General features: G+C 52.3%; 2 long non-coding RNA genes across 3 annotated transcripts; one reads left to right on the top strand and one right to left on the bottom strand.

Annotated features, from left to right (window-relative positions):
• Nucleotides 1-27,032: 27,032 nt before the first annotated feature.
• On the bottom strand, nt 27,033-34,725 carry LOC140634050 (uncharacterized). 2 transcript variants are annotated; one of them, XR_012031605.1, is made up of 4 exons: nt 33,502-34,725; nt 31,356-31,522; nt 28,609-29,695; nt 27,033-28,463 (listed from the first exon to the last, which is right to left on the bottom strand). It is a non-coding gene; the product is annotated as an uncharacterized lncRNA (long non-coding RNA). The 2 variants fall into 2 exon arrangements; XR_012031606.1 differs by having other exon boundaries at nt 29,560-29,695; nt 33,502-34,633.
• An 18,602-nt stretch (nt 34,726-53,327) lies between these two features.
• LOC140633041 (uncharacterized) lies at nt 53,328-54,104 on the top strand. The gene is made up of 2 exons (XR_012030684.1): nt 53,328-53,648; nt 53,724-54,104. It is a non-coding gene; the product is annotated as an uncharacterized lncRNA (long non-coding RNA).
• The last annotated feature ends 16,780 nt before the right edge of the window (nt 54,105-70,884 follow it).

The following is a 70,884-nucleotide window of genomic DNA, read 5'->3' on the forward strand; positions in this document are numbered from 1 at the left end:
ACTGGGACTCTCTCTTCTGCTTTGTCTTCCTTTCCCCTCAACACACACACACACACACACACACACACACACTCTCACACGCATACATGCATGCACACACTCTCACATACATGCACATACATGCAATACTCTCATGCATGTACACACATGCACATACTCTCACACACATGCACACATGTGTGTGCACACTCTCGCACACGTGTGCACACACACATCAGCTACATCCATTTACCACTTATGGTTCTCTAAACAACCCAATCCCTCACTCAGCTCCCCCTTCCTCACAACGGCTGCCCTTTTTCTAGAATGCTCCTTTTCCCCACCTGTTTGCCAGGTGAACTCTCCATCCTCATCTTCCGTGACTTAGCTCTTGTTTCCTCTGTGCTTCTGAGCTCACATGTCTGTGTGCTAGAGTGTCACGTGCTCACCCCCATCCGGGCACCCACTGCCAGGCAGCGCTTGCTTCGGGACTGGTTTTTCCAGACAGTGGGCTGCTTGGGTGCACATAGTAGGTCCTGAGTGCATATTTGCTGACAAATCGAGGGTGAATGTGAGGACTCCGAGTCGCTCTGTCCTTTCTGTATTAGCGAGAGGGATGGGAGCCTTCACATCGGCCCTTCTGTCCCCAGAACCCTGCCTGGGGCCTGGCACATAAAGGACTCTCAACCAGTGTGTATCGAATTATCAATAGATGTATACAAAGTGGCCGATTCCAGGCCAGGCTTTGCTGGTAATGATACCATCAGAATCACTGAGCAGCCCTATAAAAATGTCCCTAGACTTTTCTAGACTGGCTTTCTCCTGCCTCCTCCCCCACCCTTCTCAAGGCCGATTCCACCAGGTGGGATGAGTGGAGACTCATCCAGAATGGAAGAAATGGAGCAGGCAGGTAGGGGTCCCACCCAGAGAAAAGGCTCATCAGGCCTGCAGGTGGGGGCCTAGCGGTGCAGGATGCTCAGTCTCAGAGGCAGAGAAGGCAATCTGAGTGAGCTGGGCTATTAGGAAAGCAGACTCCTGGAAGGAGGCAGAAATTCCAGATTCTCACGTGCAGACACAGTGCTCAGTCTGCACGAGGGGCAGCAGGGACGCATCGAGTCTGCAGTCAGGGGCCAGCGTCCCTGTGCAGCTCCTCCAGGCTCCCGCAGGGATCTGGCATGTCCCAGACCCACACGCCGACCTCTGTCACTGCTGGGTCGGGGCAGTGGAGACAGGAGACGCACTGCTCCCTGTGTGCTCTCCTCAGAGCAGAGCCCCGGGGCCCCTGGGCAGAGACCCGGTGTCATGTCCCACACAGTCACATAGTCTGGCCTCCGGGTCCCTCCTTTGAGAAGGGATGTTAGAGGGGGAGCATGGAAGGTGGCAGAGGGGCCCAGACAGGCAGACAGCTGTGGAGCAAAGGGAACAGGTGACACCTGAACGAGGGTCAGAGACGGGTGACCGTGATGGGCTCTGGAAGGACCCCGGGGAGGGGCCGTCTGCTTATCAAACCTCGTTGTCCTGAAGGGGACTCAAGACCACTTCTAAAGCCTGCACTACACAGTGGGGTCCAGCCGGTCTTCCCACCGGTGTTTGCTGAGCACCTGCTGTGGGCACACCCCATGCTTAAGACAGATGGGTCCTCACCTCGGTCTGGTGGGGGAGAAACTCAGAGCAGGTGGAGCCCCTGTTTCCCATATGAGGATGAGCCCCACACTTGGGGGACAAGCGGACAGTGAGGAACTCTGCTAGAACAAGCCTCTGACTCCCCCCGGGGGGGTGGGAACTAGGGCATTGACCTCACTTTATAGGACAGAGGGCTGAGGCCCAGATGATTAAGTGACTTGTGTAGTGTCACAGAGAGGTGAATGGGAGGACCCATGCTCTGAGCTCCCAAACTTCATCCCCGGGGCCACATGACCTTCTCGCAGTCTCACAGGATAGTCACGGTGCCGGTGCCAGCCCCGTTCCTCACTCCCAGGCCTCTCAGCAAACTTTCCCAAGCCGACTTTAATTACACCTCCCAGAGGTTAATTTGTAAGGAGACGGTGGAAGCGGTTATTTTAATAGTGATTATTAAAATCATGCTGGGGGTTTGCTCCATAATGGGTAATTACCTGCAACTGAATTGGGAAAACAATATAGTCGATTCTATTTAGCTCTTTCCACAGGACCTACTGTTAATCCTGCAGAGTGGCCACCTGCAGTCCGTACTGTTTAATAATATTCTTATCAAATCCAAACAGAAGCCCCTTTAAAAGCCTTCCCGAGGGTAGGGGGACACCTGGGTGGCTAAGTGGGTTAAGGTCTGCCTTTGGGTCAGGTCAGGTCATGATTCCAGGTTCCTAGGTTCAAGCCCCACATCAGGCTCCCTGCTCAGCGAGGAGTCTGCTTCTCCCTCTCTCTTTGCCTCTTCCCCTACATGTGCTCTCTCTCTCGGTGTCAAATAGATAATAAAATCTAAAAAAAACCTTCTCTGGGAAGAGTCTGATCCATTTTGTCAAGACCTCGGCTCCAGGCGTCTGCATGGATTCCCATGGCAGTTGGCGGTGTCCCACCCTACAGCCCACCCTATAGCCCACCCTCCCCTGGGAGCCAGCTGGGGGGCCCTCAGTGCTCATCTGCTCCTGTGCTTGATTACACCCCCCTCCTTCCTGGGTCTCTCCTTCTGCTTTTATATCCATTCTTTCATTCCCTGTTCACTCATTCATTCCCTTGCTCAACAGGCGTAGGATCCATTTACCAATGGTTTCTTGCACTCGTTCTGTGAGAATGTAGTCCTTCCTTCCATTCTGTTCACTCATTTCTTCTTCCACCTGCTTGTACTTCGTTCATATCTTGTGTCCTCAGTGGTTCATTTGTGCTTTGGTCGCTCATTCAGTCCGTTGCTCGCTTATCTATGTATTTGTTCTGTGATCAGCTCGTCCATCCATTTGCTTACAAGTGACCTCTGGGTGTGACTTTGTCCGTTCACTGCTCCGTTGTTCATTCCTTGATTTGTTCATTCATTTCTTTTTTTCCATTCATCCATCAAACATGTCCTGTGCTCATAAATCACGTTGGATGGATGTCTGGTCTGGTCTGACATGAACCATCCTTGCACAGCCCTCCCATGTTTTCTGGGCCTCCCATAGAAAATGCTCCTCATTGCTTTCTTGGGTAAACTGTCAGAGTGTGACAGGGTGACACTGAGGTCCCATGCTTGGGTGACTCGGACACTTGTTCCAATCTTGCAGATTGAGAACACGGGGGAGAAGTGAGTTGGGTGTAGAGATGATAAACTCATTTTTGGATAAGTTGCCTTTGAAGGGGTTGATGGTACCCCGGGGAAGAGATTGTCTAGCACTTAGAAATGCAGAGATCAATGGAAAAGGCCTGGGGTTGGGGCAGGAGAGCCGGGGCGAGTGTCCCCTCTGTGTCCTTCTCTCGGGGGCCGCAGTCAGCAGGACCCGCTGCTGCCGCCCTTTCCGCCTCCTGCTACACAGGATGGGGCATCAGCAAGAAACGTGAGGTCAGAAGCCATCGTCAGTGATGCGTTCTGTTCTGACATTGGTTTTGGGCTCCTAAAACGGCCAGGGTGAGCTTCACTGCCTCTCTGAGCTGCTTCAGACGCCGCTGAGCCGCTGCCGCCCTGCCGGGTGGATCTCAGAGTTGGGGATGGTGGGCTCAGGCTGTGGCTCATCGTGGGGAGGCCTGCAAGAGACACACGTCAAGGTTGACCCTGTTGGTGGTGCGTGCCTCCCATTCCTCCCCAGCACAGGGACAGGGGTCCCGCTTCTCTAGGCAGGTACTGGTCCCTGTGTCAGGGCCCCTGCTCCCACAGCTGGAGCGATGTGGGCAGCCCAGGGGTCAGCTCTGAAACCCTGTTTCCTGGGGGGCCCTGTCAGGACCTAGAGGGGAGAGTGAGAGGCTCACTGCTCCCGGCAGCTTTCTCCAGCCGAGTCCCAGCAGGTAGGAAGCCCAGAGGGTGACCCCATAGGACAAGGCCACTTTACCATTTGGTTTTCTTCTGGGGAGTGCGGGTTGGGGGAGGCTCTGTGATTGGCCCCCAGGGGAGAGATGCTGGCTCTGCAAGCCCCACCACAGATGCTCTCGCCCCCAGCTTTGGGTGCGGAGGTGCAGAGGTGCGATCCGAGGCAGGTCCCTCTTCATCTCTGTGTTGAGAACTTGGGGCTCAGGCATCTGGAGCAGAGGGAGGACATAAGATTCAGAGTCAGAGAACTGAAGCCAGTTCTGGCAGGAAACTTGGATCCTCGTGGCTTTGGGCAAGTCTGACCACCTCCCTGAGGCTCTGGTGCCACAGCCGCAGATGAGATGACAACACTCACCTCCTGGGACAGCAGGACGGCTGAGTGAGACCACGGAGGTAAGGGTGTCTAACAAGCTGTGTCACCTCAGCCACCTGTCAGGGAGGACTCTGCTCTCCACACTTGGGTCCTACAGATCAAAGCCCCAAGTGCAGCAAGATATTATCCCTCCTGCCTCCCCTCCACTCCCTCCTTTCTTTTCATTCCAATTGGTTTATAATTTTAGAAACTGGAAGGACTCTTAGAGATGAAATAATCCCTTGTTTTACGCATCGGAGAAACTGAGGCCCAGAGAGGCGGAGCAGCGGGCTCCAGATCACCCTGCCAGCCTGCCACCCTGTCCCAACACCCACCCAAGAGTTCCAGCCCCATTTTCTTGCTCTGCTGGACTCCACCTTTCCACTCTGAGGCCACTCAGACCTTGCCTTGGCCTCCTCTCCAGATGGTTTATCATCCCAACAAACTGGATGGCTGAATTTTGAATGGCTGAATTGCTCTGGGGATTTTTTTTTTCCTTTTAGACACATACACACACACGGACACACACACACAGGCCCCCGAGCAGGTTCTCTATTTTAACCGGGCTGTCAGCTTCACTCCAGAAGAAATGCATGTGGTCGCTCGCCCGTGTGAACATAGCACGGCTACTGCTGTAATTACATCCAGTTAAAATCCCAGTGACAGAATGGATTACCGGAGGAAAGGGCGCCATCTGGGAAAATTCAAGTCACCGCACCCACATATCTATTTTACCTCTCAAACTTTTTTTAAACCAAGAAAGAGCAAATCATTTTTTAAAGGTTACCTTACCCTTAAAAATATTCTGGATGTGCATCTTTAAGCACGTGTCGAATGTGTGAACGTTAGCGTTTTATCACTTACATAATCCAGCCCTGTCGTCTTTTCCCCTGTTTTGAAGACCGAGGCAAGTGACTTACGCCCTCACCGTGTCACTGGCAATTTCTCCCTGCAGCCCAAGGATTTGTCCTTTTTAATCCCCTCTGAGAGACTGAAAACATAGTCACTGGGCTGCAGGGAGATGAACGCAGGCATCTGGGAGGCTCCGTTTTGGATTCTCAGCACCTCGCATAGTGATCATCACGGCCACCGTCTCTGAGGGCCTACTGTGTGCCAGGTGCTGTGCCGGGCACCTAAACAAATTCCTCACCTCTACCCCTTACACCCCTCTCTGATTCCATCCACCCTCACCCACAGCCCCCATTCCTCCTCCCAACCGCCTCCCCGATTCCACTCCTGTTCCCAGTGGTGTCTTCTCCACTGAGCTGCCGGAGAGAGCCTCTAAAAACACCAGTGTGGCTGCTCCTCTCCGGTGCTCACACCCTCCGTGGCTCCCACCTTCCTCAGGGTACAGCCAGAGTCCTGCACAGGCCCCTGGCCTGTCCCCACCCTGTCCAGGCCACATGGGCCTCCTTGTTGGTCCTCGGGGGTGCCCGGCACATGCCCATCTCCCACCTCTGAGCCTGAGGTTCCTGCGGCCTGGGGTGCTCTCCCTAGGCGCATCCACCCCCACGGACTTACACCCTCCTGGTCTGTGCTCACGGGAGTCCTCCCAGGTGAGACCCTCCTGACCAACTGCATAAAACTGCACCCCGACTCCCTGCACTCACGCCTCACCCCTCCTCCTGCCTGATTTCTTTCCGGATCACTTAGTGCCATCCGACGTGCTCTGTGTATTATGTATTTACCTTGCTATCCCCCAGCGCCCTAGGTATAGAGCAGGGTCCATGAAGGAAGGGTGCTGGACAATTTGCTGACTGCTGGGCCTCACTTCATTTCAAATGCAGCCAGCACTCCTCACACGCTCCCAAGAGAGGCAGGAGCCCGAACTTGCCCTGTCACCTGGCTTCCCATGTCCAAGGCCAGGCTCCCTGAGCCTCCCTTTCCTAGGCGGTGGTATGGGAAGGACCAGGAGCAGGAGACCAGAGTTCACAGCTGAATGCTGATGCCCCTTCCTAGGGTGACCTCCCCAGGCACATCCAGGCTCTGCCCTGGATCTCAACAATTCTGTTTAAATAAAATGTCCTCGGGGCGCCTGAGTGGCTCAGTCCACTAAGCATCTGCCTTTGGCTCAGGTCATGATCTTGGGTCCTGAGATTAAGTCCCACATTGAGCTACCCCCTCATTGGGTTCCCTTCTAGAACATTGCCTGCACACAAATACTTATTGTGTGAATGGATAAACCAAGTACACGTGCAAACAACATTAATATAATCTCTCATAGTGATGGGTGCTATGGAGGGCATAGAGCAGGGCCATGGGGCTGCTTTGGGCTGAGGTCTAGGAAAGCCCCTTGGAGAAAATGGCATTTAAGGTGAGACCCAGATTTTATAGACCAGGAAGGCAGCGGGCCCCGGGAGGGCATGACTTGCCCAAGACCTTGATGGTGGTGAGTCGTGGAGCATGTTTGGAGGCTAGTCTAGGCTCCTGGGGGGCTCTCTTGAGCACCAACACAGTCCTGGGTCCTGCGGTGCCCTGTGCCGACCTGGCCTAGACATTTTGCCCCTGTGCTGGGATCCCTACTCCATCTGGTTTCCTACCCCCACGCGGCCAAGAGTGTCAGTGTCAGATCAATAGGGCCTCATGCATCCTTTATCCCCAGGATCGGTCACAGGGCCTGGTGCATGGTGGGGCCTCTGGCGGTGGGAATGACTCTTAGGTGAGGCAGGTGAAGGTGTGTTGCAGAATGTCAGCTTCATGGACTATGGAGCTGGGGGCGCTAGGGAAGATGGAGTTCATTTTATTTATTTATTTATAAAGATTTTATTTATTTATTTATCTCACAGAGAGAGAGAGAGAGAGAGAGCAAGAGAGAGAGAGAGAGCACAAGCAGGGGGAACAGCAAGCAGAGGGCAGAAGGAGAAGCAGACCCTTCGCTGAGCAGGGAGCCCGATGCGGGACTTAATCTCAGGACCCGAGATCATGACCTGAGCCAAAGGCAGATGCTTAGTGGACTGAGCCACTCAGGCGCCCCGAGGACATTTTATTTAAACAGAATTGTTGAGATCCAGGGCAGAGCCTGGATGTGCCTGGGGAGGTCACCCTAGGAAGGGGCATCAGCATTCAGCTGTGAACTCTGGTCTCCTGCTCCTGGTCCTTCCCATACCACCGCCTAGGAAAGGGAGGCTCAGGGAGCCTGGCCTTGGACATGGGAAGCCAGGTGACAGGGCAAGTTCGGGCTCCTGCCTCTCTTGGGAGCGTGTGAGGAGTGCTGGCTGCATTTGAAATGAAGTGAGGCTCAGCAGATGAGGTGTCAGCAGACGTCCAAAAGGAGAAGTTCCTAGTGACTTGTGTCCTGGGGGTCGGTGCCAGCTAGAGTTCCCTGGGGGCAGAGCTTGAGGAGCCATAGGCAGACTCAGGCCCCAGGTGACGTCTTGTAGAGGTGGGGGACCCGGGGCCAGAGAGGCTGAGAGATCACCCGAGCTGAGATGGACAGACTTGGGCAGGACCGGGAACCTGCCAGCTTGCAGCCCAGCCCCGATTGGTAAGGTGAGAGGCTTTGATGGTGTGTTGTCCTGCTGCCCTTCTGAGCTCCTGCCATCAGTCCCCTCCTGTCCTCCTGCAGCTGCTCTTTCAAAGCTGCTTGCTCTTTGGGCTTTTTTTTTTTTTTTTCCTGAAAAGATTCTTAAGGAGACATTGTGTGCAGAGAGAGTGGAAGTGTCCTATGTGGTGTGGGGTGCTGGTACCCGTGTGCTAAGACTGGAGGCAGTAGGGGATAGGAGCTGAGGTCTGGGTTCCAGCCATCACCACGGGGCATGGTGTGGACAGGCTGGGCAAGGGCTGGAATAGGGTTGGCTTGAGTTTAAGGTGGAGGTTAGGTTACCATCAGGAAGCCTTTGACCCCTCGCCCTGTGCCAGGCCCTGTCTGGAATGCTCCATGTGAACTAGCTGGTGCAGCGATATAACGGATTCCTCTGAGCAGGGTCATTATACCCATTTGAAGGATGAGAAAGTAGAGGTTTGGTGAGGTGGCTTTCCTGGCTGGCAGCAGGGCTGGCCCTCAAATCCGCTATGTCTAACCCCAGGCATAGCACCGTGTCTGTTTCCGAGGCTCAGGAGTTAGGCTTTTGATTGGGATGGATTAGGACCAGCTCAAGGGCAAAGTCAGGACTGGCTTCTTGGTCTTAGGCTCAGTGTTCTGAGGAGGCTCAGCGTGGGACAGAGGTGCAGGCTGAGTCAGTGGAAACACTGAACGTAAAGATAGGATCTGGGCGGCCCTCGAGTGAGGCTACTTCTCAGAGCAGCGAGAATGCTCCTCTGGGGATTTTCTGAAGGCTGATGCCTTGTCCCTAAAAGCCCTGTAACTTTGCATTCAACCTCTTAACATAGTTGTATTTACCTGAAGTCATACGTTGCCATCCGAATCTTTGAGTAATATTTACGCCCTGGGGAGGGGTCCCAGGGTGCCCGAAGAGTGGTGGCACTTCACCAGCTGGAAAAGAAGGGATGTGGGGCTGGGGGAGGGTTCGGGCTTGGCCTGGAACTATGTATGACAGGATGACCAGCTGTCCTGGCTTGCCTGGTACTGGTGGCTTTCCTGGAGTACGAGACTTTTTCTGCTACAACTGAGAAAGTGTCAGGCAAGGGAGGCTGACCTCGTGACTGCATCTAGAATGAGAAGGAAACCAGAGTTAGCAAACAGGCCCCTCGGAGGGGAGCACAGGGTGGGGTGGTTAAGAACGTGTGCTCCGGCGTGTGCAACACCCAGTGTTTTGTTCATCTTTCCCGCCAAGGATCCACCAGGGCCTTGGAGCCCTGGGTCCTCATCTTGATGGCCAGCCCACGATGACATCCTGCTGCTCCATCTCAGGCACTGTTTCCCCCTCGTCATGCTGGTGTTAGGTTTTTATTCCCTTAGAGCTGGCAGGAAGGAAACAACAGGTGAATGGAGGACACGTCCCAGAGCCAAGCAGGGAATGTCTTCCTGTTCATTCCCAGAAGAAAAAATCAGGTTAACTCAAATTCATTCAAGGCCAGCCCACACTGAAGAGTGAAAATGAGCCAGCATTTTCATTTTCTTAGTCTGGGATTAATCTATTCATCAGTTTAGCTCTCGGGGAGAAAACATGCTTCTTCAATAGTTTTCAAACTGAAAATAATGCCTCATTAAGTTAAACATATGGACTTGAGAACAGTGTTGGTGTCGGCCAGACTAATGAATGCCATTACAGAAATGCACCCTAGTCTGCAGAGCCCCCCACCCCCCCGCCACCGGCCCCTGGGAGTGGAGCTCTCTGCAGACTCGCTCAGCTACTCCACTAGGGATGGAGTCCTCCCGGGGGAGAGGGAGATGGGGCGGGTGAGGAGGGGAGGATGGAGGGAGGCAGAGGGAGCGGGGGATGCTCCTGCTGCCTTGGCCGGCCCTGTGGATGATGTTGCCTGGTTAATTCAGGCAAGTTTGGGCCACTTGAGAAGGGCATGAGAGTAAGGGAGGATTCTCATGTGATGTTATTTCTAAGATGAGAGAAGCTGGTTTTAGCCTCTAGACAAGAAGGAAGCTTCGGGGGCACCTGGGTGGCTCAGTTGGTTAAGCATTGCCTTCGGCTCAGGTCATGATCTCAGGGTCCTGAGAAATGTCAGGCTCCCTGCTCGGTGGGGAGCCAGCTTCTCCCTCTCCCTCTGCCCCTCCCCTCTGCTCATGCTCTCTCTAGTGTGTGTGCTCTGTCTCTCAAATGAAAAAAAAATCTTAAAAAAAAATAAAAAGAAAGACAGCTTCGGGGTTCAGGGCTCAGGCATCCAGTCCTAAATTTGGCCCATCTTTATTGAGCCAAACAACCTGCTTTTACATATGTTGAGGAACATGCATACATATGGAGCGCACATATAGAACAACATACACAGGGAAGCCTCACGGACACCCAGTCGGGTGTTTCTGCCTGGTATTGCACACAAAGCAACTCAAAAGCACTAAGTGATGTACCCAAGGTCATCCAGTTTTACGTGAGACAGCTGGGATTTGAACCCAGGTCAGCATGACTTGGGGTGGAGAGACCCCCTTGCAGCCCGCACTGACCCCCCTCTCCTGGGTGGGTTGTTTGGAAGGCCCCCCGGATCCTGTTCTCCTGGGGTCTGTAGGCCACCATTCGCCCTGTGTGGTGAAGGCTCTATGTGACCACACAAGCAGCAACAGTGTTTGCAGGAAATGACACGTGCCTAGCCTAGGAGCCTGTCTGACTCAGGAACTCCCCAGCCACCAGCCCATGGCCAGCTCACTCTCTGGACCATTTTCCTTATCAATGAGCTGGGATTTTGAATTATTCCCATCCCACAGTAAACAAGCTAATAAAGAAAAGCCCCTGATGCCCAGCAGGTACCAGGGGAGCACTGGTCCCTCCTGCTCTGAGCAGGGGTTTCTGGTCTACCCAGTCAGGATCTGGCTCCTGGTAAAGGGCCCCCGGAGGTGACTGAGGGGCTGCAGAGCTCCCCTCCCGACATCCAGCCCCAAGCCCCATGGTCCACACTCCCTGAGGTCTGGGGGGTGAGGGGGAACACAGAAATGCTCCAGGCTGAGGGTGGGGCTGGGAAGAGAGGGAAGCATCTGGCCAGGAGGGGAATATCAGGGGGAAGGGCACAGATGGAGGGGATTGGCAGCTAGAGGCCTGGCCTGAGGCTGGGGGAAGAGATAAAAACCCCGACATTAAGATCTGCAGTCTCGACATCCCATCCTCCCTCGGTGCCTACAGGCTCTGTCTTCTACAAATTTATTCACGAGGGAGTGAACGTCTGTGCAGCCTGTATCAGGACCCAGGTGAGCTCCTTTACATTATGATCTCATGTGATACTCGTATGGAAACACCAGCCCCGAGAGTTGGCGGCGGTTACCTACAAGTGTCTGGTGAGGGATGGGGCTCGCAGGCGTCCAGCAGGTGCACTAGGATCATACCCACTCTCACAGGTGGCAGAGCCTTGGCTCACACCCCCACGACTGGCTCTGACAACCCTGGTGTCCCTGCAGCGGGTCCCGTTGGACTGTGTTCTTTCTCCCGCGGACTCCCTGGTCCTCCCTGGATGGGCTCCCAGTCAGGACATGTTCCAATGGGGAGACACAAGGACTCACGGAGCCCTTCTCGTCCTGCCTGCAGAAGCCCCTGTGAGTCAGCACGGCCCTGAGGACCTTGGTAAGGCCCATGAGCCACTCCTGTGGTACAGAACTGATGTGCCCCCAATGCAGGGCAAGCCAGCCCTTTCCCCCCACCCCATGAGCACCTGCTTTTTCATAAAGTGCGCTCTCAGCACTGAGGTGGCAACCTTATTTCAGGCTGGGGTACTTCATGCAAACTCTGTAAAATGCTCTTTCTTTCCAATGTTACATGTCTGCAATCCCTTCTTTACTGCTGCTATTCCCTGTGTGTCCCAGGATGGCAGGGACCATGCACCTTACACAGAGGGTAAGCACCTAATCAGTAGGTGTGAATGACCCGGTGAAGGAATGGCTGGAGGGAGACGTGCATTCTGGTAACTGTCTATTCACGATCTTTCTAGACATGGGAGGAATTCCTTTGGTCTTCAGAAGTAAAGACGGTGGCTGAGGGAGAATTTGGAAGAGGCAAGGTCCTAGCAGTGTTGAAAGACGTGAGTATAACTGCTTTGGAATCAGAGGCATGGTGTCACACTTAGCTATTCTTGCATAACAATGCTGCAAAACTTAGTGGCTTTAAATAACAAGCATTAATTTAGCTTAGGAATCCTAGTTCTGCTGGATGGTTCTGCAGCTGTGGGCTGGGCTGAGCTGGGCTGGGCTTCTCAGGACTGCTGGTGTGTTGGCTGGAGGCTGGGTGGGCTGGGCTGGCCTCTACTGGGATGGCTTATCTCTGCTCCTTGTGTGCTCCCATCCTGCAGGGATGGGAGAGTAGTTCTCATGGTGTGGGCAGGCAACAAAAAAAGAGAGCAGGAGTCCCCAGGGCCTCTTGGTGTTCACGCTCAGAAATAGCGCAATGTCACTTCCGCAGCATCGTTTTGGCCAAAGCAAGTTATGAAGCCAACTCAGAGTAAGAGGTGGGGAAACAGAGTTTTCCTCTTGGTGGGAAGAGCTGCAAGATTATGTTGCAAAGGGTACGAACATGGAGGGTCTGCAAATGGGAATCAGACGGGGTCGTGATACTGAAGTGAAGTGCTTTGACTTTGGCCTTAGACAGACCTGGCTGGGGTTTGCAGCTTGGGTGTTTGAGGGCAAGTCACTTAGACTCCATGAGCCACAGTTTCCTCACCTGTGAAGTGGGTGTAACGATATTATTACTGCACTGGCTAATTGGGAAGTTTAATGAGATAGTTTGCGCAGAGCGATAGCATAGCGCCAGACACACAGAAGCTTCCAGTGGCTGAGAGTCATGGCGGTACTATGGTCTGTGTTGTATTTTCTTATTGAACACATTCTGACATTGAGTCCCTGGACACTCGTCCACTCCCAGAAGTCAGAGTCTTCGGAAGCCACGTCTCCATTGATGTATTAGAATTGAGAGGCTGTCCCTGGTGCTCTCTTGGCCTCCAGAAATGGTCTCTGCTGGTCCAGAGTCCCTGCCTGGCCCTGCTTTCCTGATGAGCTGTGGCACCGGGGTGGCATTTCGGGTCTCCTCACTTGCCAGTGCCCTGCTCACGTGAGGATGCCTGATGTCCAAACCTCAGGGAGCTGTGGGAACTGGAGGCTGTTCCCTGATGAGGAACAGAAACCCCTCTGAGGGTGACCCGTGATGGCCCCTCCTTCCACCACATGTGGCTGATTTGCTCTGAGTCTTCCTTAATCATCCTCTCCAGACTCAGAAAAGAAGTTTAATTTCAGCTGGAGCAAAGATAATTAAGACTTGTAAAGCCTTGTTGTGGATGGTGCTCCAGGGCTCCGGGCACAGCGCCCTCTTTTTTTTTTTTTTTTTTATCATTTCTTGGTCTTAGTCAAAGGCTGCCTGTATGAGTGACTGGCCACTTAGCACCTGTTAATGGCTCTAACGTTCACGGGCTCTAGGTGTTCTCAGAATTGATCTGCCCGTGAAAAGTATGCTTTGGAGACATGAAATATCCATCAGGAGCCTTAAACGAATTACACTTTATCAAGAGGGGAAAACAGTGTGCTTGAAACCCGCACTACAGGGAAACGGGGGCCGGGGGGCTCCCCGGCTGGGAGGTGAGGGAGGGGGCGTGTGTGCGGCTGTTCCCAGGGGGGGCCTGATGTCCCGGGTCACTTTCTGTGTCGTGTGAGGTGGCATTTCCTGCTCCTGTGCCCACGGGCTCTGCCCCCACAGGGAGAGGGGTGTCGGAGTCACTCCCCTCCCCTCTGGGGGTATCAGCTTTGCCTGGAGAAGGGAGGTGGGGTCCTGGCCTCTCCTAAGTCCCCCCCTTCCCATCTGCTGGGAATGAACCTGGAGACCCTGGGCAAAAGGGTGCAGGGACCCTAATCCTCAGGAATGTGGTCCTCTGGAGACATCTCACCCGAGATGGGAGACTTGAGATCAGCACCCCGGCCCCTCCCTGACAAAGGCCCCAGGGGGGCTCTGTGCACTTAGATGCTCAGGCAGCAGGTGTCGCCGAGGGCCAGCCTGGGCCGGCTCGGTGCTGGGGCTGGAGGTTCGGGCAGGACGAGCCCCGGCGCCCACCCTCGCTCTGCACGCAGTGGGGGCACTTCAGCCTCTGTCTCCTGTCACCTCTGTCCCCTAACCCTGCTCAGCTCCCCTTAGCCCGTGTCACCACCTGACTCTAGATACAGCCGTGTCTGTTACTGTCCGTCACCCCACTAAACGTCAGCTCCCCCCCAGAGCTGCGTCCCCTGCGGCTCCTGGCATGTGGTAGGTGCCCTGTTCGGTGAATGTCCTTGGACGTGCGCTAACGGAGGGGACGGGAGGCACGGGGAGCCGCCGGTGTCCCTGTGGGTGAGGGGGAGCACTCGGGCAGACACGGGCAGGGCCCCTGGGAACCTGTACAACAGTTGCTGAGAGCGTCCAGGGCATGGGGCCTCCAGGGCTCAGCACCAGCAAACTCCACCCTCCCTGACCAATGTCACTGCGGCCCCTGCCAGAGACAAACGTGCCCTTGCACGGCGGCCAGGCCACGTGGGTCTGCATGGCCACCGCCAGCCTCAGCCCCAGCCCACCCCGCGGGTGGAGAGAGGTCTCAGCTGGGGCTTCTGGGCGACACCTTGGTCACCGGCCCCTTGCTCTTTGCGTGGGTCCCACCAGGGTGGGGGAAGGCAGCAAGGTTCTAGCCGGGATCCAGGCTCAGCTCTCCTGAGAGAGAGAGAGAGAGAGAGAGAGAGAGAGAGAGAGAGAGAGAGAGAGAGAGAGATTGGGGGGTAGAGGGAGAGAGAATCCCAAGCAGACTCCATCTCAGACCCTGAGATCACTACCGGAATTGATACAAAGAGTCAGACGCTCAATAGACTGAGTCACCCAGGTGTCCCTATAATCAATCTTTTTGATTTTTAAATAGAGCAGCAATAAAGAGCCAGGGCTCTGCAGCCGGATTGCCCGGGTTCTGATCCTGGTTCTGTCACTTACTAACCATGTAACCTTGAACCAGTTTATGTAACCTCGCGAAGCCTTAATTTCTCCTCTGTAATGGGTGGAGATAATAGTGCCTGCATCACAGGGTTGCTGTGAGGATTACACGAATACATATTTAACGAGCTTACAGGAGGGGCCTGGGCATTGTTAGCATGTAAGGTGATTGCTGTTATGATGATGACTATAATATATAACTGTTCATGTCCATCTTCTGCTCAGAGTCTTCACTGGGTTCTCATCTTTTTTTTTTTTTTTTAAGATTTTATTTATTCATGAGACACACACACAGAGGGAGAGAAAGAGAGAGAGAGAGAGAGAGAGAGAGAGAGAGAGAGAGAGAAAAGCAGGTTCTATGCAGAGAGCCCAATGCAGGACTTGATCCCTGGACTCCAGGATCACTCCCTGGGCGGAAGGCAGGTGCTAAACTGCTGAGCCACCCAGGGATCCCCCCCCCCTTTTTTTTAAGTTTATTCATGAGAGACAGAGAGAGAGGCAAGACACAGATGGGGGAGAAGCAGGCTCCCTATAGGGAGCTCGATGTGGGACTTGATCCCAGGACCCCGGGGTCACAACCTGAGCCAAAGGCAGTGAGGAAGTTCATGGGCTCTGAAGCAGGGGCCAGTCTTAGCTTGGAGGTGACAGTCCCAACCTTGCAGGGCTGCCGTGGGGATTGGATTCAGTGTGTTCGTGATGCTCAGCCCATGGGGGTGGATACCACCTGGACTGTGGGGGCCCTTAGCACTGCAGAGGGAGGCAGGAGGCCTTGGTTTGGGCACTTGCCCTGACTCTGCTGGGACAGTGTGCCCCCTCCACCTGCTGACCCTATGGCCTCTGTGAAGGCAGAGGTGCCTGGCTGGATGCATGATGAGACTAAGCATTCTGGAGCTGGGAGAGACTTGGGGGGGTGATTCAGGCCTCCTGCCCCCCGATGTCACAGGAGAGGAAACATGCAACATTCTCTCTATCCTTGGATGGTCCCCAGTCCCAGGGGTGACCAAGGAGCTGAGTGTGACAGTCTCCCATGGTTCCCACTGGCCATTCAGACCCTTAACTTCTCAGATAACCACATAGAGCTCAGCCTGGTGTCCCGTGGGGAAGCTGTTGTCCAGCCCTGGAAAACTGAGGCCAAGTGAGAATCCCCCAGGATGCTCCCCACACCCAAGTGCACACAACCTGGCCTGCTCTGAGGTGTACTAAGCTCACCCTCTTCATACCTCGATTCTCTTCAGCCTCCCCTCCCATTAGGTGACTTTTCCTGGCTGCTTCAGCCCCTTGGGGGTCCTGGAATCAGATTGGTCAGTGAGAACTTGGAAGGGGCCCTGTCAGTCTCCTTTGGGACTGTCCCAAAGGGGACATATGACCAGCCAGGGAGGTGGGGGATAGGGGTCATATACCAAGAGTGCAGGTGGCAGCTGGGACATAGAGTCAGGTGGGCCAGCCTGGGATCAAGGAAAGGGACACTTCCTCCATGAAGAGGGACAGCCAGAGGGAGGCCCACAGGGATGCACAGTGCAGGGGCTCCAGAAGGGGCCACAGTGCCAGGCAGGCCAGGTGGGTGGGCCACAGGTGTGTAGTGGGGACTGGGTCTCCCCATCCTGCCAGAGAAGGGTGGCTGGTTCCAGCTGGTGACCAGAGCCCAGGGCTCCTGATGACAGGTGTGTCTCCAGCCTGCACTGCAGAGTGAATTCCAGAGCCGGCCAAGGGCAGGGCACGATGAGCTGCTCCTGTCCTTACTGCAGTGGCCTGAGCCTGGACCCGAGAGCCAAGGAGACTGAGCACCATTTATGGAGCATCTCCTGGAAGCTGGCATTTTAAGTCCAGGATCCACTCAATCTTTTTGACAGTCTTCAGGGAAAGTGGGTACAGCTGCTGGTTTTCAGAGGGCAAGACAGAAGCTCAGGGAGGTGACCTGATGAACGTGCATCATGGAGGGAGGCAGAGGAGGCTCTAAGGTTCCGGGGCTTCTGGGACTTGGATGCACCTACCCTGAGGTCCTGCGGATGCAGCTCTTAACCCAGGGGCCTGGGGGAGCCCTGAGCTGCTGCTTTTCTGGCAAGCCCCTGGGTGACGCTCCTGCTGCTGGTCCACGGAGTGCTTGTTGATGACCCAGGGCGGTCAGAGGTCATCTTGCTCATGCGTTCATGTTACAAGTGTTTACTGAGGGCCTACCATGTGCTGGGCACTGGGACATGGCAAAGAGCAGGATGGGCTCGGCCCTGCCCTGTGGAGCTCACATACTAGGCTGGGAACACAGTCATGGACGAGCCAATGGACATGGGCTTTATTTTGCAGTTGGAGGGGAGGTGAACTGAAGTCTATAGAGGGAAAAGGAGGTGTTTTTCCTACTTTGAGATGAGGAAGCTGGAATTCAGAGAGGATAGCAACTTGCCTGAGTGACACAGACAGACGGTAAGCATCAGAGCAGGATGCACACCTAGCAGCAAGACCCCTGAGCCTGCACACACACCCACTGTGCCCCCGGGCACTACCTGGAGGGAGCCTGCAGGGAGGCCTAGACTGTCTTGTCTTTGCCGTCTACTGTTATGGGGTCAGGGAATTGGGAGATTCCTGATTGAGGGGGATCGTGAGCCCTAAAGGCTATACCAATGGACACCCAAGAGTGGAAGGGCAGTGAGTGCAGTGGTCAGGGGCAGGGGGCTGGAGTTAGTCACGCAGACCTGTGAAGACTGGGTAAACTTGTTACGTTTACAGGGGCTCTGTTCCTTCAGCTGTAACATGAGGATAGTGCTGGTCCTTTCCTTAGAAGGTGTCCTGGAGAATTAAGAAAATGATGGTGCACAATAAGCTTCCGAGCAATGTACAGTTGGTGCGATTATTATTATTATAATAACCATGGATGGAAGAGCCTCCCTACATCTGGAGAGCGGTCCCATTCTGCTTCACCCCCTCTGCTCTAGGTACTACCCTAAATACATTGTCTTTTTAGGGAGCTGCCTAGGGGAGGGAGGATGTGCTGTGTAGTTCTGGAGTTTGAAGTATATTTTCCCAAAGAAACATTGTTATTCATGGATGTTAGTAGTAGAAGCCATTATGGCTTTTATCTTGACTAATCATAGTCTATAGTAGAGTTTTATGAAACAATATATGTGGAGTTTCAAATAACGTATGGAACACAGTTCTAAGTTGTTGCAGAGAAAAACTAATATCCACCATGTACCTATTGTGTGATAGGTATTGTGCTAAGTACACTGCATATGTTATTGGACTTAATTTTTGCAGCAACCCAATGATATTGATGGCGTTAATCCTGGTTTAAGAGAGAAGTGATTAATGCTGAGAGAGGCTAAGTCATTTGCGCAAATTTTCTAACTATTAAATGTCGGAGTCAGAATTAAAACCCAGATCTTTATGATATACTGGACCTGCCAATAAAATCATGACCTTTTGATAGAGTTCCACTGACTATACAGCTTTGCAAAGAAAAAGGAATTAGAGATTCACGGGTTTCTGAGACTGCTGACATATACCACCTCCTAATGGCAGCTACTAGAATTGCAGGCCAAGTGCTTTGTAAAAACACATCCCTCTTCTGAGAGATCGCATCCTCACCTAGCAAAATGTGTCACCAGAAGGTTCTGGAAAGGTTTCAGGGAGGAGGTGAGAATGAATTCTGTCCTTGAGTTCAAGCATTGACCAGACAGTCTTGTGGATGTCACATGAGAAGGTGAAAAAGGTGGAGAGATTGGTCGCTAGTCTCACAGGACCAAACTATTGGATGGGGAGGGGAGTGGCCTGAGTTTCTAGCCTGAGTTAGACAGGAAAGGTACAAACTCGAGGGCAAGAAAGTGGAGAAATCAGCATTTATTAAGTACCAGCCTGTTAAGGCACATAAGGAACTTCATTTGGCCCTCGCTATCTACCCATGAAGTCATGTCTTCATCAGGGTTGTTTGCTTGCATTCCTTACCCATTTATCAGCAGCGCCACTTTCATGTGGGTCCTTATCTCCTTCTTCACGTTCAGTTCATGGGTGGGGATGCACCCACAGCTCAGAGGTGAGCCTCAGGCTCAAACCAATCCATTCAGACCATTCCTCTGGCTCCAATAATTGGCTCAGAGATAGGCATGTGACCCAACCAGAGCCACTGTTTTACCATGAGCCTTTTACTGGGGCTTCCGAAAAATATATTCTTGCTCTTCCCACTAAACTTGAACTAGATTCTTTCCACTGTACTTGAACCCAGAAGTTTATTTAGAGCTGTTGTTACTCAGGTGTAGGGTTGAGTAGGGTTGGCCCCAGCTGCTCTGCCTGTATCTCAGGTGTAGCCTGACAATGGAGACAACACATGGAAGGAGAAGTAGAATTCTGCTCTTGATGCCATCACTGGAGACCCCAGTAAGTTGTTCCTAACTCGACTCTAACCTTGCAAGCTCCTAGTACACCAATCATTGGATTAATCCTCTTTTTGCTGGACCCAGAAATGAATCCCAACTAGTTAGCAAACCCATAGAAAGGAACTCAGGTAGAAATAGGGTTAGGATGCCTTGATCCCAATGTAGGAGCCCACCAGGTATCCTGGGACCTGCAAGTCACCCGGGAGAGACTTTCTCTGACTCTGACTTCTCTGTGCCTTCCCACTCACTGGGTCCGCAGGATGACTCATCTCTGTTCCCTTTGCCTATCTTCTAAATTTCCTAGTAGACTTACTTCTCTGCTGGTGACCCAAGATAATAACGGCCTCTACTGGGGGGCTGATTGATTTGATTCTCTCCAGATGTTTAACTCTGCCTCCCTGTTCCACACTGAAATTCCCAGGACGGAGGATCTGATTTTTCCAGCTTGCATGAGGTGTCCATTCCAGGCCTGCTAAAGATTGGGGAGTGGAGAACATTGGAGGGGATTGGAGAAGATTCTTGACAGGCTTTGGGCTGGTAAGAAGATATGTGCAGGAAAAAAATAATTGGCATTTCTGCATAGATGGGAGTGGTAGTCCTGCTTTGCAGGTGCGGAAATGGGACTCAAATAGATGGAGTGATGTGCTGAGATCTTGCAGCAGGTGAGTTGTAGACTCAGGATTCATGCTTTGTTCTGCTGGACCCTGAACTCCACGGTCTTTCTACAATTGCCAGCCCCAGAGTTCTTCTGGGTTGGCCCCAGCTGCTCCTCCAGCCTGCTCACTCTGCCAGGTGACAGAGAAGCTGACTTCCCCGGGAAGGAAGGTTATCACCAGGGCTGGCAATGGGGAAGGTCCATATTCACCCCATATGGAGCACCTCTGACATTTATGGTTTTCCACTGGAGTGGGCAAGCCCTGGCTTCCCTTCCAGAGACAGGCCTGGGCAGTCAGTGCTGAATTATTTAACACAAATAAGAATTTAATTAAAATTTCATAGCAGTCGTTGTGTTTTACCCAAACAGTTAAATGATGGCCTTGCATTTTTGCCCGAGTCCAGCAGTCTCACTACTGAGATTTTCATGCGAAGCCTTCCAACCTCCACAAATCAGTTTTAATCACAAGTTCTCCCATGATGGTTGGGAAGTCTGAAGTGGGACTGTCTCCTGTAGATGCAGCATACAGTGACCGTCAGTTATGGGGACCTCTTGGGAGCGGGGCTGGGCTTTGACACATGTCTGCTGGCCACCGGGTCCTGGCCGGTGGTGCCAGAGATGATCTCAAACATTCACTCTGCAGGACTGACTCCAGGTACCTGCAGGCGGTCAGGGTGGCATAGACTCAGAGATTGCAAGCCGTATCGGGGCAGAGAACTACTTGGACTTGCTCTAGAGAGAATCAGACTCTGTAGGGATATGATGGTGGGTAGCAATTATATCTCAATAAAACTGAAAAGCAAAACAAAACAAAACACAAAACCTCAAAAAGAAGAAGAATCTACATGGAAGGGGGAAGGCTGGGGATCTGGGCTGGAAACAGATCTAATCCTGGGGGAAGGACAACTGGATTCAGAGTCGGGAGTTGGGGTTCCAGGCCAAACTCTGCCTCTGGGTCTGTCTGGTGGCTTCTAGGTCCCTGTGGGCTTGGGCCCTGGACTTTGCATCTGCAGGATGAGAGGCTTTAGCCAGATGACCTTCACATCCCCTGTCAGCTCGAGTCTCAGCTCTAAATGGCCCTGCGTGATTGATGTTATCCTGGTCCCCACAGCTGGCCATGGTTTTCCCAGCTAGAATCAGCCTCCTGCTCTGGTGTTGAGAGAACCTGGGGAGGATCTGTGATGGGTCTGGCACTCTCTGAATGGTGCTCTCCATGCCCCATCAAGGTCACCTGTGCAAGAGGTTCCACCCCTCCCACCTGTCAAGGACATGGCTCTGGCAGCACTGTCCTTCTTGAGTTGTCAATGTTCCTCCCTCCATGGGTTCATCCTCATCAGGGCAAAACATGCCATTATGTCTCCCATCACTCATTCCTGCTACAAACCCATCGCATGACTTCGTTTTACTGTTAGTTTGCTTGACAGGGTTTTCTTTTCTTTCTTTCTTTTTTTTTTTAAAGATTTTACTTATTTATTTATTCATGACAGAGAGAGAGAGAGAGAGAGAGAGAGAGGGAAGGAGAGAGAGAGACAGAGACAGAGACACAGGCAGAGGGAGAAGCAGGCTGCATGCTGGGAGCCCGATGTGGGACTCGATCCCAGGACTCCCGGATCATGCCCTGGGCCCAAGGCAAGCACTAAACCACTGAGCCACCCAGGGATCCCCCTTGACAGGGTATTCTATGCTCGTTCTCCCTTCTCCCCCACTGGGCACCTGTGCTTGTTGAGCTGTACCTGAGGAGCTCCTCTGCACCTGGACCTGCTTTAGATGGTGAGACCCCGGGCCTTGAACCTGACGACATCCGTGGTGAGCCTTTGAGGGGGGGTTCCTAGGGACAGGGTGAGAATATTCTGTGTCCACTGGCTGATGAGTCACCAAAGCTCAGCCCAGATTCAGGGGGAGGAACGTGGGACCTGCCTTTCAGTGGAAGGAGTGTCAGCAAATCTGCAAACCTGTTTTAAAACTGCCATGGACTACAGATATCATTCTCATGCAAAGTCCTGTAGAGTTTTGGGTGTCTTCCTGCTTCTTAATATTCCTATCAAGGATAGAAAAATCTTGAGTGTCCTGGATGAGCTAAGAGAGCTGTGAGCACTTGTGAACCCTGGGCTTCATTTCTGTTCTGCAGTCAGAACCCCTGTTTTGGGAGCAGTTGCCCCCCCACCCCTCCACCCCCGCTGGTGGGAGTGATTCTGGGCTTTGGGCCATCAGAGAGATGGCAACTCCTCAGACTGAAGGAGGTGACAGTGGGTAATCGTTGCATATCGTGGGCACTGCTCTTCCTAGGGAACAGAGAGAAAGAAACTCTGTGGGCCAGATTGTGTGTCTTGGTTTCTCAAATTTTCTGTCTCATAATAAAAAAGTCATCAAACTTTGTCTGATCCTGAGAAGTTGAAATATTTCTGATCTGAGCAATTGCTAAACAAAACCCTCAATTTAATAGTGGGTATCCTGGAGGGGCGGGACTAGAGAGATGATCTGTATAAGTATCCACTAGATACTTATGTAATATTTGTTTAATAATATTTATATATTAATACTATACATTTAAAATGAATGCACACATGTATATATATGAATATATATGAATATATATATATATATTCACCGTGTCATGAGTGAGGGGTTTTTATAGTACAAAAGGATCCCATACTTTTGCACATTACAAAAGCATTTGCCAAAGGCTTTCTTGAAGTGCTGTGCTCTCCAGGGAGCAACAGAAAAGGACTTTGATTTTCAAACATTTTCTTTTCATGCTCCAATGCAACCTTAAAAGCATGTTAAATTTCTGTTTAATGTTCTTTTCAATCCAAACAGTGTTTTCTCAAGCTCTTAAGTACTGGACACTGTGCTCGGCACTAATGGGGGAAGGAGATAGATAAGACCCATATTAGAAGGGAAATGGGCCCTAAATGCTTTCACAGAGGTGGCTCTTAAAGAACAGGGTGCCTGGGAAGTTGGCATCAGAGAGACTCTGCACAATCCTGAGCATTGTCTGCAAATGTCACCAGCAGTTGAGGCCAGAGAGGAGCTTGTGGTGTCCCTGGGGGGGGGGCTAAGGGATGGGAAGTGGGGTTGATGGGGGGGTAGGGGCATCAGGGTTTGCAAGAGAGGGAGGAGAGAAACCACACTCACTTCCTCTGCTCTCTTCCCCTACTACTGCGCACACTTCACAAAAGTGGCAGTTTTTTGATAAAGGGGGAAAATGTTGACACAATGGCTTTTGAAGCTACCACAAAAAAAAAAAAAATTCTCAAAAACTAGTGACAAGTCCCAGGTTCACCCTGGAAGGCAGGTGACAGGTAATGGCACCTGCAGGATTTTGTCTCCCTGTGAGCAGGCACTTTCCCTGCAATGAATCCCATGTCTTGGGTCATCCACCCTATTTTAAACCTGCTTATGCTTCTGATGTGGTGTGTGTGTGTGTGTGTGTGTGTGTGTGTGTGTGTGTGTGAATTCCTGGGAGAGGTATAGTTGTTTTTCCCTTTGTTCTATTTTTTTTTCTTTTTGAAGAGTGGCTTCTTTCACTTCGTGTTATGCATTTAAAGTTCCTCCATGTCTTTTGATGGTCCCATAGCCCATTTCTTCTTAGTGCTGAGTGAGTGCTATTCTGCTGTCTGGATGCACCACAATTTATTTATCCACTTATCTACTGAAGGATTTCTTGGTTGCGTCTGAGTTTTGGAAATTATGAACAAAGTTGCTACAAACGTCCATGTGCAAATGTTATTTCCTTTTCTTGCCTAATTGCTCTGGCTAGGACTTCTAGTACGATGTTGAATATGAATGGCAAGAGAGGGCATCCTTGCCTTTTTCCTGATCTTAGAGGACAAGCTTTCAGTCTTTTATCTTTGAGTATGATGTTTCCTGTGGGCTTTTCGCATATGGATTTTATTATGTTAAGGTACTTTTTTTCTCGATTCCTAGTTTGTTAAGTGTTTTTTATCGTGAAGAGGTTCAGGGTGGAATTGGCTTATTGCTATGGTTGCCCTCAGCGATTCTTAGGCTTTACAGTCTCGTAGCAACACCTTGTGTGGGGTTGGTTTGCCAGCACAAAGTCTGTTCAGCCTGTAGCCTTAGGGTTTTTTTTGTATCATTTTTTGGAGATGGTCTTTTTGTGTGCTTTTGGTGGTCTTTCAGTCCATCCCTTTGCCTCTAGGCAGGAAAGCAGTGTTTCATTTTATAGATGAATCAGAGAGGTCCTTCTCCATATTCACTGTCAGGCAGTCAACATTCTGCCAAGAACCCTGATTTCCAACAGCAACAGCCATCATCGACCACAGTAATAGGAGCAGCCTGACAGCTACAGACATTGAGTGCTCATTGTGTACTGGCCATGTGCTGTGGGCATCCTAAGTCCCACCTAGTTCAACTCTCCTGCAGACTGATGAGGTGCGGACTCCCACTTTCAATTTATATTTTCATGGTGCTTTATTTTGTCAATCCTAGCACAATGACAATATATGCTTGTTTAAAAAGATTTCAAGCAACAAAGTGAGAGTCCTTGTCATCCCATACCCTTATTCCATTTAGCAGCTGAGGAAACTGAGGCATTTTCTACACAATGCTTTATTCCCCCATGAATGCAAGACTGGGCTCTCATGTGCCTGGTTTAGCACGAGCAGCTCAGTGACTCATGGGGAAACTGAGGCCCCGGGAGGTCTCTGGCAGTTGGAAACAATTGGTTCATTTGAACATTGTTTTTTACTCTGGGTCATTGTTGGTAAATCAGTATTCAATTGTGCCCCCTGGTATGGTGCCTTCTTCCCTGATCAGGGCTGAGAAAGAAAAACAGTCTTGATAAAATCTAAATAGGGGTGTTCTGAGAACCTTGGATGGAGACATGTGCAGGCAACTCATGAGGAGTCCATTAATTTGAGGCTGATGAATTACCTGGGCAGGTGTCTCTGCCACCAGCATCGTGACTCAGGGCAGAGAAATTACTTCCCTGGCGCTGGTTATCTGGAGCAAGCTGGTCCATTTTTCTCTTTTATTACCATTACATTTCAGGAGTGTGTCTGCTGAAGTCCCCCATCCCTCCCCCTTTTCCTAAATGTTGGATTTATTTGATGGCTCCACTAGGCTGGTGCTGCGGGCCGAGCATGCCCTGCAGGAAGGAAGACTCCATCCTGAGCCATGCCCGCCCCAGGGTCCTCCCTATGGATGTGACCTGTGGTGGCAGGCCAACCAGCCATTCATAACCGTCATCCCACCACTAAGGCAGTGGTGCCACGAATTCTCTTTCCTTCCCTTACTCTGTGGATGGCTGAGTCCAACTATGAGGCAGCTATGAATGGGCTGAGGTGGGGAATCTTTGGGGTGTGTGTGGGAGGGGGCATCTCCAAAGGAGACCCCAAATTCTTTTGGGGTGAAATCTCACATCTGCCCAGTGAGAGTCCGAGTCCTGACTGAGGAGGACATGCTGGGGCTCTGAGTCTTTCTTAATACTAATGATAACTAGGGATCCCTGGGTGGCTTGGTGGTTTGGCACCTGCCTTTGGCCCAGGGCGGGATCCTGGAGACCTGGGATCGAGTCCCATGTCGGGCTCCCGGTGCATGGGGCCTGCTTCTCCCTCTGCCTGTGTCTCTGCCTCTCTCTCTCTCTCTCTCTGTCATGAATGAATAAATAAAATCTTAAAAAAAATACTAATGATAACTAACATGGTTGGTGCTCCCTTTTTCCCAGGCTGGCTGTCACATGCTTCACCCAAGTTACCTCCCCCACTCCTCATGACAGCCGCACTTTACCAGCAAAGTACCAAGACACAGTGAGGGGAGCACCTTGCCCAAGGGCACAGAGACAGGAAGTGGCCAGAGCTCCAGCTTAGGCAGAGGACCCCGCAAACTTTGCAGGAGAGGGGAAGAACAAATGCATGAAGGGAAGTTCCTGAGCATTAGTCCACACAGCCCATTGTCTGTGTCCACAGTGGGGGAGGCACGGGTAAGAGGCAGCCCCTGTTTCATTCCTGTTTCGATGGTTCATTCATTCATTCATGCATGTGTTCATTCATGCATTTATGCATGCATTCCTTCATGCATTCATTCACTTGCAAGTCTATACCGAGCACCCATTGTAAGTCTGGCTCTGGGTGAGATACTGGTGAGACCGAGGTGAAGAAAACAATAATTCTGTCTTCATGGAGCTCAGAGACAAGCAGGAAAGATAGAACACTGGAAAAGTCAGGATGGTAGTGGCAAGGGGACTGGATGACTGCAAGGAGGCCACCCTGAGGGGAGTGGGGTCTCTCTTCCCCACCCCTAGACTTGCTACAGCCAATAGGAAACCATGAGGTCAGTGCCCATGTGCCCTTGTGCCTGTTCACGTGGTCAGAACCCTGTCTCCAGTCTGAGCGAGCCGGGACTAACCCACTGAGGATGAGGAGCCGTGGTGCCCTGCTGTCCCCTCGTGCAGCCGGCCAGACCCGGCCAGCCCGCAGGAGACAACTGCCCCGCCGAGCCTAGAGATTCGCTGACTCTCAGAACTGTCAACTAGATCAAAGACTGTTGTTAAATCACGACGTTTTGGGGTAGTTTATGTTGCAGGGGGAGGACACTGAGACCCCGGACCTTGGCATAGGTTTTCCTGAGAGAACTCAGCCACGGTGCAAGGCTGCCCAGTGCCACGATCAACATGTTATGATATGGTTTATAAAGCTCAATGCATCAGTAGTTAAGAAAGAAGTGTATTCTTGGGGCACCTGGGTGGCTCAGTGGTTGAGCACCTGCCTTTGGGTCAGGTGGTGATCCTGGGGTCCTGGGATTAAATCCCTCATCAGCTTCCCTGCAGGGAGCCTGCTTTTCCTTCTGCCTGTGTCTCTGCCTCTCTCTCTGTGTCTCTCATGAATAAATAAATAAAGTCTTAAAAAAAGTGTATTCTTTCTTATAAACTCCTGGAGTGAACTATCAGGGGCTCATGTGATGGCTCCACCATGCTGGGGACCAAGATCCTTGCATTTTGTTGCTTTGCCCTTTCAAAGGTGTTAATCCCATCCATTGATGAGATATGCCTCACCCCCGGGTCCACATTTCAGCCAGTGGAAATGGGGAAGGACAGGACATAACTTCAAGGATATAACCTGGAAGTTTCATGTGCACATGCACACGGGCACACAAACAAGCATGCGTGCCAATGACTTCTGCTCACAGGCCATTGGCAGAACATGGTCACATGACCTTACCTTGCTGCAGGGAAAGCTGGGAAATGTAGTTTTTTGTTGTTTGAAGCCGTGTAGCCAGCTGACGTTTGAGGTTCTATTATCAAAGAAGATGAACATACATTGAGGGGTACAAGGTGGGCTCTGCATAGTGTTTCTGGGACTCGAGGTTGGGGTTGGTAGTGGGAGGGAGAGGAAGGTGGATCCCTTTCATCTTGCTTTCCTTGCCTCCTTCTCCAGGGCCTCCTTCCTGCTCCTGTGAACTTTCTCAGCCTCGACATTGATATGATTCTTTCTTGCTTTAATTTGGCTCTTCGCTTATAAACATTAGCTCTGGGATGCCCCAAGCTAGTGAAACCAGCCTGCAAGTTTAGACAGCTTCGATCCTGAGGGTGCCATACCCACACTGATGGAGTTTTCTCCATCTCTGATAATGAGTCCTGAAACTCCTGGAGTCGGTAGAATCAGGGAATTCAGGGACCAGAGGAATCATCAAAAGCATTTAGACGTGGACCATGCCAACATCGGCCACATAATAAAAGTCAGTGTTTACTGGGTGCTCACTGCCCAGCAGGTGCCACACAAAGGGATTCAGGGGTCATCTCACTAAGCTTCTTAACAACTTGAGAGGTAGAGGCTGTTATCCAATTGTGCACACGAGGAAAGTGAGGTTCACAGAGGCAAAGGCGTTTCCCACCGTCACGTAGCATTTGAGCGACTGACCCATAACCAGCAGTTGGTGCTGCCCTCCTCTTCCTCGCCCTCCCTTTATGGCCTCTGTCCTATGGCTCTTGGGGTGCTAGATGGTTCTGGGTCAGCCAGCCAGCCTGTACCAGCCCAGGAGGTGGCGAGGAAAAATGGTTATTGGACCAACACTCTTCCTCCCTGACGGCCTGGCTCACTCAGGGAGCCAAAGCACAGATCCCATGGATTTGAGCAAATCGAGATGGTGTCCTGTAGCGGCATTTTGATCACAGGCTGTCCAATGAGTCCCCCTTGCCTCCTGGGAGATATCTGCCCAGGAAACCAGACTTGCTGCCCCATCAAAACGCTGCCACCTCCCCTGCCATGACCCATGCAGTGTTGGGATTAACTGGCAGACACAGACTCATTGTTTCTGACAAAATGGTGACTTCCTCGGGGACCCCGGGGCTCACCCGCTTCAATCGTGGCACTGCTATATGTCACAGCCCCTGAGCTCTCATTTGCTCTTGTAGGTTATATTTGAGCCAGGCTGCTTCCTGATGGTAAGCAAGCAGCTGTTGCAGGGGGTCCTGGGTCTGGAGCGTGGGAAGCAGCAGGACAGGAACACAGAGTGAATGAAGCAGAGCTGCTGCTCTCAGGGGGCAAACAGCCTAGAGGGGAGTCGCCGGCTCTTCAGGAGCTCAGGGCTGGGCTGAACCAGGTGCCGACTCTGCAGCCAGGAGGTGTGAGATGGAGCCCTGCATCCTCATCCTCCTGCTGTGTGACTTGGGCACATCCCTTGCCCTCCCCAGCCTCAGTGTCCTCATCTGCAAAGTGGGGACAGCGTGGGTTTGCTGGGAGGGATAGATGAGCCGCCCACGTGCAGAAATGACAGGGTGACCCCTGCAGAACTGGGAGTCTCCTGCCCCACACCCTCCCTCACTTTACCATCGAACAACCCCACAGACTTGCCTGTTGTCCTGTGTAGGGATCATCAGCCCCTGAGAGGCGGGAAGGGGCCACCCTGGTCCCCAGGTCACTGCCTGGTGGGAGGCTGCCTGCTGCACAGTGTCAGAGCTGAGTACTGGGCCAGCGTGTGAGTGCTCTATGGGGGTCCAACCCACCTGGGCACCCACAAGGGTGTCCCAGTGGGGTTGATGGCTGAGCTGAGTGTTGACGGAGACACTAGGAGGTTAGCAGGAAGAGGAGGAGGAGATGCACCAGGCCAAGGGCCTGATTTGCTCAGGAACCTCAGGGGTTCAATGGAGAAAGTGGTTCCTCTCACAGGACAGAGGCCAAGAGCTGGGTTTGGGGGAGAGAGTGGAAGCCAGAAGGTAGTGACCCCTGTGCCAGAGAGGGGGGCTTGTGAATTATCCTAGCACACTGGTGTCTGGTAAAGGGCCCTACCCATATGGTCAGATTTGAATTAGGATGAGTCCTCTGGGCCCTGAGAGGGAGAGGCTGGGGCCAGGAGTCCGGGAGGAGCCAGGCCCAGCTCACCAGGAGATGGTGGGGGACACAGGCAGGGCAGAGGGGAAGGTGGTCTTGAGGGGAACTCAGGCTTCATGCTTAACAGGGCTTCACGATTGATTCCAAAGCAGGGGAGGACTGAAGGTGACCCCAGGTTTCGGATCTGGGAGGTCTGGGTGGGTGGTGGGTGGTGGAGCCATCATCAAAATGGGGACCAGAGAAGGAGCAGGTTCAGGAGGGAAGGGGGGCCCTGACAGGCTCACCACGCCCTTTGTGGGTGCAGCTGGACCACGAGCCCCATGAGACTGCCTTGGTCTGTCCCCTGTCTCAAGACTCAGCTCTGTTCATGTGTTCCTCAGGGAGCAGCGCCATGTGGGGCTCGCTCAGTGTTTGCTGGAGGAAGGAAGGAAGGAAGGAAGGAAGGAAGGAAGGAAGGAAGGAAGGCAGGCTCACAGAGTAGCACCTCATCCTTAACAGGGCCACTCCCTGGTGTCAGCAGCTGGGCAGGGCCAGAGGGTGCAGGGCAGTGCAGGTCCATGGCACAGGTCAGCGATGGAGCTGAGCGTCTGTGGAATCTGTGACTCCAGCCCTGGGGATGTGAAGGCAGAGGTGGTGGCAGATGGGAGCCAGGGGAGGCTTTGGATCTGATGAGATGGGGTAACCAAGCCTGGCAGTGAGGCTGAGTCCTTCTAAGATGAAGGAAAGGGACATGATGGCAAGTGGCCCTGGGGATGTGAGATTCTAAGAGCTCCTGGTGCACAGTAATAAGAATGACAACCTCCTGCTCCCCAAACCCTCCAGGGAAAAGGACCGCCACTGCCATTCTTGTGACCTGGCTCTGGCCCCTCTCCCTCCCTCGATGCAGCTGGAGAAGGATGACTTATAGGGCTTGTTTCCATCTGCCCAAAGTGAGGGGATGAGCTGGAAAATGGAGCAAACCCAGAGATGCCTTCGGAGCTGGGTCGTCAGTCACTGCAAGCCCCTGCCCTGCACCCATCCCTTGTTCCCCCAGTGCAGGAGGGCCCCAGGGCCCAGGGGACTGTGCTGAGCATCACACTTGGGTCCCTCCCAAACCCCCACTGTCCTGCAGAGTCCTGCGCTCCCTGGCTCCTGCCTGGACCCTGCCCAGTCCTCCCCCTCCCCCTAGATCTGCCCCCACAGTGCCCTGGAGTGTTTCTAAAGCCCAGCTCTGATGGTGTCATGCCTGTGTCCTGTGGGATCCTCATTTCCTACTTGGGGAAGCCACTCAGCATCGTGGGCATGATCAGGAACTGTAGTCCAAATCTAGTGTCTGCCACCCGCTACTAGCTGTGTGACCCTGGGCATGTTACTGAATGTCTCTGAGCCTTATTTCCCTCATCTACAAACTGGAAATAATAATATCCACCTAAAGGGTGGCTGTGAAGATAAATGAGATCAGACACATAGAATGCTTAGAACAGTGTCTGATGCCTGCAAGCTTGAGGCATGTGCTGACTCATGAATATATTTTTCTTTTTGTCTGGTTGGCATTTTCTTTTTTTTTCTTTGGAATCAGGCTCTGCTCCCATCCCCGACTATCCATCTTCAGACCGCCCAGTCAGGCGAGCCAGTGCCTTTCCGTTTAAGCTCAGCCACAAGGAGCAAGTGGGGTTCAGCCAAAGAGCTCTGACCTGCACCGGGCAGGTCCGCCCCTGCGGCTGAGCTGGTCCCTTCCTGCTCCTGGACCTGAACTTTCCACCGCAGCCCCACTGACTGGTCCCTCGAACATGCACTGTTCCTAACCTTATGCCTTCTTTCCCTCGAAGCCGCCTCTCTCTGGAATTCTCCGTCCAAATTCTTGTTCTGCCCAAATGCTGCACATCCTTCAGGACCCCAGGAAGCTCACAGACCTTGACCTGTAGGTCAGGGTTTCTCAAGACTCAGCTCTATTAACATTTGGGCTAGATCCTTCTTTTTTAGGGGTGGGCTGTCCTATGTATTAGAGGATGCTCTGCAGCATTCCTGGTCTCTGTTTCCTACATGCTAAGAGCATCCCTGAGTCACAATGATTGAAAATATCTCCAGAATTTGCCAGATATCCTCTGAGGGGTGGGGGAGCAGAATTCCCCTTGGTTGAGATCCACTGGTATAGGGGAAAAATAGACTTTGGGGCTGAGATAGAATCTTTGTCCCTGTTCCACCCTTTACTTGCTGCGTAGCCACAGACTTATTTCTGAGCTTCTCAGACTTGATTTATTCATCAGGCTAGTGCAGATGGTAGCACCTACCTCACAGCGTCCGGAGATGGACCAAATTGGTCATTCATGAGAAGTCCTGGACTGCTCAGTAAATATCAGAGGTTGCAATTGGCTCACAAAAGCCAGTGCTGCCATGGCGCTTCACCTCCAGAAGGGCAGACACCAACCCCAGTGAAGTCTCACCCAGCAGCCTCCCTCTGGGAAAGAGAAATAGAGAACATTCTAATTCCAAAGTGTAAATGGCAGACGCTTGGGAAGATTTCTGGAAATAAACACTGTGCAGTGGAGAAGAAAGGAAGGTGGGAAAGAAAGGAGGGGTGGAGGTGGAGGCCCAATGTTTACAAATTGAGATCTCACCCCTAAAAATCAGATTTCCCTTTCTCCTAAAAATCAGGATGTCTGACCACCCCGGATGGTGGGGGGCAGTGGGCTGCAGCTCGGCAGCTTCTGCCTCCAGTCGGACCTCACTTGGGCTCTCTGCTTAGACGGCACCCCTCCCGATACCCCCTCGGTTCTGTGGCTGAGTGCAGCACAGCGTCCACCCTGGTGTGCTCCTATCACCTGAAAATGTCACCCCCTGACCTTGGGCTGGAGAATCAGCCCTGACATTCTGTCATTGTCTCAGCTCAAATGTTGCTTCTCCCGAGAGGTCTTCTTTGGCCACCTGAGACCAACCCCCCTCGTTTGATCTTCATCACATTGCTCTTCGAGGAAATAGCTAGAGCGAATGGGCTGGCTGCCCCTGGGCCAGGCTTCACAGCAGCGGTGGGGCCGCTGGAGGACTGTCCTCACACTCAGTGTGGAGCAGGATTCATTCCTAGCCAAAGGCCGGCTGAGCAGCACAGGACACAGGATGCTGCTTCCCGCCTCTGCACAAGCTGGTTTTGTAAAACTCAACCTGATATGCACGGAGCCCACTATGCTCTCTCTTTTGGCCAAAATAAGTAGAGTCCAGATATCTTTGAGGTCACATTCGCTGGTCCTTTGAAGTGAACCTAAGACAGGCCCAGCACATAGTAGGTCCTTCGTCATCACTTCATCACTGTGGTAGCTGAGGAAGAGGGGTCAGGAGGCCTGGTTCTGACTCTGTTCTCATGGTCTGCGTGTCTCTCCCCTTGTCCCGGCTCTGTCCACGAGGGCAGTCAGGCACATGCTAAGCCTGTTCTCCAAGTTCCCTCACTTAATCCTCCCATGACTCCTATCAAGCAGGCTCTTAGATTCACCCCGTTTCCCTGGGAGGGACTGAGGCTCCCAGAAGCTATTGAGAGACTCCAAGCCAAAAGTTAAAAAACAAACAAACTTCTGTTAAATTTCTTATTACAAGTCATACCCCAAATTTCAAACACCAGTGTATGGATTATTTTTCCCCACCACAGTCCTGCAGGGGGGATCATTTCCCATTCAGACTCTAAGTGCCCTTCATGAACCATGGACTTCTGTTGATTACTTTTAAAATTTTTACCATCAATTGTCTATAGTCTTTTTTTTTTTTTTAAGTAATTTCCACTTTGGTTTATTCTGGCTTGAGTTCCACCAACCCCACTCCTCAAGAAAAGAAAACAATACCCATCCCTCTGGCTGCAAATTACTAGTTCAACCTCCATAGGTAAACTCAATATAGAAAAATGGGAAGATACAAGACTCTTATCACCTAGAAACAACCAAGACTAATACCATGATGTGTTTTCCTCTCTCGAAATCCAGAAGAATAAAAGCCAAACACGATGAGGGTAAAACTCCAAACATGCACGCAGTTCAATGTGGAATTTTTATTTTTTAAAAGATTTTATTTATGAGAGAGAGAGAGAGAGAGAGAGAGAGGCAGAGACACAGGCAGAGACACAGGCAGAGGGAAAAGCAGGCTCCCTGTAACTCGATCCCAGGACCTCAGGACCACTACCTGAGCCAAAGGCAGATGCTCAATCACTGAGCCACTCAGGTGTCCCCAATGTGTGGAGTCTTTTTAACAATCTTTTAAAGAAATGAAATAAATCATTTTTTTTAAAAAGATTATAAATGACAGGAAAATTGGCCATTATAAATGTTGAGCCAACATTCTGGGTAGGAAACCTGTCCTGCGGGAAGGCATGCATACAGACTGTCTACAAACATACCAAATACCAAGAGCGATGATCTCGGGGTACAAACCTCGCGTGCGGTACTCAGTACTACTGACCTTCAACAACAAACATGCGCTGCTGTTAAGGATCCGGAGAAAAATAATGCCCTTCGGAAGACGGACAGTGGGAATCTTATATTTCTAAGTAATGAGGCTCAGGGGCTCCCAATAAGTTCTAGATGTTTGGTTTCAAAGGCAAAGTAACAGGCAATTGAGGCTGTGGAGGCAGGGTGTGGTGTACAGGTGTGTGTGGGGGCACCTGCAGGGTGGAGGGGAGGGGCACCAAAGGCCCCTTTGCCAACCAGCAGGGGTTGGCATTGGCATTATGACACTCCCTGGCTGATGCTAAGGCCCCACCCGCCCCACCCCCGCCCACGATGCAGGTGGCATTGTGATGCTCCTGGCGGGGGAGGGTATCTAAGGCCCTGCCGCTACTGGCCTGGCCATTTCGCCTGCAGCCACCGGGAGCTCAGGACCGAGCACAGAGCTCAAGGCGACAGGGGGCCATGGGAAGAGCGGTGTTGATCAGGCTTCAGCTGGGGCTGCTGCTTCTGGCGCTGCTCCTGCCCCAGGAGAGCTATTTACAGGCTGCTACCACGCTCGCTGCTGCCACCACAGCCGCTCCCACCGGGTCTGCCGTCTGCGTCCTCCAATCGACTGTCCATGTGGTCATGGTTTCCCTCTTCCTCCTTCTACGTCTTCACTGTTGAGAAAAAACCGAGGCCGAGAAACATCTTCACTCCTCCAACTCCTCTTCTAAAACCCAACCCCAACAGCTCCTGTATATCTAGCGTGGTAAGAAAAACACCAGGCCCTGGTGAACTCTACTAATTTCTCGGTGTACTTTACTGTGGCAGACCGTGTGGCGAATGTCAAAGTTGGTTCGAAGACCTACTGACGACGTTGACTCCCTATGGCATCTGTGGAGCTTTGTGTACAAGACTGAAAGGAGAGCTGACAGCCAAGATTAGCGAACCATCTTGCTCACGGGGGCTTCAGGAATATGGACTCTTAAAACTCGGCTATGACAATCAATTTCACCTTGATCTAGAAAAAAAATAAGGGGGGGATGAGAGGTGGAGATGTTTCATTTTGATTCACCAAATCTGTAAGGCCATTAAAACCATTTGGTAATATGAAAGCTTCTGTGATTCTTTTTATGAGTGTTGGAAGGAGCCTCTCCAGTTGCTACTGGAAGTTCGTGCTAATTTGATGCTGTAAAGTTTTACATTACTAAGCTTTCGCTGTTTCCTTGGGAACTGAACTCTTTTCCTGTGTGGTTTTGGATTTAACATTACATTTGACTTTGTATAGAGTAATTGCCATGTGTCAGAGTAGTGATGGATTGGGATGTACCCCAAATCCAAGCATAATGAGTAAAATTCCTTGTAAGGGAATTTTTTTGAAATTTACTTATTTGAAAGAGGAAATGGGGTGTGAGAAAATGGGGTGTGGGGAGAGAAACTCAAGCACACTCCCCGCTGAGTGTGGAGTCCGACATGGGGCTTAATGTGGGGCTTGACCCCAGGACTCTGAGATCATGACCTGAACGAAGACAGATCCCACCACTCCCGCGAAGGCCCTTATAAAGGCAAATGGTAGACTCATGCCATCGTCCCATCGTCCCATCCAACAAGAGTGCTGGATTCATTAGCTACTATACTTAAGCACATGAAAGAATTGAAGTACATCCCCATGTGCTAATCTTAAAATGCTGCTTTTCATAAACAGATAGATGGGACCCTGTTTTCTCTGAGTCATGCTAACAAGAGTCCTACATCGAGGAGGGAGGTGGTGGCTTTTCTTCATTTCTTGGGAGCAATGACACTTACTCCAAACACCATCTCTAGTCACACAGTTGGACCCATAGTACTTAAAGACCTGGATGGCCACGAGGGGGGTACTAGGCAGTAATCTGACAAAGCACCCACACAAAATTGTGGGTCCCTCCCAAATTCATGAAATTGTGACCTCACATGCTGCTCACAATCATCTGTGACCATATCACCAGACCCACCATCTTTCAGCAAGCCTTTCGTGAGGGATTTTTCTATTGGCTTATTCATTTTTTGGATGTAGATTTTGGAGGTTCCTCTCTGGTTTACAACATATGACTTTAACATCGTATTATCTGTCTGCAAATACTATCGCACCACGTCACGGGTCATGGAAGAGCCTGACCGCAGTATGCCTTCACGTCTGCCCCCCTTCCTCTCACCCATTGTGTTCCTGCCTTAACTTTGCCACATTCTAGATTCTTCAGTACATTGTTAACACTTTTGGCTTTAAAGGATGACCTTTTCAGGAGAATTTCCTGAAAAATCTTTTCTATTTATTCACCTATTTACCACTTCCGGTACTCTTCATTCATTTGGGAGAAATCTCAGGTTTCATTTGTTGGCATCTTCCCTCCTCTTCGCTGTCCAGTCAACTGACAAGCCCATCAGAGGCATCTCATTTCGGTGTTTTTCATCTTGTAGCATTTTCTTTTGGTCCTTTCTTGGGATTTTTCTCTCTGCTTATACTGCTTACCTGCTCTTGCGTGCTATCTACTCTACCTGTTAGAGCCCTTAGCATAGATTCAGGGTTGTTTTCAATTCCAGGTCAGATAATTCCAACATCCCTGCCATGTCTTGTTCTGATGCATGTTCTGTCTCTTTAAATTGTCGCTTTTGTTTTTCTTGCGTACATACCTTACGTTTTTGTTCTTGATAGCCTACCTACCTCATATCCTTGGTAAAAAGAACTAAATAGGCCTTTAGTGAAGTGGTGGTGAGGTGTGGGGCAAGGGGAAGGTTCTGTAATTCCATATGGTTAGGGCTCAGTCTGTTAGTGAGACTGTACCTCTGGACCATAAACTTCCTATATGTTTCTTAGTTTTTCTTCCCCTCACAGGTGGGACAAGATGGCTAGAGATAGAATGGAGGGAGGTGGGTATTTCCATTCCTCTGTACCAGGCTCTGATAGTACCTGCTGGGGCAGGCGAAGCTCTGTTTTTTTGGGAGGCCAGGCTTTGCTAACAGAGTTCCCCAGGGCCTTTCAATTTCAACATGTTCCCTTTCCCCCTCCCCTGCCAAAGCCATGAGGGGACCTTTCTCTACTATTTACTGAGAACTCACAAAACTGCGGGTGCTCTCCCACGGCAGAGTTCCCTTGTAGCTTTAATTCCCAGGGTTGTCCACCGTAAGCTTCCAGCAATTCAAGACAGTTCAGGTTTTCCTACTCAGGCACTGGTTTCCATACTGGTGTCCACCCATGAGTTTCTGCCCAGGGTAGCTGTGATGACCTATAATGCCTGTCTGTCCCTCCAGTCTTGGGGGCAGTGGTTTGCTTTATGTCCTCATCTGAGGATGTCTAAGAAAAGTTGTTGATTTTTCAGTCTGCTCAGCTTTTTCTTCTTTGGGATGGAGTATGGACATCCAGTCTTCTTACATATGGAGCCAGAAGTCCCAACTTTTCCTTCAACCTAAAGAAATCTTTTTGTTTTTAAAGATTTTATTTATTTATTTGAGGAGAGAAATAGAGAGTGAGCTTGAGTGGGGAGGGGGAGAGGCAGAAGGAGAAGGAGAAGCAGACTCCCTGTTGAGCAGGTCGCTTGACACTGGGACCCTGGGATCATGACCTGAGCTGAAGGCAGATGCTTAACTGTCTGAGCCGCCCAGGTGCCCCTAACTGAAAGAACCCTTGTTAACATTTCCTGTAGGGCAGCTCTGGTTGCAAAACATTCTTTGGCTCTTGTTTGTCTGAAAAAGGTTTTATTTTGCCTCCATGTATGGAGGATATTTTCTCTGAAGATGGAATTCTAAGTTCCTAGGTTATTAATTTTTTTGGCATGGCAAAGATGTCATTCTGCAGTTGCTTAGTTCTTTTTGGCTTGTGTTGTTTCTGACACAAAATCTGTGGTAATTCTTATATTAGTTCCCTGCATATAAGGTATCTTACTGCCTTGCTTAAAAATTTTCTCTGTCACTGTTATTTTCAGCAATTTCTAATGTGTGCTAGTGTTGTTTTCTTTGTATTTACACTGTTTGGGGTTTTTGAGATCTGTGGGTGTGTACATTTATAATGTTCATAAAATCATATTTTACTGGACAAAATTCAATCTGTAAGTACATCTTCTATGCTTTCCTCCCCGTTTTGGAACTCCAGTTTTGCAGATGGTAGACCTCTGATACAGTCTCACTTGCTGATGCTCCATTCCTTTTTTTTTTTCTTGTAAATTGTCTTCTCAAGATGCCTTAGTTTGCACAGCTTTTACTAGTCTAGCTTCATGTATGCTCAACTTTTCTTCTGCAGCGTCCTTTCTGCTGCTGTTCCCATCTAGGGAAATTTTCATTTTGCTTCCCCTGATTTCTTTTTAATAGGCTTCATTTTTCTCTTCATTTTGTACATATTTTACTTTAGGGCTGTGAACTTATTTAAAGGATTTTATTTATTTATTCATGAGAGACAGAGAGAGAGAGAGAGAGAGAGAGAGAGGCACAGACACAGGCAGAGGGAGAAGCAGGCTCCATGCAGGGAGCCTGACATGGGACTCAATCCCGGGACCCCAGGATCATGCCCTGGGCTGAAGGCAGCGCTAAACCACTGAGCCACCGGGGCTGCCCTGAACTTATTTATATATAGTTTTTTCCCTCCCACTTTTAGTTTTTTCATTTCTTCCCTCCTCCCTTAGGTGGGAGAACTAAGTCTCTTTCTCTGTAGTTCTGATGTCATAACTGTATATGACAGTTATTTTAAAATCCTAGCCTGCCAATTCTATCACACTTGCTATTTATTGGTTGGTTTCTCTTGTCATCTTCTTTTTTCTCCTGGTGGTTTTGAGTCACATTTTCGTGTTTCTTGATGTGTCTGGTAACTTATGATTTCATGCTGGACATTTTGAGTGTTTTGTTTTTGAGTTTCTGGTTTTTGTTGTCTTCCTTTAAGGAGTATTGAGATTGTTTTGGCAAGTAGTTGAGTTACTTGAAAGTCATTTTGATCAATTTGGGCTTTTTGTAGCTTTTTAATGATAGACTAGAGTTGCCTTTATGTGAGGACTTTTTAGCCTCACTTAAAAAAAAAAAGATCTTTTTGAGAGAGAGAAAGAGAGAGAGAGAGAGTGAGGGGAGGGGCAGAGCGAGAGAATCCTAAGCAGACTCCATGCTGAGCACAGAGCCTGACATGGGGCTCGATCTCATGACCCTGAGATCATGACCTGAGCCTAAACCAAGAGTTGGAATCTCTACTGACTGAGCCATCCAAGCATCCCAAGCCTCATTTCTAAGGTGTTGTCCTTAAAAGGCTTTACTTATTCTCCCAAATATTCAATGAGGTCTCTTTACCCTGGATGGTCAGATTCAAGTGCCGCACAGCCCTGTGAACACTGAGATTTGTGCTCTGAAGTTATTCTCTGCTTGGTTGCATGGACTTTCATCTTGTACTTGCACAACTTGGTGGTCAGGAATCGACTCAGGAGGCCACCTGTGCAGGTTTCTGGAATTCTTTCTCTGTGTAGTTCCCTGTTCTCTGCTCCTGTCCCTGCAGATTCTAGCCATCTCTGTCTCCCCAAACTCAGATCTGCCTCTTTAACTCAGTGAAACTAGTCTTGTCTAGCTCCCTTACTCCTCCCTAGGCTGTGGCCTGAAAAAGTGCCTCCAGGCTAGAAGCTGGCGTGGTTTTAGGACTCATCTCATTTGGTTCCCTTCTCTTAGAGATCACAGTTCTTCACTGCTTGTTGTTCAACATCTGGCATAGCTGCTTCATGTGTCCACTTCTTCATTTACTTTTAGGGATGACCAAAGCAAAAGTGAAAAGTGTAGGTTTTTAGCATCGAACACATTTGAGTTTAAGGTTTTGCTTATTTATTCATGAAAGAAAGAAAGAAAGAAAGAAAGAAAGAAAGAAAGAAAGATGCAGAGACATGGGCAGAGGGAGAAGCAGGCTCCCTGCAGGGAGTCCAATGCAGGACTCGATCCCAGGATCCTGGGATCATGCCCTGAACTGAAGGCAGATGCTCAATCACTGAGCCACCCAGGTGTCCCTTGAGTTTAGATTCTGGCTCTGCCACTTACTTGCTGTGTGACCTTAAGCATGTCACTTGGCCTTTCAACATGAATTTTCTCCTATGTTAAATAGCCTCTGCCTCTCAGTATTATTGGAGGGCTGAAATGACATAATGTGTGTAAAGGGCAGCACGTGTCTGGTGCATAGTAGGTAGGTGTTCAGTAGATGAAAAGCATTATTGTGTGTAAGAATGGTCCCCAGGCTTCTGCAAGATGTCACAATAGCTAAATCCTGGTGATGAGGTTCCCAGAAGACCAGCATCTCTCTGCAGCCCTAACTGACTGCTCAGTGATGGATTGTACTTTTAAATATTTAAGCAAGGCTTGGCTGCTCTACATTAAAAGTTAATAAGTTTCTATTGAGCTCCTGTCAGCTAATTTTCATATCTTGGCACTGACCCATTCAAAGTGTGGTATCTTCTCAGGTGGCTCTAAGGGGCCTGTGGGAATTCCAAGGTGTTGCTACAAAGGAGCTGTCTCTAGACTCCCATTCCAAGGCATGAAGGGCTTCCCGAATCTTCCTACCAGCTCCTCCCTCCAAGTTCCCAGGAAATCAGAGTCTTTCATGATAACTCGCTTCCGATCACAGTTAATGTGGGAACTAGAGTTTCAGAAGGCAGGCCCTGGAGGAGGCATTAATCCCCCCTGTGGCGGGAGCTGCCAGGCCAACCTTCAAGGGGGTGAGAGGGAGGATCAGGAAGGAGAAGGGAGATGAAGTGAAGCTTCCAAGCAGGTCTGTTTACTCCCCTTTGCTCTGGGTTATCTTTAAATGGAATAAAAATACTCCCTAATCCTCTTTATCTCAGTTCAGTGCTTCTAGAGAAGAGATACTTGACATTTAAGGTTGTAGGAAAAGGGAAAAAAAAGTACCAGTCTGAGAGATACATAATATTCAGTGGAAACCATAGAATGGAGACATTTCAGGGAACTCCCATTAGGAGCCTCCTTAATGTTTCCAGAAAAAACTGGATGGAGAGAAAGCGAGCCCAGCCAGGGACCTTCCTTCTGGGACATGTTGTCAGGGTGCCTGACATGTAGACCTGCTCTAGCAAGAAGCCAACAGTTCTGCCCTCGGTCCTCACACCTGGGATCCCCTGTTAGCACTGAGGTTGCCACGTCCCCTAATAAGATTTTTTTTTTTTTTTTGCCATGTTGACCCTGTGAACCTCATCCTTCTGTTATCCTCACCTGTCTGCAAAATGGATCCTTCTTTGGCTGCAGAACTGTGGCTCCTGGGGTGTCTTGAGTGGCTCCATCAGTTAAGCATCTGCCTGCAGCTCAGGTCACAATCTCAGGGTCCTGGGATCAAGTCTTGTGTTTGGGGGGGGGTCCCTGCTCAGTGGGGAGTCTGCTTCTCCCTCTCCCATGCTTGCTGTCTCTCAAATAAATAAATAAAATCTTAAAAAAAAAAAAAAGAACTGTGGCTCCTGCCACCCCTTCCTTCGCATCTGTATAGCAGTTCCCCAGAAAGAGCGAGAGGTGTGTTGTACATGAGCGAGGCAGGGTCGGTGGCTGAGCCGGCTGCAGAGCAAGTGCACAGATGCCATATCACCCGGGCTGAACACTGGGGAGCTGCCTGCCCTGGGATCCAGGAGAACGGTCTTGGGACTGACCCCAAGAGAAACAAGATTCCCAGCGTCTTTAGATGCTCTGCCTCAGAACAAGAGGCAAACCATGTGGGTGACGCCTGCATCGGTGGACCAGGAGCAGGTATCTGCTGGTTGGTGGAAAGAGACCATGCCTGGCCTGTGTTTTTAGAAACACAGCATCACTCACTTTAAAGGCATCACAGTCCTTCTGTTAGGAGCATTTCCGAGAAGCACATGCATCAAGTCAAATGCTTTCAGAGCATATTGCCTGACTGTCCGGGTTCAAATCTCAGCTTTGGGCAGCCCCGGTTGCTCAGCGGTTTAGCACCGCCTTTAGCCCAGGGCCTGATCCTGGAGACCCCGGGATCGAGTCCCACGTCGGGCTCCCTGCATGGAGCCTGCTTCTGCCTCTGCCTGTGTCCCTGCCTCTCTCCCTCCCTCTCTCTGTGGCTCTCATGAATAAATAAATAAAATCTTTAAAAAAAAATCTCAGCTTTGCCATCTGTAAACTATTTGACCACAGGCCAAATACTTCACCTCCCTGGTCCTCAGTTTCCTATTCTATAAAATGGGGGATATTAATAGTACTCACCTTTCCAGGGCTGTCCTGAGGATTTAAAGCATTCACCATTATTATTTTTAAAATTGTTATTATTGTTGTAATTAGAACACCTTCAAGAGAAGTTGTGCTGATTTATGTGCCCATGAGCAGATCATGAGGGCATCTTCTGCGTGCTTCAGGGATGGCTGTGAAGGAGGCAAGAGAGCTGGGCTCTTGTTCTGGGTCTGTCTCCAGTTCAGTGTATGATCTTGAGGCAGGAATCTTTTCCTCAGTTGATGCTCAATTGACTAGCCACACAGGTACCCCCGAAGGAGCTTTTTTGTTTTTTGTTTTTTTAAATATTTTAATTATTTATTTGAGAAAGAGAGCACAGCAGGGGAAGGGGAAGAGGAAGAGGGAGAGGGAGAAGCAGACACCCTCCTGAGCAGGGAGCCTGATGTGGGGCTCCATCCCAGGACTCTGGGATCATGACCTGAGCTGAAGGCAGATAGTTAACCCACTAAGCCACCCAGGCGCCCCAAAGAGGTGGGTTTTCAAAGATTTTTACACCAGAGAATGAACTGATTAGCTCTGTAATGGGGGGTGGCACCAGAGACTAAAAGAATGTGCCATGGGGCCCAACATTGTGGAACTGAATCCCAGCTTAGCTTCTGACCGTGTGATTAGGGGCAAGTTACTTGATCTCTCTGTGCCTTGGGCTGCTAATCTATAAAATGAGGCTGATAGTAGAGTCACAGTCTTGTAGTCATGGCTAACGCGGTGATCCATGTTCGGTGCTTAGCCTAATTCCTAGCACACAGTAGGTGCTGAAAAAAGGGTTTTATTACATTTCTGAGAGCTCACCTGGGTACAGGTAACAGGGGCAAGAGCAGAGGGTGGAGACCAGGTGGATGATGGCAGAGGTCCTTCCAGACCAGCGAATTTCTGAATAAAAGGCTTGGAAACTATTTGCTTGCTCAAGTCAGGTAGATATTCATACTTCGTGTCTTGTTTACATTCTTAAGAGGTTTAGCAAAAACACTTTTCCTAAATAATGCAAAGGTGCCCGGAATTCTGACTAATTTGAATTAATGAGATTTTATTGTACTTTTAAAGACGAATCTCTCCATATTACCCAGGAAAATATAAAAATGTAATTTCAGTATTTAGAAACTCCTCTTGAGTTTTAGAAGAATCTTACTATAGTGTGTTAGGAAAAATCGTAAATTCAGCAAAATCCTCCTCTCATACACCTAGCACTTTCTCACACCCCAGATGCCTAGGATTCAAATCCCAGCTCTGTCCCGCACTATACGGCGTTGAACATGTCACCTAAAAGCTACTCATCCCCATTTTCTCTTCTGCTAATTGTGGACAGTAATACAATCTATGCCTTAGAATTAAATGAATAAATATCAAAATCTTAGAATAGTGCCCAGCTTGTTATAAGGGCGCAGCAAATGCTGGCCAGTAATTTGTTAGCCTGCAGTGTGGCTTCCCACTCACTGTCTCTGCGGACCTCGGGACTCTGGCCCATATCAGCTGCTTCAGATCCCTAAGGGCCGAATGGAGAGTTTGTGACCCTAACCCTGGGATGTATGCTCCTGCCAGACCACACCCTGGGCCTCCCTGGATCCCTGGCCCTGGCCTGCTCAGGGTTTGTCTAGCTATCCCACGGGGACGTGATCCCAACTCCCTCACATAGCCGAGACCCTGCTGGTTATGACATAAACATTTACAGCACATGCTGGGCACACCGAGCATAATCCTGCAGGTACAGGGGCCAATAGCCATATCATCATTATTTTTTTTTCTAAACACTTGGGTACTAAGTTCATTTAAAATAATGTCAAAGGAACTGGAGGTGGGGCACCTGGGTGGCTCAGGGGTTGAGCATCTGCCTTGGGCTCAGGCCTTGATCCTGGGGTCCTGGGATTGAGTTCTGCATCGGGCTCCCTGCATGGAGCCTGCTTCTCCCTCTGCCTGTGTGTGTGTGTGTGTGTGTCTCTCTCTCCCTGTATCTCTCATGAATAAATAAAAATCTTAAAAAAAAAAAAAGGAATTGGAGGCGACACCAATATTTCTGTGACAGGTTGTTTGGCTTTGTAAATTAGGAAAGCTTGGAGCCAATGCGTGCCCTATGCTGGCAGACACGAACAAGCCCATGCAGGCTGCTTCTCCTCCAGAGCTGCCCCTCAGCATCCTGCCCCCACGAAGTCCACCTGCCCTGCTTCCCTCACCCTCCGCCTGAGTCCCCTCCACAGTGTGCGGCCTGGGAACCTGCTCACATCCTCTAAACACGCATTTTCCCTGTGTGTCAATCCTCTCCCTCTCCGGCGCTACTCCCTGAGCAGCTTACAGCAGAGGAAATGGGAGGGAGAAGGGCCCAGACTTACATTTATTGAAATAACTATTGGGAACCTGAGAGGCCAAATGTTAAAGATGCACCTGCTGCTGCTGCCAATGCCTGGCGGAAGCCGCCCAGTGAGAGCATTTTCATGCTCGCCCAGGGGCGGCTCCGAGCGGAGGGAGGGGGCTTCTCTCTCCACCTGCAGGCTGCAGGACAGGCCCGGACCCTTGTCCACTCCAGGTCACAATGATTCCGCACAAACCAGCTCGCACCACCTTTCTGAGTCTGCAGCTGGGTGCAGGGAGGCTGCTAGCACCTGCTGAGAGCCTCCTGCGGTTGGGCCCTTTCCTGGAATATCTCTGGCATCGCCCCAGCCACCCTGCCCGGGAGGAGATGGGGTGTAGAGGGCCCACTCACTCGCTCATCCCTGGATCTGCCCACCATCTGCTACGCCTCGCTGCATCCTGGACACTGTACTGGCCTGGGGGGTGTGACGGTGACCCAGAAGTGGTCAGTCCCCACACTTAGAAGCCAAAACGGGGAGCTGGTGATGACAAGAGGGAAACATTGGTGTCTGTACCAAGCCCAGGCTAGAGGCTTCCGGGGAGGTTCCAAAGGGAGTGCGGAGCTGTCAGCCAGGTGAAGAGAGGTGGGAAGAGTGTCCCAGGTGGAGGGAACCGCACTGCGAAGGCCTGGAGCCAGGAGAAGATCAAAAAGGCTCAGGGTACAGAAAATGGGTGAGGCAGGGCCTTTCCCAGGGTCACAGAACTGGCTAGAAGGGCAAAGCCAGATCTTGATTCAGGCTGGGCAGCTGCAAGCACCGGGCTCCCCTCCACCCACCGCGGTGGGTGGGTCATCTTCACAGCAATCTGAGACGAGAGGGGACGCCCTGATGTCCAGGGGGCCTGAGTGGCCAGGAAGCCAGCTGGCTCAGATCCTCACCCAGTGGAGCTGCCCTGTGTGGCTGGGAGGGAGGCTGGTTGGACTGTGCACCGCCTAGCTCCTTCACCCCAGAGGTGGCCACGGAGGAGCCGGGACCCCTGATGTTAGCACGCATTTGGCTGCGAGCAGGATATGTGGACACCATATCCACCAAAAGAGGGGGCGGTGCCTTCCAAGGCTGCACTGGTATGAGGGAGCAACACTGTTTTTGTGGATGTTAAAAGCTCCCAAATACCCAGCAGTTGCCATGTGCCAGGCTCTCTGTTCGGAACCGGACATGGGTTACTTCTCCGAGTCCTCACAGCAGCCCCCGACGGGCACACATGGTATTCGCTTGTACAGATGAGAAATCTGGGGTTCAGAGAGGGAAGCGCCTGGCCGGGGCTCACACAGCATACGTCTGACTCCACTGTCCCGCTTGTAATGTGCTCACTCTTCTGCCTCCCAGGAGAGGGGGCAGCCTGTTTTTGAGTCCCCACGGGCATTTTCCCAATGTGACTGTTACCACCCACAGAAAAGTCAGCTCTGGAGACAGGGCTCAGAGACAAGAAGTGCACTGACAATGCACTCAGGCCACAGAGGTTTGTGGAGCGCTCATTATGCGCGGGGGTCCCGTTCTGGGCCCTGGGGACCCAGGTGTGGGTAAAATGCAGCCGCGGCGCTCAGGGCCCGTGCCCGTCTGCCATGTGCAAGGAAGGGGGAGGTTGCATCTGTGACATGTGACAAGCTGGTCACTAGGGAGGATTCTTTGCTCCACTCAATACCCGTTCATTAAGCACCCACTATGCACTGCGCTCGGGTGTGTGTATTCTGTGTGAACACAGCAGTGGATAGGATAGACTCCGTCCCCGCTCTCATGAGAGAGCGAACATGAAACTATTACGGAAAACAATCAAGGCAAGTTCAGATTGTGATGAACGCTATGAAGACAACAAGGGGCGTGATGGGATGGGGGTGCTGGGTGGATGGTGGGGTGACCCACTGGCCACAGGACAGCTTAGGGGAGGAGCTCTGGCTTTCTCCAAGACACTTGGAGGGAGAGATGAGAGGTGGATGGAATTGGGAGCTTCTTCTCTGCCAGACTTGGGTCCTGGGGGTTCTCACATCTTCAAAGCTCATGCTGCAATTTGTAGAGGGGGGGAGATCAGAGGGGTCAGGGTGGCCCCCAGGGAGCCCACAGTGAGTCAGCCTCAGCTCCGTGGTTCTGACCCCAAGGCCAGGGCTTCTGCGCTGCCATCCCTTGGCAGGAAGTGACAGTCCTCTCCCAGCACCTACCCGAGCAAAGGTCTCCCAGGGCGCCCATGTGGCCGTCCTCTCGAAGGCTCATCATTTTCTAGTCTTCTAGGCCCTTCCACCAAGTACCTCCCTTCTAACTCCCAGAGCCCGATGTTGCCTCTGTGAGTCCTTCTCTGGAGGTGGCTTTGCAGGCACTCTGAGGTCTCCACACTCATCACCCCAGCCCCCAGGGCAGGCAGGACCCGGGCACTCACTCTGCCTGGGCGTCCCGATGCACCTGCGGCCCCGATGCCAGGACTCCTCTCTGGCTCCCGGAATCTGGGACGTGCCCAGCCCGGCATGAAAGGTTAAGAACTTTAAGAAATGTTGGGCACCAGAGAGTCTCAGATCTTCCCAGGACGTGGACTAATTCGTTCCTGGTTAAGCAAATGCCATAGGTCACCGTGTGATCATTTTTAACACCGAATGGTTTCTGATGACCTGACTCTGACACCTGCTGACTTGACCAGCTTCTCTGCGCCCGGTTCTATGGGTGACTCTGAAGCCGGGCCCCTTAGTTCTCCTCCCCTTCCTCCCAGCCAGTATTCCCGAGCTGCTGCTGTGAGCTCCAGAACGTTCTGGGTTCAGGGAAGCACCGAGAGCTTCCTGTCTTCGGGGAAGATGACAGAAGGAGAATGAGAGGTGACTCTGCATGTCCTCCAGGGCCTGGCTCCCTCCTGAGAGCCCGGGGGAGGGGGTGGGGGGCAGCCCAGGAATCGGCACTGACAACCCAAGGACACTCCCTGTGGCATATGGAAGTAAAATGGAAGGGCAACCAGCTCTGAGAATCAGGAAGGTCTTCCTGGAGAATAAGACATCTGAGCTGAGTCTTAACAAATGCCAGGGGACTTTTGTCATGTTCAGGAGATTTACCTCCAAGGTCCAATATATTGAGTAAATGAATGAATGAGTCGAATCCAGACCCTCTGTTTGGGCGCAGAGCTGGGTCTGGTGCCTCCAGGTTCTGTAAGAGCCTGGTGAGCCCACTCCTCTGTCCCAACAGCCTCTCTGCCTTCGTGGGGGAGAAAGTCCCTTACCTTCCCACTGCCAGGCTTCGGGCCACGTGACACAGATACACAGGAGCCTCTCTGTATCCTGGGGCTGTCCCGGGCTCTCCATACTGAAAGCCCAACGGCCTGGGTTTCTCTGCCCGTGGGTTTGCTCACAGCTTCCGAGGGGCAGCAGAGTCCCGGGAAAGGACACAGACCTGGCTCAAACCTCACCTCTGTCCTTCATAGGGATGTGACCTCGAGCAAGTCACTGTATCTCTGAGCCTCAGTGGGGCATAATGGTAATAGTGCCTTGCAAAGCTGGTTGCTAAAGGACCCTGGGTCTCTACTCCTTGTGTCCATGTCCCTCGCCATGTTGATTTCAGCTCTTTCTATCAAGAGATGGGGTCTCTTGCCCATCCCTAGGATCTGGACTGGACTGTGGCTTATTCTGGCCAATGGACTATGGTGCAAGTGGCACGAGAGCCCAGGCCTCCAAAGGCTTGAGCTTCTGTTGGCCGTCTTGGGTCTCTGTGGCCTCCAGGAGGACCGGCTTGGGCCAATGAGCCAGAGGACAAGATCCCATTGGTTTCCACCAAGATCAGCAAAGCCTACCTACAGCCGACTCCCAGGCTGACTGCAGGTGCGTGGGCCAAGCCAGCCAAACTCAGAATCAGACTGCTCAGTGGACCCCCAGGCTTGACAGATAAGTGGATCCCTATTTTTTTGTTATTGTTGTTGTTTTGTTTTTGGTTTTTAAAGATTTTATTTATTTATTCATGAGAGACACACACAGAGAGAGAAAGGCAGAGACACGGGCAGAGGGAGAAGCAGGCTCCACGCAGGGAGCCCGACGTGGGACTTGATCCTGGGACTCCAGGACCACGCCCTGGGCCGAAGGCAGGCACTAAACTGCTGCGCCACCCAGGGATCCCCGAATCCCTATTGTTTTAAAGAGACCATTTTAGCTACCATTTTTTGGTAGCTATTTGTTACACGGCATTATATCGGCCGATAGGTCTTCGTGGGGTTTTTGTAAAGAGGAAATAAACTAGTAGGTATAAAGTGCTTGATATCTTTACCATGGACACAGGAAACCCTCAGTGGCCGTTCACTATAGGAACCACTATGGGGCTGCCTGGCCCTCGGGGGTACTTGTCTTTGCCATCAGAGTGGAGATAAGGGTGGGCTGTGCCCTCTGCTCACAATGACTCCTCCTCATGCTGTCGCCAGCTTGGGTACTGCGGTGCTGCCACTCGGGAGCTGCGTGATCTCAGGCAGGTCCCTTTACCTCTCTGAGCTTCAGGATGGGGGTGAAGATGTCCCCCTTGCCTAGTTGCAGGGAGCCTCCTTCTGCAGCTGAGACCACGAGGCAGGCAGGGGATCCACATGATGGGGTGGGTGCAGCCCAGCTAGCGGGATACCATTTGGGCTAAGATGGATCCCGTTCCAACAAAGACCATGGGACCCTCAGGGAGTATGTGTGGGGGGAGAAAGAGCTCGATGACTCTCAGGGGCCCATCAGGCCTGGTTCTGCCTCCGTTGATCCCACAACTGCTGCTTATGCCCTTTCACCAAACCCCTCAGACGTGTGGCTGTGTGAAGGGTTTTAGCTTGCATGGATCCCTCCTGGCTGAGATGTGAGGTCCGTCTTTTCTTTTTCACCAGATAAGAGAGACTGCTGATTCTCACACCTTCCTGGGGTTCCCTATAGGGCCAGACCTCCCTGAGGCATCAGAGAAGTGTCTGCTCCTCCTGGCCCACCAGGATGTAGTTCTCCACAAGACCCAGTGGTTCTTAGGTGTCACGCGCCGAGTGCAAGGCCCGGAGCATAGTAGGTGCTCAGTAAATCTGGGTTGAATGACCACATGGATGTCAGGCCCTTGTGGATGCTTATTCTTATCTCCTGCCCCTCTGAAGCCATTCTTTTCCCTGTCTGCTTAGGTTTCCCTGTCTCCACACCTGCCTCTATCACAGTTCACCTCACGTGGCCTCGGGATTGTTCTGGAAACACAACTACTGTCCTGCCAATTCCTCTCCCTGACCTCTGGACTCCACTTACTGCACTTCTGGGGAATCCTGCTATTTTTGGGACAGAATCCCAAATCCCTTATGTGGCATTTGAGGCTTCACACAGTCTGGCCCTTGCCTTCCCCACCTCAGACTCATTTCACCCACCCTCTGTCCTCCAGTCAAACAGGCCTTGGAGTTCTCCATGGTTGCCAACAGCTGCCCACCCACAGGGCCTTTGCACATGCTGCTCCCTTGCCCAAATGCTATCTCTCATCCCCAAACTCACACCATGACTCTTACTCTTCATATCTGGGCTCTGCCATTCTGGTCTGCGGGGAACTCTGTGGCATGCTGACCTAGCACCGTGCAACCCAGAGTATACTTCTGACTTTACCCTTTGTGTGATCGATTAATCTTGTGTCCCCCTCTAGACCGTGAGCTCAATGGGGCAGGGACTGTGGCAGTTTTTAATTCCCCTGACACAGTGGCTGTCATATAGCAGGTGCTCAACAAATGTACTGAAGAAATAAAAGAATGTTGTCACTGCAGGGTCTCCCTCTGTTAGTGAACTTCTCTCCCAAGGCAGGGATGCTGGTCTCAGACATCCCTGCTGCTTGGCGCATGCACCCCAGGGTCTGCACCTAACTGGCATCAATAAACTTCTTTTGAAGGAAAGAGGAAGGGTGGGCAGGACCCGAGACGAGTTGAGATTGAAAGAATTGCAGGCTCAGCCTGCGCAGGGCCTGTGCAGCGAGGGGGTGCGGCTCCCACACACACTGGCCTCTGCTCCCAAAATAGTCCCGGCTTCTCTCGCTCAGCCCACGAGACCACCCCTCCCAGCCGCACCCCCCTCTAGCCGCACCTGCTGCACCCTCAGAGCTGCCCCTTCCTGGAGCCTCATCCTCCCCCACACCGGAGATGCACCCCCCCCAGAGCTCCAGCCTCCCCCCTCCTCCCCCCAGCCTCGCTGATAGGAGTTTTCCTGCTCCTATCAGAGTGGGGGGCGCTGCTCCACCCCTGCAGACTCCTCCCTGGGAAGGGGCGTCCCCAGAGCAGGGAGGGACACGGACTGACACCCCGACCCTGGACAGAAGGGGGGCTCACCGCAGGGGATGCGCCACCCCAGGCATCACCTGGGGCATCTGCAGGGGAACCGCGGGCCGGGGCAGGGGGGTCCCCGGTGAGCACACACTCCGGGGCGGGGGGCCGCCCCCGCGGGGCTGACCCGGGGGACCGCCTCCCCTCGCCGCAGACGGGCGCGGACACGGCCATCCTCGCCCATTCAGGGGCGCCTGGGACAGGAGCCCGAGACCAGGAGTCCCCGGGAGCCCCCGCTCCGCCCTGCCCGCCTCCCCCTGCCTGGGAGCCGCCCCCCACCCCCGCAGGACACAGCTCCAGCGGCTCGAGAGGGTCCCGGGGCCCCTGCTCCAGAGACACCCTGAGCCTCCTCACGGAGGGTTCCAGACGCAGAGGCCTAGGGGCTGCTCCGTCCTCCCTGCTTGCTTTCCTCCTCGAGTCTGTCCTCCTCCAGGAAGCCCTCCCTGATGCCTCCAGCCCACGCTGGCCTCTTCCTCCCCTAACTCCCCTCCCGTGCTCTATGGGGCAGGGTGGGTGGGGGGAGGAGCCTGGGGTTTGGGCCTGGTCTGTCACCCCAAGCTGGGTGACCTTGGGCAAACCCCTAGACTTCTCGGGGATCCCCTCTTCTCCGTGTAAAACAGGGCAGTGGTTACAAAGACCACAGCCCTGCGGTTCCACCTTTGTTTCCAGGTGGGTCTCCTTCACGGGAGGACGAGGCTCTTGCAGTGGGGACTTGAGTCTGATCTTTGCTACCTTCCCTGGGTCAATGGATGAATAAATGGATTTAAACATAATTGTGAATGCACAGTGTTTAAGGGGAATGTGGGGGATGACATCCGACCACTGCACCCAGCAACCCTGCTGGGACCCGCCCTCAGTGTGCTCTGCAGAGCCTCCAGCCCTTCTGGGCACCCTGGAGCCCTCCTGAGTGACTTAGGTTCAGGCAGCTGCTCCCTGGCTGAACATGGGAGACCCTGCATCCCTCCTTTGCTGGGAGATGCCTGGCAGTCCCTTGTCACCCTCCTTCCGAGAGTCTAAGACACAGTGTGTGGAGTGCTGAACAGGGAGTCAGCATGTCCTGGACCCAGATCTTGCTCTTCCTAGCTCGACGCCCCCTGGGGGAGGTCACATCCCTGTAAGCATTCTCATGGGGGGCATGTCTCCAGCACAGGACTAGTAAAAATCTCAGCTTCTATTCTTATTCTTATTCTTATTATTATTTCTGCCACACAGAAGTGCAGGCCACTTCCTTGAGCCCAGCCATCCTCCTCCAAAGGTCAAAGGAGCAGAGACACTGGTGCTGCTGTGGGGACATGGCAGGTTTCCTGGGTAGGTCTTCCACCCACGGGTCCAGTTAGCTCAGGGGCTCCTGGGGAGGGGGAGAAAGCTGCGGGGATCAGGAGGGAGAGCTTCCTGGGTCCATTTATTTTATTGTTCCCAGATGTTTACCCGGCTCCTGCATGTACCGGGCACCGTGTTTTCCCCGGTGATAACACAGAGAGCGAGATTAGGACTCGCTGGCTGCGACAGATGGCAAATAAAAGATGCTCAATCTTCTTAGTCATTAGAGAAATATAAATTAAAACCACAAGGAGATACCATTGCACACCTATGAGAGTGGCTAAGACCCCAAAGACTGAACACACCCCCTGGCAGCAATGACGCCGAGGAAATGGAGCTCCCGCTGTTACCGGGGAGAGTGTGCGGTGGTACCACCACTTGTGAAAACTGTTGGGCAGCTTCTTAAAAACACACCTATTGTCTGGTGCAGCAGATCCCATCCTAGGAGTTTCCTCAAGACAAATGAAAGCGGATGGCTACACAGACTCCAACGTGACTGCTCAGAGCAGCTCTGTTTGCAGAAACTCCAGACTGGAAGTGATCCAGACGTGCACCAGTGCGAGTGGCATGGCCGTGCCACGCTGATGGATCCCTCACTGAATGCTGCGCCTCCGGGGGGGGGGGTTGGTGTGAGCACTTGGCACGTTTTACCTTCTTTAACCCGTACACAGACCTCTCGCTCTCCCTCCTCTTTCTTCATCATCAGAATTTGGTGCTCAGTGGTTAAGACGATGGGTTAATTATTATTATTATTATTGTTTTTGCCTGTGGCCACCTGTGTGGCCAGCTTCAGCCCTCACTGACCCCTTTAGATCAAACAACCAAGGACAAGGACCCAGCTGCCAAAGGCATCGGGGTTGAGGTGGGGGTTGTTGGCATCACACCTGTCACCTGGCACTTCCTGGCAGCAGGGCCCACATCGGGAGGGCCAGTGCTTGGGGACTAGAGGTGGGATCGGGGGAGGGACTGTCACCAGGCTCGTCCCTGGGAGCTCCCTCACAGATCCTTCGCCATTTGCCTAGCCTGGTGTCCTCCACGGAGGTAGCCCCTTAATCCCGGGACAGACCAACCCGCTCACCTAGACAGCACAGCACTTGCCCCGAGCCGGCTCCAGCCCAGCCAGGGGAGATGGCGGTGGAATGTGCTTCTGTCCACTCGGCATCTGTTCCATGTTCTTTTCTAGCTGGTGTCCTGGTTTTCCATTGGCCGAACTGACTGACTCGTGGCAGGAGCTCTTGAAGGGGGTGATGAGGGAGGTGGCCCCACCTGTCCCCAAGCCAGGGACTGGCCCGGAATCTTGCCCAGAGGCTCCCCTTGCCCTGGAGGGATGGGAGGGCAGGCAGTGGTGGGGAGCGGCTCGTCTCAGCCCGGATGGCACGAACACTGGGCACGCGTTCCTCCTACCCCCGGGAGCTGCCCTGGCTGCTCCTCCTTGGGTCCTTTCTTCAGTTCTAGGACCAGCCAGTCACCCACTGCCCACCTTTTTTTTTTTTTTTAAAGATTTTATTTACTTATGAACGAGAGAGAGAGAGACAGACAGACAGACAGAGACACAGGCAGAGGGAGAAGCAGGCTCCATGCAGGGAGCCCGACATGGGACTCGATCTTGGGTCTCCAGGATCACACCCTGGGCTGAAGGCAGCGCTAAACCGCTGGGCCGCCCGGGCTGCCCCACTGCCCACCTTTTTGGTCTTTGTTACATCATCCAGAGTCCAGGTCTGCCTCTGTGACTGGGCACAGGGCAAGGGACAGTAGCTCACCTCTGACCTCCCCTGACCCCACCTCTAGTCCTCAAGCACTGTCCCTCCTGATCTGGGTCAGCTGCCCGGATGTGCCAGACGCGACAGGTGTGACGCCAACGACCCCCACCTCGACCCTGACTCTATTGGCCGCTGGCCCCTTGTCCTTGGTTGTGTGATCTAAAGAAGACAATGAAGGCTGTGCTGGGGTCAGCACGTCACCAGAACAAGCAGGACAAGCTCAGGCGGGGGGTCAGTCCTGTCATAATCTTTTTAGAGTCACTCATAAGCTTGGTGGCTTTCGGTGAGTAATGTAACCTCCTGAAGCTTTGTTCTCACCCCGAAAGCGGAGGTGGTGATAACCTCGCCTTCCTCACAGGCTGTTAGGAGGTCAAGCGCATCGTTCCCTGGTCAGGCCTCAGGACAGAGGCAAGCTGCTGTGGGTGTCGATTGCCATGACGATGATGATGCTGGTGGCGGTGATGCTCGATACCCGTTCCCGCACCCTCTCTCCTGTCATCACGTCACATCCCTAAAGATACCATCAAGGAAGGGTTTCACTCCTTCTCATGCGCTTAGTTAGCCCTAAGACCTGCATCTTGGAGGAGGGGCGAAGCCTATATGGTCTCTGGGCTCCGTCTTGCCCATTATGGCAGTTAAGTCCTTGTGGGATCTAAAATATCCCGCAGTCAGTCAGGCCAGCGGTGGCCAGCATGGCGCTCTGACTTTTGCTTTCTGATCAGAGTAATTATGTCTCATGGCCGGGCTGACGTGTCTCTCTCCTCTCACCTCCCAGAGGGAGCTGACCACCAAAGGGACCTGTGCCACTCCGGGCAGGACCTCGTGGCCAGAGCGGGTGGGGAGCATGCCGGGAGGGCAGACGGTCCAACCTGCTCGTGGGGAAGGGAATCCCACGTAGAAGGAACCACAGGAGCAGTTGGGGAAACTGAGGCACAGAGTGGGAAGACTGCCTGGTCAAGGTCACGTGGTGAGTGGGTGACCAAACAGAGGTCAGGATTTGAACTCCTGACCCAGGGCTGATACTCTGTCTGCCTAAGCCTCATGGATCCCATGCCTGGGGCTGGCTGGGCCGCAATCCCAAGCCTGGAGCAGATGACGGAGGGGGAGTTTGGGGCAGAGGTGAGGGCTTTCGGGAAGGGGGGTGAAGTTAGGCCAATGGAGTAAATGCCTCACGCTGGGGTCCCTCGGGCTCTGGAAGGGACAGCGAAGGAGGGTTTCCCCAGTCCTGACTGGGACCCATGGACAGGCTTGAATGTGATGGCAGGACATCCTGGGATGAGATGGTCCCAGGCTCATGGTGAAATGAGAAAAATCAGGCACGTGGTGTAAGGTTGCCAACTGCTAACACCTCCCAAGTGAGTGTCACCTGATCCCAGCTTGGGAAATGCCGTGTGAAGACACTTAAAAGTCAGCGTGATTTAACAAGGAACTGCCACAGAACTGGCTGGGTTTTCCTGAGAGTCTGAGCCCAGTGTTAGAAGGTGCGAGCTTGCCTGCCCTACTCCTCTGACACATGACGTGATACAGGCCCCTGCGTCCGACGGGGCTTCTGTTCTGGTGAGGGGACACAGGTAATGAACAGGCAATACCTTCAGACAGTGAGATGTTCTGTGGGGAGATGGGACAGGGTGGTGAGGATGGTGGTGTACCATCCAGGGGCCCAGCGGGAGACAATCAGCTATTTGAGGAGAGTGTTCCAAGGAGCCTGTTTATAAAGGGGGTGTAGACAGGAAGAAAACCCAGAAGAGAGGCCACATCTGTCCTCTTAGGCTTGATGGGGCCAGCGGAAGAGTGGTGACTGGAACCCGAGACAGAGCTGGCTGGAGGAGCTGGGCCCTGTGACAGCAGCGGAAACTTCCAGTGTGGGGCAGAGCCAGCAGTGGAGGCATGGAGGGAGGGGGGACCGGGAAGTATACACCCCGGCTGATCTCCTGGGGCTCTCGGTCGACCAAACATGCCTGCAAGTCAGAGATGAGCAGGGCCCCCTTGATGCAGTCCCTCTGGCCAGCCCCTCGAGAGCACATAGCCAGGGGACAGGCGTGGACCGAGGATCTGGAAGGGGACACAAGGGACCCACCGTGCAGGCCTGGGGGGACAAGAGGACTTGGAGGAGGGGACATTGAAGTTGGCATCTGGGAATAAGAAGGGACCAGGCAGGGGAAGGGAGTCCCTGGTGGAGGAACAGCAGGGGTGAGGGGATGGAGAGACCCATGGGGGCCAGGTGTGCAGGCCCTGCACTGAGGAGCTGGAGGGTTGTTTTAAGTTTAGGGGGAGGCAGTGGGTGAGTTTTAGGCAGAGGAGTGGTGTGGTCCTACCTGTCCATTCGTGGGAGGAGTGGCTGAGGGAGGAATGGCAGGGGTGGTGGCAGGGGGCCAGGTGGCCGGGGGGCTAGAGCAGGTGACAGGGCTGGAGCAGGGCAGAGGGCAGGAGGCAGTGACGAGGTCAGAGTGGCATGCATTTTGGAGGGAGAAGCTCCGCATTGGCTGATGGGCTGGATGTGGGAGCAAAGGATGAGAGTAGCCAAGGGGTCGCCCTGCCAGGGGCTGGGGTCCGTGGGGGCGGGGTGGGGCCGAGTCCTGGGCTGGGGAAGCTGGAAGAGGAGCCAGTAAAAGGGAGAAAACGAAGAGTTTTTGTTTAGCAACATTGCAGTTGAAGGTGTCTTTGTGTCCGCTCAGGGAAATGCCGCAGCAGGCAGGGACTCTGGAGTTGTCCATTTAGAGGATGGGAGCTTGTCTTTGAAAGGATTCTTTTCTTTCCTATTACTGTTCACTTCGTTGTTGTTGTTTTTTTTTTATAAAGATTTTATTTATTTATTCATGAGACACACAGAGGGAGAGAAGCAGAGACGTAGGCAGAGGGAGAAGCAGGCTCCAAGCAGGGAGCCCGATGTGGGACTCGATCCCGGGACCCCAGGATCACGACCTGAGCCAAAGGCAGATGCTCAACCGTGGAGCCACCCAGACATCCCTTAACTTCATTTTAATAGAAGGATTCACTCATTCTTATTCCTCTTAAAAATGTGTATATTTATGGGACACCTGGGTGGCTCAGTGGTGGAGCGCCTGCCTTCAGCCCAGGGAGCTACCTGTCTGGCCCTACAGTCTGGATGCTTAACAGTGTGAATCTTTAATTTTTTCAAGGAAAAAAACTTTGCTTTATTCTTCGCCGCTTCTCAAACCTTTTATTTAATTGAAGCATAACTGACAGAGTGTTACATCAGCGTCAGGTGTACAACATAACAATTCAGTAATTATATACATTTCTCAGCCCTCATTATAATAAGTGAGCTCTTAATCCCTTTACCTGTTTCACCCATCCGTCTCCCTTCTGGGAACCACCATTTATTCTCTGTGTCTGAGAGTCTGTTTCTCTGTGTCTTTTTTTGTTTGTTCATTGTTTTGTTTCTTAAACTCTACAACCAAGTGAAGTCATATGGTATTCGTCTCTCTCTGCCTGACTTATTTCACTTAGCATAACACCCTCTAGATGCATCCATGTCATTGCAAATGGCAAGATCTCATCCTTTTTCATGACCGAGTGAGAGTCCAGTGTAGATATATACCACATCTTCCTTTTTTTTTTTTTTTTTTTTTTTTGCCACATCTTCTTTATCCATTCATCTGTTGGTGGACACTTGGGTTGCTTTCCTGTCTTGGCAATTGTAAATAATGTCCCAATGAACAGAGGGGTGCATATGTCTTTTCAAATTCGCGTTTTTGTAGTCTTTGCATAAATTCTCAGTAGTGGAATTACTGGATTGTAGGGTAGTCCTATTTTTAATTTTTGGAGGGACCCCCCCCATATGGTTTCCCACAGCGGCTGCACCAGTTTGCATCTCCACCAACAGTGTACGAGATTCCTTTTTCACCACATCCTTGCGGACACTTGTTGTTTCTAGAGTTTCTGACGGGGTGAGGTGATAGCTCATTGTGGTTTTGATTTTCATTTCCCCGATGATGAGGGATGTTGAGGACCTCTGCATGTGTGTGTGGGCCGTCTGGATTTCTTCTTTGGAAAATTGTCTACTCAGGCCCTCTGCCCTGATTTTAATCAGACCATTTAGTTTCGGGTATTCCCTTGTGTAAGTTCACATGACGGATCTTGCTAAGGAGAACAACATGACATGAAAGGCATTTGAGACTGAGATAAAGATGGGTCCTGAGCAACCAGCAGCCAAATTGTAGTTTCAGGGAAAATCAGCAGTGAGCCTTTTTTCTCTGCTCAACTACAAGGGGAAAGTAGTTAAGTAGTTTAGGGGAAGTGGGCTCAGGGGCTGGGGTCCCGTAATGTGTCAGAACAATCCCCGAGTGGGACAGGCACGGGCTGTGCTGTCCTCATGGTTGGGGCTGTGCAAACTTGCAGGACACTTGACCTCTCTGTGCCTCTGGAACATGGGACCAAGAATACTTCTGCACAGGCCCTATGACAGGTGCCCAGCGCAGAGCCAGTAAGCCGTGAGTTCCACCAGCGCTCGGCAGTGGCCCCGAGGTACCGGTAGTGCCAGTGAGCTCATTACCATCTCCCACCTGCCTCGGAGATGCTCCAGATTGTAAGGTTCCACGATGGCATCTGGTTACATGCCCCGCACTCACCTGTGAAAGAGCCGAGGCCCAGGCCCAGGATAGGGCTTGCCGAGGCCTGTGGTGGAGCAGGACTAGCTCCCCAGCCCTTGACTCCCGGGCCAGCATCCTTTCTGCTGCCTCTGCCTGTGTGGTCCAGACCTGCCCTCACCTAGCATCTTGGGGTTTGCAAATGATACACGGACCATGTTGATGTGGGGAATGAGGGTCACATCGAGGGACAGGGAAGGGAAAGGAGTGATTTTCAGGCCCAAGTGGTCCACACTGGCTCCCCGGACTGATGCAAGTCTCTGGTGGCTGTACAGACAGCCTCTATCTCCATGAGCCCAGATATGCCTGGCACTGAAATTGGGACACCCTTGGCACCAGGAGAGAGGCACCATCCAGACTCTACCCCCCTTGGGGCAAAGGAAAGAGCACCAGGGGCATGAAGAGAGAAGGGGACCCCAACTTATGAGCAGTGAGACTATAGCTAATATGGAGGGTCCAGGTGCCCCAGGCGCCTCTCCCTGGGCCTGGGGCATAGTTCCAGGACCTGACAGCTCTGCAAATAGGCCAGGTGTTTGCTCTGGCTGGCCCAGCCAGTACGGCCTGATACGAGGGTGGGTGCCAGGCTGAGGCCGTCTTGGGAGTCGGAGCCCTGGCAGGTTTCCGGCGGGTTGGAGCCAGCAAGATGGGAGGCTGTGGCCACGATGCAGGTGCACCAGGACGGGGCCTGAACCCAGGCTGGGACAGACCCTGTCAGAGCGTTCGAAGGACAGTGACCCAGGCATCTGTGCGGCTGGTGCTTCCTTTACAGAGTCCTCCCCATTCCGGGCTCATGAAGCTCAGGCCACAGAGCCTTGGCCTGGGTGAGTTTGACCCAGTTTGGCCAATTACTTTCAACTTGTTACCAATTTTTAACAGTTTGCTAATCCATACGAATTGGGTGCCAGCAAAGGTGAGTCTCAACGTGAAGGATTTGAGAACTGGAACGATGCCAGGGGAGTACATTAAAGTGGGTCCGTGTTTATCGCCTATTGTTTTGAGTTAATTACCTGGTGCCTGAGCATCTCTTGTGAATCCCAAGTAACGCTCTTAGGATCTGCTGGGAGTTAGTGAACCCCTAACTAGTAGTGGCGGGGGGCGACTGAACAGGTGTGACTCCCGCCCTCAGGGCTGTGGGAAGCAGGGACTGACACGGGTGGGGGTGGGGGGCACCTTACAGCCTCCGAATGGACCAGCGGCTCTGGTAACCTGCCAGGTGAGCCCGGTGACCCAGAGCGGGGTCAGAGGTCCCGGATTGCTGGGGTCAGAGGTCCCAGAATGCTACCTGCTAGCAGGGCCTGTGGTCTTGGGAGATTACAAGACCTTTGTGAGTTTTCCTAAGACGGGGTAATAATACCAAGGTCCCAACGTCCCAAGTTCCCAAGTTAAGACTCACTTGGCAGGCGCCAAACTCGGTGGATGTTGCTGGAAGGAGGGAGGAGCGCACAGAGAGGCGGCAGGTCCCGAGGTCGGATCCTGCACCGCAGCCCCCATGCACAGCGAGAGGGGGAGCAGGGGGTGCAGGGGTGGGTGGGGTGGGGCTGCGCACGCGAACACGGAGCCTGGGCCTTGAGGTGTGAGTAGGGTTCCCGGGACCGACCGGCAGGGGCAGGGTGTCCCAGGGAGAGCGCAGGTGAGCCGTGGCTGGAGGCATCACCTGCATGTCCCGCTTCCTGCCTGTAGCCCGAGCATCGGTCCGGACAGAGGAGCGAGGGCCGGATCCTAGGGTGCCAGTGCGGCGTGTGGCCCATTCCTGGCACCGGCGAGGAGGCTTGTGGGGAAGATGTAAAGGTTTTCAAACCGGATTGCAGGCTTTTAGAGCGACTACCTGCTGTTGGGCAAGATACTCAGCCTCTCCGTGCCTCAGTTTCCTCATCTGTGAAGGGGTCTTGCCAGTTCCCCTCCCGGGTTGGGGCGAGGACGCACCTGTGTGAAGTGCCCAGCGGGCGGTACCAGGGTGTTTGCTGGGACCCATGCTCCTCTCGTGCCCCCCGTCCGGGGGCTTCCTCCAGCCCCGGGCACCACCAGGCGGCAGGTGGCCAGGACCCTGGGTCCCAGCGGGCAGACTGAATGCCAGGAGGTCACACGGCTGCCCCCAGAGCCCCGTCCATCTCGGGAGCCCACCCCGTGCCCAGCGCAGTGTCCGACCCGGGGCGCGGCCCTGCCCCTCCCAGCCCCCTGGGGAGGCTCCCACTGCGCCGGCCCCAGAGCCCAGACCAGGGGGCCAGGGGCGAGCCCAGGTGCTAGGCGAGGGCGGCCCCACCTGCGCCCACGTGGCCGAGACCCGCTGGGGGATGCTCTCCCTCCCGCCCCCTGCCTCCCCGGCCCGAAGCCTCCGCACACAAAGGCCCCTCACATCCCTTCTGCCTCTGCTGGGCTCACGGCAGCCCCATCACCAGCCTGCCTTGCGGTGAGCGAGGGATTGGCATCCCCGTGTTAAAATCCGTGTCTGGATCAGCCTCTGGCTGGAGGAATTAACTCATGTACACACAGAAAATCTCCACAGACTTGTCTTCTAATATTTATTCTGGAAACTGGAACATGTAGATGAGGCAAGCGCCTGACTCTGGAACTGCAGAATAAGTTGGCATTCTCCATGCCACAAAGGGCCGCGCACACAGCACCGGTGGAGGTGGGCAGGATGCGGGGAACCCACTCTCAGCCCGAGACAGCCCTTTCTCCAGCAGCAAAGGCTCACGTGTGAGGATCCCAGCACCTCAGCAACTCAACAGCCCTAACATCCTGGAGTCTCAGACCCCTCAAGCTTAGGATTGTCACTTCATATAATCTTAAAATCACAAGATTTCAAGTCGGAATCACAGGATTTTAGGATTTAATTATTATCTTGGCCAGACCATTGATCAGCACTCATGCTGCCCCCACTGTGTTCCAACAGGTGACTCCCAGGCTTTTGATCCACCCCAGGGCCATCTTCTCAGGGCAGCCCTGCTTGACCCTCCATTATCCTAATGAGAAGATCTTTGGGCAGGACCTGAGAAAAGGATCACATCATTTATTTTATTATTTTATTTTTAAAAATATTTTGTTTATTTATGAGAGACACAGAGAGAGAGGCAGAGACACGGGCAGAGGGAAAAGCAGGCTCCATGCAGGGAGCCCAATGTGGGACTCGATCCCGGGACCCCAGGATCACACTCTGAGCCGAAGGCAGACGCTCAGTGGCTGAGTCACCCAGGCGTCCCAGGATTGCATCATTAAAAAAAAGAGAAAAGTTTTTAGCCGAAAAGAACAGAAAGAACAGCAAGTGCAAAGGTCCTGAGGTGGGAATGCACTTGTGTTTGTGCTGGCTTCTGAATGTGTGGTGGAGCAGTACGAGCAGTGAAGCCAGAAGCTGGAGGAGACTGTGACTCAACTCCCTCCTCTGCTCTGGCCTCACTGTGCACCTTCGGTGAATCACTGTACCTCCTGACCACCCATGCACCCTGTAGGACACAGGAAGTCATACCTCTGCTCCTAGACCCAGGCGTGGGGCCTGACAAAGCCTGGAGTTCCCTCCAAGCCCAGGCATGTGTGAAATGCCCCAGATTCCCTGAAAAGGAGGGCAGGATGAGGAGGCAGTGATGGTCTTTCTCCAGCTCTCCAGAGCAGCACAGCGGCCCACGCTGATATGCCGAGGAGCCGCCCTATTTGGAAGCAAATGCAGGCTGTGTTTAAGGGCACATGGCGGCGGGGGTGACGGGGCTGGAGAGCTTGTGGCTGAGCGCGCTTATGTAAAAGTCATCACACTACCTGTTCTCTGCAGCTTTTAACTGCGAAACCGAAGAATTTTTAAATGCCTCTCTTGTGGTCCAGGGACAGGAAGGCAGAGTCCAGGTTGGCTTTGCAGACTCTGCGCTTGGTGGTGGCCACAGCAGGTGTCCACAGGGTGGGTGGTGTGAAGTGGGCGGGTCATTGGCCCTCTCTGGACCTGCTTGCTCAGCAGCATGAAGACGGGGTTGGACTTAGATGGCCTCTGTCTTAGTTGGGCTCCTCCAAAACAGTCCTGGAAGCAAGATTTTGAGTTGCTCGTTGTTTATTTGGGAGTTGACCTCAGGACACATTAGTGAGGGTGAGAAACCCAGGGCCAGGGAGAGAGGAAGGTCAGATAAAGGTGATGGGGCACGGATGCTGCTGTGGGCGATGGTGCTCCCCACTCCTGGGACCCTCCGAGGAACCGTGTGGGGCGTGCCTCTGCCCTCATCTGCCCCTTATTGGTTGAGGGTCATCTCTGCAAGCACGAAACATTCCTCCCCTCCGGCTGGCCCTGTACCCGGGCTCAGCAGGCTCCCGTGGGTCAGAGAAAGCTGCAGCAGCCGAGAGAAATACCATTGTTGCAGCGGGGAGTGGGAGGGTTCTCTGGAACTGTCCACGATGGCTGGCTGCCAGTGAACTCAGGCAGGGCTCCCGGGCCTCCGGGATGGGACCTGAAGAGCGCTGCTCCATCTTCCAAACTCCCGCTGCTCCAACATTCTGGATCCTCACGTCTTTTCAGATTTTCCACTCAACTCCAGGTTCCAGGCCCAGAGCAGTCTCGATCCTCAAGGGCAAGGATTTGTGCCTGTCTGGTTTATCACTGCATTTCCAACATCTAGAACCGTGCCTGTTGACACATATTTAGTGGAATACACTGGCGGCATGATGAGGATCTTTCTCGAGGTCCCATGGTGCTCTGGGGATACAATGTTGAAACAGTGAAGAGGTTTGGTCCCTGCCCTTAGGGCCTTGCTGCACCCGAGGAGATGGATGGATCATAACCATTGGCACTTCAATAGCAATGTGATCACCACCGTTGATGAGACTCTGCTGTGTACATGGGCTTCGCCTTTGTCACCTCATTTCCATCTCCAATAGACACGAAGGGCCACGTGGTCATGTCTAGTTCATGGACGAGCAAGTCAAAGCTCAGAGACATGAAATGACCTGCCTGTCTCACCACACATTCACCAGCATTGAGTATTCCTGGATTTTTGTTTGCTTGTTTTTTACTGGTTTGGATTGGCCAGAGACCAGCAGCCTGGAGCGGGCAGCTCTGTGCAGGGAATGAGCGGAGGTGGCACTGTCCCACCTACCCTCACCTGCCGTGTGCCTTGGTGTGTCCGTTCTCCTTCTTGGGTCTCCCTTTGCTTGCTTGTTGCGGTAGCTTCCCATCTGGTCCCCTATCCCTCCAGCGCATCCAGTGCCCAGCAAAGGGCCTGACACTCTGCGGACGTTCAGCGAATATTTGTTGATGTCTGAACTATGAAATGCTTTTTAAAAAGACAAGTTAGGGATGCCTGGGTGGCTCAGTGGTTGAGTGTCCACTTTCGGCTCAGAGTGTGATCCTGGGGTCCTGGGATCGAGTCCCACATCGGGCTTCCCATAGGAAGCCTGCTTCTCCCTCTGCCTGTGTCTCTGCCTCTCTCTTTGTCTCTCATGAATAAATAAATAAAATCTTTAAAAAAATAAAAAGACCAGTTAGCTGTATAATTCTCTTGCTTACGTCTTTTGCTTGAGCTCTCTGTCATTTATATTCACTCGCTTTGTCCTCTTCACTGTTTCATGCAGGTACATTGTGTTTCAGGTGGTCAAGGACCCAGGCTTTGAAGCCTGGATGTGGCTCTGGGACTCAGTAGGTGTGTGACCAGTGGCCTCTTACTCAACCTCTCTGTGCCTCAATTTCTCATTCTGTGAAATTGGAGCAATGATGACTGCTTCATCGGGTTGTGCCGATGAATAAAGAAGTGAACGGGTGTGTAGAGTACTTAACAGCTCCAGGCACGTACATATGCCCACTATGTAAGTGCTTGCTGTTACTATTTATTACTATGATTATTATCATACCAAAGTGGATTTGAGGTGACTTAGATCCACTTAGGCCTGAACCTAGGGCAGTTCCTCTCTGCCTGGAGGCCCCCACAGCTCCAGACTGACCTTCTTACCATTTCGAGTTCACAAGAGAGATATTTTTTATTGCCAGCAGTTTGAAAGAATTCCTGGAATTGGATCCCTCGGGACAAACTCGAGTCAGGAAACCTTCTGAACCCAGCAGGTGTTGTCTTAGGAAGAGCCCCGGGAGGCCTTGTCGCCTCCACCCCCGCCCCCTTCTCCCCACTGCCCCCTTGCCCCTCCAACCCGGCTGCTAGATCGTGGGCAGCCCTGCCCGGCTCCAGGCTGATGGATTCTCCCTTCAGTCCCTTGTCCCTGTAGCAATTTTTTCAGTGTATCCTGAGCCCGTGTGAGCTGGGCCTCGTCTGTTCACTAATGGGCACCTCGGACAAGGTTGGCCTTGGAGGACTCGGCACTCCATCGTCTCTGACACCTGCTTCCCCACACTTTCTCTAAAAGGGACAGTTGCCATTTCCATGCCCCCCCTCAGAGCTTGGGCAGAGTTTACATCTTACAGATAAAGTGGTGCCAACTGGGAAGTTGGGAGGTTTCAGGCAACGTCAGAGCCAAGAGGGACCCACACTGGGGACGGGCGAGAGACAGCTCCTGTCTGAGTCTCGATTTCCTCATCTGAAGTGGAAGCCCTGCCTCGGAGGCTGTTGTGTGGGTGCCAGGAGACAAGAATGTGGGGGTGCACGCACAGGGCCTGGCACACTGATTGTCACTGCCGTGCTGGGCACGTCTGCAGCAGCAGCATCAGATTCCCCCATCCTCCGAAGCTTCCTCAGGGCCGCTGGCCTGTCCACCCTCAGGACCAGAGGCAGAATCAGGACTACGATGGGGGAGGGAATGCATTTGACTGAGGTCCACACTCCCTGGGTGTGTCTGTCCCCAGCCCCCCCCAGTGATTTGCAGGCCACCAGGGCTTCTAGAACATGCTTCTGTGCTCTGGCCACAGTCCAGTTACACAGTCCCTGTCCAGGTCCCCCATGGGGACCAGAGGAACGGTGGGCAGGGGCCATTCACCTGAGGACTGGGAGGCTCAGGACAGGACATTTGCTCCTCAGAATCTGGGTCCAGAACCCACCGTGTGGGTTCACGGGTGAAGCTCCTTCCATTCCCGGGCCTGCTTGGCAGGAGGCAGTGTCCGGGGCTTCCCACCCCCCAGTCTCTGGCAGCCCTGTCACAGGAGGCTCTTACAGACCAGGACACTGCTCCCAAGGGGCCTGGGAAGAGCCAGTGGACTCTCGGACACAGTGTGGGAAACAAGCCTGTCCCCAGGGACCCAAAGGAGTGTGGGGGGCCCTGAGGGGATCTCAGGCCGCAGGGGAGGACGGAGAGGTCAGTGGGCAGCGGTCTGGGAGGAAGCACACTGGCTGCCCCAAGCCCTGGGGCTGTGGGTGAGGCCAGCACCACGTGGGGCGGGGCTGCCACCAGTTGTGGGCGGGGCCATCCCAGCATGTGGGCGGGGCCAGCGAAAGGAACTGTTTGAGGGACTGGAAATGGGGTCACAGCCTCTAGACAGGTAAGCGTCCACCTGGGAGGACCCAGGCTCACTGGGAAGCAGTGGGACATCTCTGTCCCCAGAGACTTAGCAAGTCAGGGGCGGGAGCCTGTGGCCTCCCTCTGTGCACAACCCCCTCCAACTCTGCCCAGTTTTCCCCACCTTGGGCCTTTGCATCCTGTCCCTGCCCCCAGGGGCCATGCAGCCTTCGGATGCTGCGTGTCCTTACCTGTGTGCGTAGTACCTGTTCCTGTCTCCCCTGTTAGAGAGTGAGCTCCACAGTGACAGGGCAGGGTCGTGGCTGCCTTGGTCACAGCTGTGTCCCTGGTATAGGACAGTCACACAGCAGGCACTTGGTACCTTTAGTGATAATTGAGGGCAGGAATGACTTAATGCGACTTTGAGGGGGGTTGTGATGAAGCAGGGGGCTTCTCAGGGCTTCTCAGGGCCTTTCTGGGTCAGGAAACCCCAGAGAGGAGTGGGCTTGGGCTCAGAAGTGACTCTGGGATCCCTGGGCCAGATAGGCAGGGCAGCCTCCCCTTCTCCCTCCACCCTGAGAGCCTCTGGCTGTGGTCTCATCCCTTGCCTTGCGCTTCCCCTCTGGGGGATGGGCCGGCACCCCTTGCTGCGCAGAAGCAAAGCCCTGGCTCTTAGTGTGAGCTGATGCACCTCTATGATGCACTTTTCAAGCCAGTCCTGCCTTCTCTCCTTTATTTGGGGATGGCTAAGGAACCTTACAAATCCACGTTGTCCTTAGGGAAAAAGTCAACAAAGGCACGTGTGTGTGTGTGTGTGTGTGTGTGTGTGTGCGCGCACGCATGCGTTTCATTTGATAGTTGGGAAAACGTGGTGCCAGGCCTGTCAAAGAGACACGAGAGGCAGCCAGTGTGCATTTCTGCTGCAGCATTCCCATCTCGGAGCACCCTTCCAGGCCCTTCCTGCTTCTTTCCATTCCTCATCATTCCCAGAGCCGTGGCCACACCAGGCTGGGGCAGCTGGCACAGGGCAGCCAGGTGTGGCAGGGACAGAGGTGTCCTCAAGGTCTCTGCAGGCTGGGCTTAGAGGGAGGTGGGTGATACTGAGGAAGGAGGAGGAGGCAAAGATGCCTGGAAATGCCCAGGTGGAAACTAAATCCGTCATGGGGCTGCTGCCACTGATGGGGGTACCAGCCAATTCTGGCCCTTTCCAGTGAGCAGTACCGCAGACCCTGAACATTCACTGGGGAGTGGCTGCAGGTTCTGGACCCTCTCACTGTAGTGTGACCCTGTGCAGGGGTATTGAGAAGATGTCCTGGGCTAGGGTGGGGCTTTAAAGCCATCTAGGTTCTGAGGTGGGGCCCAGACCTCAGCATTGCTGAAAAGCCCTAGAAGATTCTGATTTGGACTCAGGCTTGAGAAACACAGAGCTATACCAACCACTGTCTCACTGTACAGATGGAGGACCCAGGGGCCTGGGTGGGACAGTGGGTCTGCTCTCCAGGGTCCTTCCAGCTAAGAGTCTGGGAGGGGCTGTGTGACATCCTGGTTAGGAGCCGGGGTTCAGGACTCCCACAGTCCGAGCCCTAAATCCCGAGTCTGCCTCTCATCAGCTTGTGACCCTGGGCAAGTGCCTGCACCTCTCTGAGCTCCTCCTCGGTGGAATGAGCGTGTTCATGGGACCTGCCGCACAGATTGTGTGAGGACGATCAGACAATGAGTCCAAACTGGACTGTGGGCACACAGTGGGGCCAGGCACTGTCGGCCACTGTCACTGGGGCTCTGGTCACTGGGCTGTGCCCGAGCTCCCGCACTGGGAGGCCGTGCCCTGCGCCTTTCCCAGACCGCAGGGGCCCTCCCTGCCCCTCCTTCCCATCCCCACTCCTGGTTCCCACTTGGCCTCCTCCTGGGGCCTGCAGAGGCTCCACGGGCTCCTCCCCGCCCCTCCCTTTTCTTCCCCACTTAACAAACAGCTTCACTTAAAAAGCCATCTGGGAGGATGGATGGCACAGGCACATTTTGCAGAATAAGTTTTCAGGGAGAAGAGCGAGGAAATTAAAGGGACAGTACTGTTAAAATCAAACATAAACCGAGACCAGATCTGAAAATCCCCCGTTTTAATCGTCATAGGCAAAGCTTAATTTAGCTTGTTTGCAAGACAAGTGAGGTTATCTTGACCTGGGTCACCTCTTGCTTCTTGCATATGCCTCTGGAAAACTTAAATTCTTCCTCAAATTTTGATCAGAGGTAACCACTAACTAATTTCCTCTTGTTTAAGAAAACTCTAATATGGTCATCAGTCACTGCAAAGAGTAGAAACTCGCTGCCCACACACTCTGTAAGCTGCTTTCTGACCATACACCCTGGGCCTCGGTTCATGTCTCGGTTTGAACGCACTGTCTGCAAACTGGCTTTTTGGTGCATGTGCCATGAGCATGTACTAATTAGTACTTCAGTGGTTTGTCAGTTTTGCTTCTGTTTTATAAACTTTGGACCGTTAAATGTGTCAGGAGTGCGATCCCTAAATGACATCTCTGCAACCTGGAGGCTGGTGGGCACAGCAGGTGCCGGTCCCCGCGGGATGCTGCACTCACTGCTGTGCTCGCTGCTTTCTCCTGGAGCTGCAGAGTCATTGCTGATCTCTCTGGGGCCTGAGCTCTGCCCTCTTTGCTCCGAGCTCCCCAGCTTCACCATGTAACTGGCTTCCCTTTGCGTGTTAAAGCTTCTTGGTACATCACCCTTCCGTCTGTAAAGAGAGAAAGCCATGATTCCCCTGGGTAATGGATGGGGTAGGGCTACTGGGATCCCCAGAGATTCTTTGTTTCAGGGAATCTAAAGGCTCCACCTGTTCTAAACCTCCTCCTCCTCACTCAGACTCCTGCCTCGTATGTGTAAACTCATATGTGTAAAGGTGGATGAGGATCTTCTACCTTTCTGGAAAAATGGGTGAACTTTACAAAGGATTGTTTGGAATTATAGTGGCCACTTTGGGGAAGCTGTAATTTAGAAAAGATAATCCGTCTGAGGGGTGTCCTTGAAACAAGAGCATCCCAAATCTCTTGGAAAAAATGGAATGCATTCTTTGATTGGTTTACAGAGGCCTCTGGAAGACGGAATGACTGACATAGCCTTTTTAAAGATTAATTACTATGAGCCCATGACAAGCTTAAGACACAACCCCATAGCATAGGGCACCTGGGTGGCTCAGTCAGTCAGGTGTCTGACTCTTGGTTTCGGCTCAGGTCATGATCTCAGGGTCATGAGATGGAGCTCTGTGTTGGGCTCTGCACTGAGTCTGGAGTTTACTTGAGATTCTCTGTCTCTCTCTCCCTCTGCTCCCCACCCCCTGCTCATCTGCACTCTCTCTTCCTCTCTCAAAAAAGGACAAAAACCATATAAGACTAAGGGCTTGACAGACCCTCCACCTAACCCTTCAGTCCTTATTATTCTCTGCACCCGCCTAGTCTGATTCTAACAATTCATTTGCTCTTTCACCCTTCTCCTCCAAACTGCCTAAATTCCTGGTGCCCTTGAAACTAAGATTTTCCCATGAACCAGGGGTCCCAGCTGCAGCAGAATTTAAACTCTGGTCTAGAGCTGAATGCCAAGCCATTATAAAGGATGATTTTCCAGACCCAAAAAGGATCAAACTAAAATTATAGAAGAATTTACGATCCTTCTTCAAGCTTATGACTCTGGGCTCCCTGATTTATACCAATTTGTTCACATGGGGATAATTCTAGGAGACACCCAAAGGTGGCTTCATACAGCAGATGGAATAGACTCTTCTAAGACTTGGAGGACCCCACCAAGCATGCATCAAAGGATGGAATAAAAAGAGCAAGAAAAGTAGGTCAATCACTCCTTGAAGCTCTACCCAGGGTTTTTCCTATGAGAATTAATTGGGCCATAATACAATCCTGTAAACAAAAAAGAGATGAATCAGTTGCAGACTTTCAAATTCACTTAAAAGAAATATTTAGACAGCATTCTGGTCTCAGGGACTCTGAAGCTAATATTGCCTTGTCTGCTCATTTTATTAATGGGCTTTGCCCTGAGCTTGTGATTTATTAAAGAAGCATACATTACAGTGGGAGATCAGTCCCCTTTCTGAACTCCGACATCTCGCTGAGAATTTCAAAGGAGTTTAGAACAGAAAAAGGAGCCATCAAACAGATGAACTCATGGTTCTATGATTATGGCAACTGGGGCCTTGACCAAACTTTAGAACTAATTTTGCCCCATTGATGAGGCTACTTGTCAATATTATAAACACAAGAGTCATTGGAAAAGGGACCGTCCCCTCAAACAACCTAACTCTCCAACAAGAGGGAACACTCAACCATCAGGTCCCTCAAGACAATTATCAGCACTGATGGAACTCTGATAAACTGGTATGCTACTGCCAGTAATCCCTATACATCATCAAGATGGAATAAAACTTGGAATAAATGGAGAAATTTGCGCTGGCTAGTAGACACCAGAGTGGCTCGTTCTACTTTCAAACCAGCTGTGATACATCAAGACCTTCCTTGGAGCCCTAGAAATGTTTTGGTGGTGACAGTGTCCATCAAGTTCAAGGAGTTCCTTTATCAGAGCCCATAAACTGCTACCCTTGGCTCCTTCTCTGAAAACCATGCCTTTCTTTTATGTGACACTGTACCTGTACACCTCCGGGGAAGAGGGCTACTTTCTAAATTAGAAGCCACATACATTTTTCCTCAGGAGAAATAACCTTGGAATTTCCAGATCCACAGACCTTAATATGTCCTGATACCGTGAAGCTCTAATATAGTCCTCAAAAACTTATTTTTAACAGGTAAAGGAGGCTAACAGAGACTTTCCATCTGATGAGGACTTTGCACCCCACATTGGAACCTGGGGACTGGGTATTCTGAAAGAGATATTAGTGAAAAACAGGAATTTAACCTTGATGGAAAGGGCACAGCAGAGGGACCTCACAGGAGGTAAGCTGGCAGAGAGGCTGAGAACGTGGACTTCGGAGGTGGAGAGCTCTAGGCTGAGTCCTGACCATGTCCCAGCCATGCGGATGACAAGGCGTCCCACCTTCAGCAATAACTCACACTCACCTGACCCTCGGTTTCTACATCTGGAAAATCAGGCAAAACGATAGTTCCCACTCCCCAGGGTTGTTGTCACAGAGACAAAAGGACATAATGTGTGCAGAGCACCGAGTGCAGGGCCTGGCACACTTTGTGCTTGATAAATGATGGAGATAATCATGATCCAGAGGTATCCCCTCCCTGGAGCATGCCCAGATTCCAAATTGCTGTAGTATAAAAACCCCAAGACTCTGAGATTCTGATGCAATTATCCCAAGATTAAAAGACCCCTTTAGATTTTAAGGCTTTAAGATATTATGGTTTTGTGACTCGTGGCTCATGTCCAAGATGGGCTGACAGGGAATGAATTTATCCTCCCACTCGAACCACCAAGAGAAAGAAGAAACGAGTGGAACAGTGGTTTTTAAGACACTGAATGTCAGGCAGTGAAGAATGGCAGGCCTTGAGGAGAAAGGGAGCAGAAGAGGTGAGGCCTGTAGCAGCT

Source organism: Canis lupus, chromosome 5, assembly GCF_048164855.1.
Source record: "Canis lupus baileyi chromosome 5, mCanLup2.hap1, whole genome shotgun sequence".
Lineage (NCBI taxonomy): Eukaryota > Metazoa > Chordata > Mammalia > Carnivora > Canidae > Canis > Canis lupus.